Here is a 64,313-nt window from a genome sequence, read left to right as displayed (position 1 = left end):
AAGCATACAAGTTTATTTTAGGATAGTGAAGCTATCTGAAAGAAGCCATTGTCACCGTCATTTTCGAGTATGGATCAAAAGTCAACTACTCGGTCAACGACCGAAGCCAGAATTTGATTTTAACTGAAATTTGGAGAAGAAGTTTTCGCTGCTGCAATTTTTACCAAGTTACAATTTTACCTGGATTTAAAATACTGCAGAAAGGAAGATTTGGAGAAGTAGTCTATTGAATGGGAAGAAAGAAGAAGAGGCTGATGATTCATTTGATTCTAAGCAAATGAATTATGGAGTAATAAATTAGGAACACGACGTAATTAAGTCCATATGATCAATGAATTATAAATAATATTTTAAATACTACCTCCGTCCCAAAATAGATGTAAATTTGCATCTATTTTGGGACGGAGGTAGTAGTACAAAAGAATTCCTGTAGGAATATATATTCAAACCACAATGCTACATAATAAGGAAACAAAAATCACTATGAGCCACACCACATAGAAACAGGGGAAGGAATCTCATCAGCTTTAGAGTTTGGTAATGGTCGCAACACACAATCCGACGAAGACAAGGAACTTAAGAGGCACTTCAATGGAGCTTCCGGCCGATGAGCCACTGTCAGTCGATGGGACTGTTTTTGATCCTCCTGTTCCTACATTTCAAATTTATCATTATTTTCCATCAAAAGTCTTTTCACAAAGCATCAATTTAATTTCATCATAGGTAGAAATTCTAGGATGATTCACAGCTGATTATTAATTCCTTATAATTGATGTGTAGTATACCTGAAGGAACCACTGAGGCTGATGGTGAAATTCCGGCATCAGGTGTGTCATCGGAGCCATCTGTCGACGGTGAAACAGCCGGAGAAGTTGCCGGACCAGAACCACCTGTTTTACCATAAACAAGTGAGAGGTAATTATTTGATTTTATCGTATAGTAATACAACTATTTAATTATTTTCTATAGGTTGTCCCTCCTAAAGTTTGCTAGCAGTATATAATAAAATAAAACTTTCGGTCTCATAGATGAAATTACTTATTGTGTCACGGTAAGATAAGCATTATTAGGACAAGTTTTGAGTAAGCATATATGCATAAATAAATTACCGTTACACTGGCTAACTTGTGGAGTTTTAACATTACACGCGCCGGGTAGAGCTAAGGCCTGAGTTTGGTTAATATTAAGTCCGAAGGAGGAACCACCACCATTGAGAAGAGAGCAAAGGCATTGTGGAGTGGATTGAACCACACTACTAAGCGTTCGAACAGCACGAAGAAGACGGTGTCGAAGAATTTCCGGTAATGTAATTCAGGCATGGAACTAGGCTTGTTATTGCACTTGTACACCCTGTTTGTTGAGCTACTGCTCCGTAGCATAGCATTGCCACGAACACAGTTAGGATGAGAATTCTTGTAGACATTCTGTGTTTTCGAGTGGATATTTTCGTTAAAGTGCTGAAGAAAATTGTTTGATTTAGTTTGAGTTGTTAGGAAATTGCTAGAGATGTTGAATTTTTATAGGAAACTTGAATGGGGTAAGGTCCAAAAAAAATTGGGTGACATTTAGATGACCAACTTCAACAAAAGCTGAAAGGGTTGTTGAGTAACTTAACAGCCTCTAGCTACTTTATTTCCCATTTTAATTTAATCTCATGGAGAGATCTTGATTTGTTGCTTAATGATTTGTCTAATCTTATGATTACCTTAAGACAAAATGTTTAGATTAAATAATTTTCTGGGTAGGGACATTCAATATTGTTTATGTGACATTAGTTTAGAAAAGAAAATCTACTCTTTAGCCCTTTGTTACATCACTTTTGGACTAGTCTTGCAATTCAAATAAAGATACTCGAATTCTTCAACATCTTCTGATTTATTTTATTTTTCATAAAGTGGGAATTATTATTAATTTTAGATCTAATGTGGCCGAGTTGAATCGTGTCAACTGTCAATAATCCATGGATTCAACATCTTCTATTACTCGAGTCATTTGACTTCTATTCCATCCGTCTCTAAATACATGTTTTTTAAGTTATTGACATAAAAACAAGATGAAAGGAAAAATGTAACATATTTTGATCTAAACGAAAAGTCTAAAAAACATGTATTTTGAGACGGAGGGAATAATACATTGCAACAAGCTAATGTGTGTCATCTCCATGGAAATTGTACAACACTATGAAACAGACAAGAAATTAAATTAATAATAATAAAACATTCGTACAAAAAATTGACAAATCCTGAGCCCAGCCGATCAACTGTAAAAACCAATAATTAAATCTTAAGAATTGGTGATAAAAAAAAAAAAAAGAATTGGTGATATTTCCTATCGGTCTTAAAAAAATTCAAGAATCATGAAAATTAGTTCAAGTAGTTACAACCCCAAAGCCCACTAGGATATATCAATCCTATAAATTCTTCTCTAGGATTCAAACACTTCTCACAAAAAAAAAAACTTCAATAAACAACAATTTTAAGTTAATCATTTTAACTGAAATTAAACATGAAAGGGTTCCTTTTAATTACAACTCTTTCATTAGTTTTATCAGTAATGGATGCTCAAGTAATTAACACAGCATGTACAAGTTCAATGATCACTAGCTTCACTCCATGCTTCAATTTCTTCACAGGAAGTACGTCGAACGGCTCCTCGACGCCGACTACTCAATGTTGTAGTTCGCTCAAGTCGATGATGAGCAACAGTATGGATTGTGCTTGTTTGATCGTAACAGCTAATGTTCCGATTCAACTTCCGATTAACCGAACTCTTGCGCTATCTCTCCCTAGAGCTTGTAACATGGATGGTGTCCCACTACAGTGCAAATGTGAAAATTTAATTTAATGTTTTCTGTTTAGGTAATTAGACTTGCAAATTGCATTTCTACATTAATAATTCTAACTATTATATTAATTTATATTCTTTTTGCAGCTACTGGGACTCCTCTTCCGGCTCCAGGTATAGGAAAATTTTTAGATTCTTAAACTATTTAGTAGTAATTAAGTTGCACTATGAGGAAAATTCACCTTCTAAATCCGTTTCTAAATCTAGTTAGAAACAGAATCATATTCAAATTATGAAAACGGAAAATTCATATCCGTGTCTAATTAGAAACGGAAATCGGAAATTTATGAGATTCGTTTCGAAATTCTAGTTGCCACCAGTTTTGAAAAATATATATATTGTTTCTAATTAAGTTTCTAAATTTGATTAGAACAAACTAGGATTGTTGACCTAGTAGTTATTGAGGTGGGCTTTCATCCAGGATCGCAATTTTTAGAATTGTTTGGGTTGGTAGAGGACTACCCCCTTCGCGTAGTCTAAAACCGTTAAATAAAAAAATCTGATTAAACCAATTCATATCATTTAAATTTATATCCGTGTCTAATTAGGAACGGAATAGCAATAGAAATTTATGACATCGGGCTTCGAAAACCACCAGTTGTCCAGTTTTAAAATGAAAAATACTGTTCTAGCTAAGTAGGAACGGAATTATATTGTGCCTATGAGTTCCGTTTCAATTCCATTTTCTAGGAATTAGAAAGAGGGTTTATCCGTTTTAAAATCTCCGTTTCTAGTTTACCATTTTCTTGTGGTGTTGGTATATTAATGTGGACAATAATTTAAAACTTCATGGCAGGTTCTGTGTCGTTGGGGCCAAGTCCAGCGCCAGAAGCTGATGCTCCTGATTCTGCATTTAGTCCACGAGGTAATCTGTGATTTTTAATTTTTAGTACTGCTTTTATCGTTTTTCATATATTTAGACCGAACATTTGAGCTTGAACAAACTCATTTGCTAATTGTTCAATCTCAAATGTTCGGTCTAATTGCATAGCCAAAAAGCAATTAGATCAATCGAAACCGACGATATTGAGCCGAAACAAATCAGTTTGGTCGGTTTCAGTAGAAGAAAACAAAACAGACATATTTTTTGTGCAAGAAAATAATTGTGGACCTAATCGGAACTTATCCAAGTCGGTTCAATCCAGGTATCTATTTCTCCAAACCGAGCAGAATCGACGCCCTCACTCTACTTGAACATCATTTAATCAGTCTCTAGCAATACTCTAATATTATTAACCTGATTCTAATTTCAATTATTTAATGTTGTGAATGATTGATTAAGCAGCTTCGAAAGCAGTTTCGTCGTCTCCAGGACCAGAATCAGGATCAAGCAACGAAGCATTGTCCCCTTCAGCATTGTTAGCTCCTTCGGCTGAAACACCAAATGCAAACCCAAGAATTCGACCGGTTATGAACCCGTCGTCATCAGGAGCTACATCTCATATTACACTACTTCCATTTACTGTGCTAATCTCTATAGCAGCCATGGTTTTCAACTATTCCTTTTGACATATATGTCACAATATGTAATTTTTTCTTTGTTCTGATTGCTATACTTCAGGTTCTCTACTTGTTCATGAATATAAGTCTGAAATACCTAGATACCGACGGTTAGAATTTTTACTTTTATTTTTTGTAATGTTTTCATCGGGATTCGATCCTTCATTATAAATTAAAGTCATATATTTTGAATAGCCTAAAAATTCATATTGACAATCATTTTCCTTTATTATCATTCCCAAAATTATAAGTCAAAGAAATGTGATTGCCTAAATGGTGAAGACTGTCACCAGGGTGTGACCAAATTATTAGACATTTTTTTTATCGAGAGGTCATGAATTCGACTCATGGGAAGTGAATTTTGGGTTAGATTTATATTAGGAATTAATAAAAAAAAAAATGGTGAAGACTGAAGACACAATTTAAACACAGAATACCAATTTGGAAAAAGTAATTAGTTAATTTGGTCGGCTCCCAAGTTCTTAGGAAATATTTCTAAGACAAAAAGTGTAACATCCGTACTCTAATTTAGACACGAATCTTAACTAGATATCGCAATTAGCTATAACTAAAAAAAAAAATTCTCTCGTAACGAAATATCAAGAGAAATACAATGACTTACAATATGAATTCAACCATGAATAATAAAACATACAAATCAAATCTTATGTATGTCAAATCTAAGGAGACAAGAGTTGAATTTTATTTTTTTCTCCTACTAGACTTATTAATTAAGCCAGAATTTTCAACACTTATCATAGAGGAAGCTGAGTCCTCCCGTAGGCTTCATAATTGCATGCAATCACAGCATTACATATCCTCCGTAACATATAAACATTCAACAACTCAGTAACCCAAATTTCATTCTCATTCTTCAAACAATCACAGCCAAAACAATCATTCAATTCAGTCTATTTACAGTTCCAATTACAATAAAATTTCAGTCCAAAGTTCTTCCGTAACAAGCTTACGGAAGATTATAACTGTCAAAACTTACAAAATCGTCTAAACTCACTGTCCAAAAATTCGACTAGCCCATAATCAATCCAAATCAACATATATTGAAGACAAGGCCTTAATAAACACAGAACAAGAAGGATACATTGATCGGACGAGTGGAAGCCACTGAGTCACGACCGAGTTGAGTGTCGGTCGTCACTGAGTCGACCGATTCTGTCCCGAGTTCGTGCATCAAAGGAGTCTAGAGGCACCGGCGAACCATTCCGAGCAAGATCCGCGGTGAAATCTGTTGGCCAGAATATTCCAAGGTAAAATCTGGTGGCCAGAATATTCCAAGGTAAAATCTGACCACCTCCTGCATTCAAATCGATTCCTTTTCAGCATAGAAACAATACCCAATGATCATAGTATAACATAGTAGAAGATTATAGCTTAATTCGGCATTTTAAAAAATTTGATCCGAACCCTAAAATCGAATTTAAAGACGAACGGAGAGGAATTGTCGAAAACTAACCTTGTATTCGTGATCCTCGTGTTGATTACTACCGGAAACGGCCAAAATTTTGTCCGAAGACGACGAACGACAGAGAAGACGACAGAGAGAGAGCGTTGTCGCAAGGTTGAAGAAGAAGGAATAATGATTGAATCGATTTGGTTCAATCATTTATATAGCCGGAGATAAAAATCGGTTCATTATGTTAAAAGACTATATTACCCTTTCATTTTTAAATTATTTACAAAACTGTCAACGTGTATTATTTCGGTCAAATATAAGTCAAAGGTTAAATTGTCTTTTCACAATATTTAAAATCGGTTCTTTCGGTTCAATTCGGTTTATTTCAATCAGTACCGGATCGGTCTGATTCTTTTAATCCGTGCCTATATTAAAGAAAAATATATACCCCTCTGTGTTTTTAAAATCTACAGACTTACCAACGCGTCTGTTTTGAGTCAAAGGCTATACTGGTCATTTCACAATCCCGAATCTGATTGTTATTCCGAACCTAAATTGAAACCCTAAAAAGGATATTTTTATCTTTCGAACCTAATAAAATCATTTTTACTCAACCCGAACCTACCAAATTTTTACAGTAGGTAAAAAATATTGTTTTGAACATAATATGTGAAAATTGAAATTTATAGATAACAGATTTAATTTATTTTGATTTTTGTTAAATAAAAATTAAAAGATATATTGTTAATGTAATTAATTATTTTAAAAATTATTTGGAGTAGTAAATCAGTTTAAAAAAATTATGGAAAAATTAAAGTATATTATTTTAAATGATTAGGAATATTGTGCAAATTTCGTAAATATTTTTATGGTATAAAAGTATTTAATTCAATAATTGGATTAAGGAAAAAAATTGATTTTATAATATAATTAAATAAATGTTTTAAAAGTAACTTAGAGTTATTGCGACGAGAGTGACGTGTACGGTTTAATTCGTAGTAAACACTAATATGAGTTAAAGATCAAGTCAAATTAAAGTAAAACAACAAGACATTGCATTTATTCTAAAATTAAAAAGTAATGATTTTTATATATCGTCTATTAGGTAACGAAACTACGGGCGACATTGGAGAAGTAGCTAATATCAATTAGCAATTATCGGTCTTCATTACTGTGAGTAGACTTTTAATTATAGAAAGCGCTTATATTTTTATTATGTATTTCATGCATATTGTTTGTATATATAATATATATAATAGCTACCTAGGATTGGTTGTATTATATATATATATATATATATACGAATTGGGAAATAAATTGATATTTATATATATATATATATATTGGGAAAAATATTATGAACTATATGATAAATAATCATATATATAATTTGGAAGGAAATATCCGGAAATAATTCTAAATAAATTAAGTGGATAAATATCCGTAAAGATTTATAATAAATTGCTATTACATGTAACCACATGTGGGAAACTCGGATAAATACATAAATCGATTCCTGAGTTCGACGGAACTCACGATAGGAATCCACGTTGGTTCTACGGAATGCCTAGAAGGGTTGTCATGACAGGCGCTGGGCTACGGAGGGCTACGGGCCGTAGTTCTGAAGCTTGACCAGAGCCTGGTTGAGGAGTAGAAAGGTAGCTGTTCTAGCGAAGGACACTAGACTTTATCGGTTACCGATAAAGGTAAGTGGGATAAAGTGGTTACCATATAATAGAAATAAATAACTTATTTATAATTGTCTGAATTGATTGAAAGTTGATTTTGATTTTAAACATATAAAATTATTTAGTATTAAAAATCATCGACTCGCCTAGTCGATCAGGTAAGATTTTGGTGAATGCATTACATGATAATATTTTCAAATATTATCGTGGGTAGAATTTAGAATATATATAAGGGAAGGAAAAACCCTCATATAATTAACGGCTACTCACGAGATTTTATATCTCATAAACGTTTAATAAAATTTTTACAGGTAACGAATAGTTGGGAAGTACCAGTGAGGACTAGTAGCATAAGATCTCATTCGGAGACCGAGGTAGAATATTCCACAGCCTCGAGCAGAGCATGATAATTATCTTCATTAAATAACTTATCTGGGCGGCACTTGTGCCGAAGTGTGTCTTAGACTTAACCTGGCTTTTATTATTGTTATAAACTTATATGTAACTAAAATACTTAATTATATTTTAATATTTTATGGAGGATATAAATTCGAATAAAGATTTATTTGTTAAATCGATAAGTATGAAAAACGAAACTCTTGACGCCCCTAAAATGATCTCCCGTCCTTAGAAGGAAATCGCGAGGGGTGTCACAAAAAGAACAAAAACCACAAATTTCACACGAAAATTTAGGTTCAACAAAATCCAAAGTTAGAAACCTTCCCTTATATATTGATTGGCTAATAGATTATAATTCTCAATCAATCAACCAAAGAAAGAACATAAATTTAGCAAGATGGCCAACAAGCTTGTGGCAATATTTGTGATGTGCATTGTTGTGTTTGCAGCAGTACAAGTGATCGAGGCAGACGGAGAATACAAGGCTTGTTTCGACAATTGCGAGAACGAGTGCAAAGGCGAGGGAAGTGGTAGCACTCTCTGTGAGATGAAGTGTGACACCGAATGCACTTCTAAGGAAACTCTCAGTACGTAATCCTAATCAATATACCAATATATAATACTCCCTGTGTTTTCAAATAGATGGCGTTATGCCTTTTTAGATTCATTCAAAATTTGATGTATTTATATAGTAATAATAACTAAATACATCTATTTTTAAATGAATCTAGAAAGTCAAAACGATATGTTGGAAGACAAAGGTAGTAACAACTATATCAATGTTTTCGGCAATGTCATTGTTAAAAAATTCTTCTTCTTTTTTTTCTTTTTTTTGCAGAAAAATTGAACTTGATTTGATCAAGAGGGCATGCAGGTTTATCAACAAAGAAGATGACTGGGATTATTTATAAAATAAGATTCGTGGAATCGTTACCATCCTCGTTGAACTATGTAGCCTTTCGAGATTAGTAATGCGAATTCCTATTTGAGTTCCAAAAAAGTAGTAGTAGTACTAATGAACTATTTTCGACGAGCAGCTATGTATCAGTAGGAGTATTACTCATTTACAAACATGTAACTTTGTAATGATGAAATAAATCAATAGCATTGGCCTTGGTCAGTGATTCCATTGCTTTTTTAATTTAAACTGCATCATTTGATTCCTCACGTCATTAATTTGGTTTAAACTGGTTCTGAATTCATATAGCTCGTTCTGCTCGTCCTGGATTTCGGATATATTATCTGGATCAGAACAAGATACAGATCGAGTACGTGGATTGGCTTGACTATAGATATTGACTCCATCCGATCCGAACTGATGTAATTAAACATATAAAAATAGTACTCCTTCCGTGTATAAATAGATGACGTTTTTGGAGATATTTTTTGTCTTTAAATAGATGGCGTTTTTAAAATATAAATGTATTTTTTACCTTTTTACCCCTCCATTCATTATCTTCCCTCACATAATTAATAATTGAATAAGGAAAGAGAGGATAGAATTGTAAAGTAAAGATAATTTATGTATTAGAGTTGATGATATTGGTATGCGTAAAAAATATGTCATCTAGTAGTATTTTTTATAAATATATAAATTAATTAATCAAATTATTATAGATATAATATTAAAATTTCGGATCAGAGCGGATTTTTTTTTTGTGCTGATTGGACGGATAGTCAATACGAACATTCATGGATCGGATAATATTTTTTCTAAAAAATTGCAGATCGAATTCCAATCGAGCCATTATCCGGTCTTATCCGATCCATTGTCATCGAGGTTCAAAACGCAGAGTTTAGCCAAGAGCCCAAGAGTAATAAGGCACATAACTAGGCCCATTAAAGATATAAAGCTCAGCCCATGATGGCACTCTCTTCTCTTCCCTTTTTTCGTTTTCTTCTTCTTAGTAGGGTATAAGCCTGTAACCAAATCTCTGCAATTTCGCCATTGACACACTTATTTGAAGGTATTCTTCTCCATCACTCTCTCTCTCTCTCTCAAAGTGATTTTATCTCTTGCAATGTTGAATATATATTATTTATAATCATGTTTAAAAATCCCTTTTTTTTAAGATTAATAATCATGATTTTTGCTTTTTTCTTCAATAGAATGTTGAATTTGTATTTGAAATCCATCGATAGGATCAAATTTAGGTGTTAATTTTAGTAAAAATGGAAACTTGGGTGTTTTATGAGTTGCAGTGAGCTTTTACTAATTTTCTTAACCATTATTGATTTTGCTTTCGACTCGAATTCATTCGTCGAGTAGCAATGAAGAAAAGATTCAAAGTGTGTTTCTTGTGTCATGTCTGTGATGCTTTGGCTCTTTTCTAAATTATGATTTGCTCAAGAGATTGCTATTCTTTAATCGTTCGGTTTGATTTTGACTAACCGATGCAATGCTTGCTGGCCATGACAACTCCAGGAAAATCCGTGGAAGTCTGGTTTCTTCATCAGTTTGAAATGGGTTGGAAGGCAGCTGAGAAACTCATTAGGCATTGGAAGATTCTCAGGGGAGATAACGTAATAATGGGATTGTAGAAGATTATATTTTTTTTCATTTTCCCATCGTGTTTCTATTGAACTTTGGAAATATTTTTTACATTCTGGTTTTGTCTCTCTATATACTTCACAGGTGATGATAATAAGGGGCAAGGATAAGGGCGAGACAGGTACCGTTAAGAGAGTCGTTCGCTCTCAAAATCGTGTTATTGTTGAGGGGAAAAATCTGGTGAGCAGTGCTGATCTTTGTAAATTACGTATTTCTTTGGTGTAGCGTAGTTTTAATATCACTCGTCGACCCTTTTTGAGATTTCTATAGATAGACACACATCAAGAAATACAGAATGCACAGAAGTAAACGATAACATATCTGATATTATGAGCTCTCATTGCTTATACAATAGTTGGATTGGATCATAGGTGTAACTTCATTTTTCCTTCGGCCATTTTCCTGTTGGAAACTATGATGCTAACATCATTTGAATGCTTTGAAAGTTAAAATTGTGCCGATTTCTAGTTAATCTTTGTGTTTCTTAGCTTTTAAACATGATTTCATTCATCTTTGCAGGTGAAGAAGCATATAAAACAAGGTCAAGGTCATGAAGGCGGGATCTTCTCCGTCGAAGCCCCACTTCACGTTTCAAATGTTCAAGTAGTTGACCCTGCCACAGGGTAAACTTGAATGTTTTTAACTTCTTCACTTCAATTCTCAGCAACTTCCATTTATTTTACTCTAATTGATTTCAGGAAGCCTTGCAAAGTAGGAATTAAATATCTTGAAGATGGAACAAAAGTTAGGGTAGCAAGAGGTATAGGTGCATCTGGTTCTATAATCCCTCGTCCCGAGATCTTAAAGATAAGAACAACACCAAGACCTACAGTTGGTAATAGACTATTTCTAAACCTTAAATTATTCTGTGCTCTATAAAAATTAACTTGAAAGTTCGAATTTTTATATTCATTTTTGTATTTTTGCAGCTGGCCCTAAGGATACTCCAATGGAGGATGTGCTTGAGAGAACATACGATGCTAAAACTGGAAAGGGTATGCCTGAGATTTGAGCTGTATGTTTGCAGAATCATTAGTCAGTAAGCAAACTTTGCAATGCATCTGAGTTCTATTGATCGGATCATATACAAATAACGATATTTAACTGTTATTCTGTTACTCTTGATCAAAGCTTGTACCTAGTACTGTTCAAGTTGAATTTTGTGACTTGGGTTGAGACTTTTAACATCTTGCATTAGTTTAATTATTGTAAAGTAGTAGAAGGAGAATTACGCTGAATTATATCTGAATTTTGTCTAAGTTTGATGAAAATGGAACGGAATGTCCCATGTTTTAATAATAAATCTCGATTTCTCGTGCCTACATTATCCCACGATCAGAGCAAATCCAATCGTGTGACCTTGTCCGACGCCGTATTCTGTGTCTCTCATAAAAACATGTTTTGTATGCAAATTAAGAAAGAAAGCAAAGAAGAGATGCTGAAAATACATGGGCAAGTGAGAACTCACTGAAACAGTGTTAGAAGTTGAAAACGTGAGGATGATAAAATAGAAAGAGAGAAGGTTAGGACTTCGGAGAGAAGGATGGGTAAATTTTGATATAAATATGAATAAAATACGCCTACACGTCTTGCTTTTACTGCTATATCGGGAGTTTGATAATGATCGAGTGACGTTGCTTCTTCTGCCCGACCCAAGGAATCCATTAGAGATGATGCAATCTCTCCAAGAGTTTATATTTGTTTGTGAGAGAGGTTACCTAGTAGTATATCCGGTTTATAACTTCTTGAATTGGTAAATTTTATACATACATATATATAATCTGATTGTTGATCTAAACTCAGTTTATTTATCATATGGAGTAACTAGATATCCATCATTTTTATAGAATCAAGCCACATTTCCCCACTAAACATCCAATCATTCTATTATGATCTCATTTCATTGAACTTTACGAAATATTCTTAATGTGGGCCGCGTATGTTGTAAAGAACTAATAGCGACTCGCGAGTAAATGAGGATATGATAAGGAACTATTCGCGACTTTGCGAGTAATTGAAAATATGGTGGGGCCATTTTCTTCCATATATAAACAACCCTACCATCACAAGATACGGAAATACTCTCTGACAACACAATTTCGTCTGTCATAAAATCTAAATCAAATCTAAAAAAAATATGTCAACTAACAATCTCTCTCGTAACATCAACTTATCGATCCTCGACAAAACCGAGGATGCCAACCTCTCGTCTCAGCTATTGGAGAATTCAGAAACGACCGATGTTGGGAAAGACGGCAAAGTTGATGGATCAGTTTTCTCCGTCGGTACTCCTTTGGAGAAGGATGTCAAATTGCCTCCAATTGAGTTGGGGAGTTTCTTGGATCAGTGCTTTACTTGTAAAAAGATGATCTCTAATAGCATGGATGTGTACATGTATGGGTATGTTTCTCTACATCTCTCAATACTATTCTATTTGGTTTAATATTGAATTGATGAATATGCATATAATGTGTATATGATTCCGTAAAAATGATGATATGCTATATATTATGTATCTGATTTTGATCTGTTTTGTGGTAAATTTTACATATTCAGTTCATTTTTTCCCTTCAATTTAGCTTAAGTTCTCACTATAATTAGGTCACATTTCATGTAAACATATTGAATATTCATTAACATGTGCCTAATTTATTTATTTTAACATTTGCCTAGATCTTGGTTAGAACACGGTCTCAATTGAAATTTGTTTGTTTGTTTCGCCTTTTTATTTTATTTTATTTTATATTTATTTTTCTGGAAAAAATGATTATTTGATGTGCAATTTAATTGTTTTATGAAAAAATGCTATTTTTTTTAATGAAAGCAATCTTTAATTGAAAAAAGGGAATCTTTTCATATGCTTTTATTGGTATAAAATTATTTTGGGAAAAAATGTTTTGGATATTAAAAGAAAAAATTTATATGTTTAATTTAAATTTAAAATACTATAATTTAAAATATTATAAAATCTCTTAATTTGAATTTATCGCCAATTATCATTCACAATATTAATTATGTATTCGAAATAATATTTATTAAGGTCAATATAATGTTTAAAAAAAAGGGTCATATTATATTTAAAAAAAAAAGGTCAATGTTATAATAGTTAAAAATTCAAAAGAGCATAATATTTATCGGTTTATTTATTTTATATTTTTTATATACCTATTATATAATAAACTATCCAAATTCGTTCCTCTCTTAAGTCGAATCTCCAACCTCTCGAAGGAGTAAATATCGCACCACTGGACCACTGTCAATTTATTACATTCACACATGAAGTGCAAAGATAGGGTGGAATGGAACTTCGAATTTAATTTCAAATTTTCGCCAAACCAGTGTTTAGACCGAACACTGCTTTGCACTTGGCGCATTGAACTTAAATCAAACTGAAACAAATTTGGGTTTGATAGATACTCTATTCAATCAAAAATGTATATGTTGCAATAAATTACCTTTTTATTTATTTAGGTGTCCTTTTGTGGGTGTATCTTTTACTAATGTTAGAATGCATATGTAATATTAATGGAAGTTCGTATATTTTTATGAATATTGTACAGATATTTTCGTGGATTTTGTACGTCTGCATGTCGCAATGTACAGATATCCATCGATGATGAAGTAGAAAGGGCAAGAAAGGTAGCAGCCAAGACCCTAGCAAAAAGCAAAAAAGCATCCAAGTAAATTAATTAATGGAAAAAAGATTTGCATCTCTTTTCCATTAATTTAAATGAAATTGGTTTAGAATGAAAATGCAAACTTGAAAAGACTTTATTTTACTTTTTTCGGATTATTAACAATTTTGTTTTGCTTCTTTGAATTTAAAAACTTCTTTTTTGGATTATTATGGTTTATGAATTAAAACAAGAAATTTCTGGTTCATAAGCTCTACATAGAAATTAGAAAACATAACGAATGATATATATGATTTCAATTATCTCCTAGATTACTAGGTTGAAGACGAACACTTACAAAAACAAAATGACAACGCCTAGTTTGTGGGCCCATTTGGCAAATAGTTTTTGGGCCCATTTACATGTCCATTTAGAGTATGGGCTTGTGAAAATCGGTTGGGCTCAATAAGATTCTAAAAGCCCATGAATAAAAGAAGAAAGCAAAAATAATAATTAAAAAAAAAAAAAAAACCCAAACAGCTTTGAACCACGTACAAGTAGAGAACAAGGTAGTCATTAATCCCATGAGGCAAACAAATATCAAACTTTAAATAGATTGGTGAAATTTTGCTCACAATGAATTCAATGAGTTAAAAAAACATGACTTCGTTCGATAATGATAAACAAACTTACTCAAAATCAGACTCAACGAGCCCATCAGTTTAACAATAAACGGTTATAATTTTTATAATTTTTAAATCGATGAATTCGATAAATCTACCTTTTGACGAGTTCAAAAATCATGTCTCCAACGTTTCACGCGATAGAATCTCAATAACATACCACATCTTATTAATTACATGCGTAAACATCGAGGTTGAACTGACTAATTACAATTCAAACAAATAAGTAAGCATAGTACTACAAATGTATATGATCACATGCTTACGTCATGTTTTATTGGTAGTAGCAGATTATCCGTCAACCAGTTTGACGACCACTGTACATAAACCGTGCGTATTCCATCATAAACGGAGTCACTTGACGGCGACTCGTCAGAATATATAGCATATGACATACATATGATCACTGGATTATGACTTTGTACGTTAAAATACTGATAGTTTGTTTAACAAGCAAAACGATTAATCATATATCGAAACTTTTTTAGATTACCATTTGTGACGTCAGCAAACGCCGATAACAGCCTGATTCGGTAATCCTACATGACTATATATATACACGTCATCTCAGTTTCCATTTTATTGACACCGTTTGACTTGTACTCTGACTGTTATCTTTTCCTCTGATTCATCCCTTCAGTGAAAGCCTGAGTTTTTTTTTTTTTTTTTTTTTATAGAGAAATTTAGAAATATTTTAATTTCAACCAAACGAGTGACATACCGTAAATTTTATAGAGATAGTAGTATTTTCTTCTTAGTGAAGATTTATTTTCAAAGTTCTATATTAAAATGACCTGATCTGAGAGCTCAATTTCTTGTTTTCTCTCTCTTTTTTAAATTTTTTATAAATGTAGGAACATTATTAATTAAGATAATTTGTGGTCGAATCTAATTGTATAAATTAGCGACAATCTTCAAATAAAAATTTAATCATTCAAATTAGGGATTGAAGTACAAAACCGAGACGAATTATACAAAAATTTGAATACACAACATACAACACACAAAAGTGCAATTTCTTTAATATATGTCCATCACAAAATGAATTATAACTTCGTAATAAAATGTTAGCTTCATTTTTATTTTACTCTAATAATAATAATATTAGCTTAATTACATTATACCCCTCAATTTTTAAATAAATGTCGATTTATTTTAGATTTATTGATGTAAACAATCAAAATCATATCTATTATTAAATAAGTAAGAGTACTTAATCATTTATTATTATTATTATTATTATTATGATCATCATCTATGCTTTCATCATCCATTTATTTCGAAATTGCTTCATGCTCTCGCGGTTTTCTGAACTTTATTTAGATTAACAGACAGCTTCCTAAATTTTACTTATTAATTATCGGATTTTTAAATTTCTGTCGAATATAATCACCAAGTTTTTTACGTTAATTTTCCGTTAATATTATTGATATGACAATTTATGTGGCAAAATTTTTACTAATTATCGGGTTTTTTTGTCCACGTGATCGTCTAGTCCACAAACACGAACCGATTAATTGAAACAACTTGGATTAAACCAATTTGAACCCTTAATTAAACAGATTTAACCCACAAAGCATCTGATTGAACCGATTATCCCCTCAAGCATCGTCTTCTTCAAAAGACTTCACGAAACCCGATTTCTTCCATCTCTCTCCTTTACCATCTTCTCCAATCTCCACCATAATCATCAATTTCCCGCCATGCTCTTCCATTATTTATCATTAAAACTCGATAATAAACCTATTTAATTAATTAAAAATATCTGGCATTTTGGATAATTCGCGACAAGTTCGGAGACAGCCCAAGCCACATCTGCCTGAACTTTCATCGGACCTTCTTCGAGGATCTTCGCAAACACCGAGCAACACCGACATGGGTCATATGCTCTACACTTTCCGGGTCCCGACTCAGTAACTCGATTGCCCTCGCCGCGTTCTCCTGTCCTTCCGTTTTACTTTCTTCGACTAATTTCAGCAAAGGACCGACCCCACCTTCTTCTATTATTAATTGGGTACACTTTGGATTTGAGTTCGAAACACTCTTGTTTGAATGAACTAGCTTCGTCAGCTGCTTTTGTTACCTGGTCAGCTAATTAGATCGGTTTCGCTAAATCTTTCACTATGTCTGCCATTCCCGAGCGGACAAAAGAAGAAACTGAAAGGGAGATTTGAGACATAAGACAAATTGAGTTCTATTCAGTTTGATTGATGTTTTAATGGAAATGTTTTTTTTTTATGTGTAGCTGGTCAAATAGGTGGCGGCGGAGGCCAAAGTTGGTGGTCGGTGCCGGTTTCGGAGGTGGTGGTCTGTCCCGATGGCGGTGGTTGGCGGTTGTAGCTGTTCAAATTGGCGATTAGGTCCTCGATGTAAGATTTAAGTGACTTCCTGTCATTACTTCTCTATTTAGATATTATAGATTGTCTAGCATTATATTTGATTAGTATTAGTCCGTTAGTTGGTTATCTCTCCTTTGATTCGGACTTCTCCGCATTCTATTGAAAATATTTTTTTTGGACGTAATTTTTCCAATCAAATATTAAGTCTAAAAAAAGTAGTTGTTTAATATTGAATACATGTAGGTCGAACAATTTTTTTTTAAATCTTTTTTTTTTATATTGACTTAACTAACCTGTTTATGATTGTAATATCTTATATCTCTGGAAGAAAGTATCATGAAATTATAACCTTTCATTTAAAAAATGGGTCAATTAAAGGATAAACTGATTCGTTTTGGGTTAATTCGGTTCGATTTGGTTAATCGATTCGATTTGGCTAATCAGCTCGTGTTTGTTGATAGACAGCTCAGTCACACTCATATGGATAAAAAGACTGTCCCGTTAATAACCACATCAGCAATTTTAACGAGAATTAACGTCAAGGATCCGATGGATCTGATTTATACAAGTTTAAGAATCTGATGTTTAGTAAATGAAATTTAGAAAACTGATGATTAATCTATATAAAGTTATGGGATTTGAGAGAACATTTTCTCAATCCTAAAAAGCGTGCGTCTGCAATCTGGAATGGACAGTAATATCCTCTTATGTCACGAGTTGTACACGTGTCAGGCTACCCATGCATAGCTTACGTAAGCAAATTTCTATTCCGAATAGGGCCAGACTTGGAGGAAATGCCTGTTGCCTATATATATTGACATCATCACACCCTGCAGTGTGGGACCCACACAGTAAAACACGTGGACGCCGTCATCCATTAATTAATATCCCGTTATACTTGAACGGTCCTTGATGTTTTACAACTATGACACTTTTCGCCGTTGGAATATTTTTTTCTTCCATTCTAATCACTCTAGCTAGGTTAAAATCGCAACATGTTTGATCACAATAATCTTATAATTAAGAGTAGTCTCAATAATTTTCAGTCAACGTGAGTAAATTGACTATCTGATTAGCTGAAGCATTTGCCATCCAAAAGGGAGTTTCTCTCGCTCTCTCTCTTGCTATTCCTCGGATCATTATGGAATTGGACGCGCTTCTTGTCGTACTAGCTCTTGATTGTTATGATCCGTGTCTTTCCGTTGTGTAAGAATATAATAGGTAGTATTAAAACTTTAGCTATTAACTTTACTTCCTGTACTTTTGCGTATATACCTTGAACCGGAAACTGTTTAGCCCATTCAATCGCAAATTATAAGAAGAATGGGCTAAGTCGATTACCAACTTCTTTGTATCATATTGCTGATTTAGATAAGCAGTGAAAAACTCCCCTTTGACTGTAAAAAAAAAAACCTCGAGTAAAATGTTATCAAGTTTTCAAAATGATATATATATAGCACCGATATTTTCTTAGGGTGTCGTATGCTTATCGAGAACGTATCAGATACCACTACTTGTTGGAAACTAATTGTCGGTACTTTCGGGGATGAATTATGCCATATATTGTCGCTCTCAATCCCATAATTTTCATTTTGGGAGGCAGAAAGAAATTGAAGACCACATATGGATCAAAATTAAGTACAAATATAAGTGTTATGTGTAGCTTAATTCATGAGCACACAAAAGTTTAGTGCAAACATAACAACTCGAGGATTGTAATTACCTACAATTTAAGAATGATATGATTGATATATTTAAGCTAGACTAACCTACTTAATCAGTTACTAATTGTGATCAAATAATGGCATGATAGACTATGTTATAGCTAAGCTAAGCTAACATTAGGCTTCTCCAGAAACAGGGATATCAATAGCACATTTTGTCTGGCTTTCCAGGATTAAGTAGTAGTGGTATAGGAGCCAGAGCTGTAATATATAAAGTGATTAATTTTTGTCTTAACATGAATAAAGATAAACTTAGATACATTGAATTTAAATAACTGTACTTAAAAAGGCGGCAACCTATATTAATAAATTATAATTGAGGTGATCAGTACATACAGTATCAAGCTAGTTTTAGGGTTCTTACTTCTTTGTAGTTATACATCAACATATAATTTGGTTTAATTTGGGTTAAGGGTCATTTAGCCTCTTTCTTTACACATCAACTGTATTTTTAAACCTAACACTAATCTCATCTTTAATTAATTTATAAGACTCCATCGTCATCACAAAATTAATCAACTTTTCTTTTTCTCTCATCTAAACAACTTACAAATTATTTATGAATTTCGATAATTGTGTAAACTAATCAGAGGGCTTGTATGTTGGACGGAAGTATAATTACTCAAAATTTAAGATAAACTTAACATTTTTGTTTATGAAAATGAAGGTTTAATTTGAAATGAGCATTGTGGTTGCATTGCCAAATAAAATCTTTCAAAACATTTTTTTTACGCATTTTGTGTTTTCGATATTCTCGATACAACGGAAGCTTTATTATGCATTTTTTTTACATTGGGAAGCAAAGAAATCTGTCCAACACAACATGCTTGAATGATTAAGGCATTCGCTTCTCTCTTCGAAGTTGAAGGTTCGAATCCCGCTGGAAACATATAAAAAAAATTAGAGAGATCTACAATAATAAGATACATAAATAAGAAATAATTAAATAAAAAATAATTGATTAATAAAATAGTATATGCATAGAGAGCTTACCTATCCGGTAAGTCGTTAATTCGATAAAAACGCAAGACTATGTCTTACAACATTGTTGGTCATCAACAGTCTCATCATCGTCATCATGATCATCAATCTTATCTGTTTAAGGAAAAAGATGAGAAGCCCCGGGTTGTTGTATAAGAGAGGGAAGATTGAACAAGTAGCTATCGATACGTGTAAACGGACAGAGCTATCAATGCGTGTAACTGACTATTCAAGCGGAAATATCAATGTACATAGTTTGAACAAATAGAGTTATCAATACATGTAAACGAACAAAGCTATCAATGCGTGTAACCGACTATTCAAGCGGAGCTACCAATGTATTTTTTTAAGGTCATGATAACATTGATCGAAATCGATTCACTTAAAACGATTGAATGAGATGGTCTATTTCAAATTCTGGTTATAATCGAAATCGTCTATGATCGATCATCGATTCAATTTAACTTTCATCAGAAATCGATGATTCTCGCTGTAATCTAACTCTAATTCAAAAGTACTAGAACTCAACAAAATTGTTACTATAGGTTACATATGAAACATAAGCAATGTTATAAAATTGTTTGGTTAAAAATAAAAGCTCTATAAGTATTCAAAAAGGAGGTAAGTTGGTGTCACAACAGTTGAAGTAGGCAATGGTTATTTCAGTGTAATATTCTCTTTTAAAAGAAAGCACACTTGATGCAATTGCAGCACGCACATACTGTTACAGTTGATAATTGTATGAAATTATTATTATAAATAACAAAATGCATACATTTTTTCCCTATTATTTGTTTCTTAAAAAAGGAGGGCGAGTTTTGAAACAACCAGCTAGCCTCATTGCATTTCTAAAAGAAAAATTGCGTACTACGACATCCTTCTTCATACCTCCAAAACGAGGAGTCTTAACGCATCGAAATTTGTCATTTTATTGTTTTTAAAAGAAATAATTAATACATAAAAAACAGAGGCGACAATGATAAAAGTTTCCAACTTTTTCAATAAAATGATGATCATCAACTGGAAAAGAAGCATCCTCCATATGTATTGACAGTCAGAGAGCTTCCTCATCTTATTATACGAAATAAGTTTTTCGTAGGATAAATCATTTTCAATTCACTGTACACTGAACAAATTAATTATGGCCTAACAAAAATATTCCCTACTTGATTATTTCTCTCAAGCAGCAAAGTCTGGGAACTGACATTATATATATTTATCCTGTAAAAGTCATCAAATAATACATTTATTAGGTAATGTTCGATAAATGTTATCATCTCATATCATATCGTCATTAACAGATGAAAGAATGCGTACCAGAACAAATTAGAGGTTGTGTTTGTTCATTATTTCCGTGTCAGCAAAATTTCAGTATCCTGTAGTGATAATGAAATATTTATTAGTGTGAATTAGACAAAGGGAGCTGATAAACAACAAAACTAAAACGACTGAGAAAGCTAGCTAGTTTTAGACGATTATATTCATGTTCTTGGGGCTTGGGGGTGTTTTTGTCCAAACACAGCTTTCGCGTTGTTAGTAAGAATGACTATTAAACGAGGAGCTGCCAAACAGCGAAACTAGACTAAAACAACGAGAAACAACGAGAAAGCTGTTTTTGGATAAAAATACCCCTATATGGGGATGGACAAAAATGTGCTAGAATGAATGAAAACGAAAGGAGGAGCAACCTTGGGATTTTTGGATTATGGGAATTTAAGAAGTACTCCATCACCACATAGGCAGACAAACTTTTAATGAAGAAGAGCCCACCTGCAAAAAATATATGTTGGGGGACCAATATATCGTAAGAGATAAGAATGAAGAACAAAGCAAGAGATCCCTAACTTGAACAAGAAAATGAAGACTTTGTAAATATTTACTAAAGGAAATATGTACAGTACAAATTCTAGTTTTCGGTACTGGTGTTAGTTAATAACAAAATGTCAGAATTCTGTTTGCCTTACCACAAGTCAACATAAATACAGCTATGTGAGCTTCTTTCTGAAGATTGTATAATATCCGTTAAATACTACATTCGTCCCTCCTAATTAAGTGTCGCTTTTCCTAGGAAAAGCGACACTTAATTAGGGACGGAGGGAGTAAGTCTAAGCCATTCAAATAACAAAAGCTAGGATTTACTCCTATTTATTTATGCCAACAATTCTGAGCTAATAAATTTTTAAGGTCCACAAGAAAAAGAAAAATGTACCTGACGTTTGATAGTTTGGAGTCGACTTTATTTGCCTCAGATACTTGCATGCTCAACATATTCTGGTTAAAGCACATAAACGTAAAGAATCAAAGATAAAATTCATGTATTTCTAATGTATCATTTGTGATTACAAAATTTCTGAAACCAAGAAATTACCTTTCAGTAAAAATTGAGTTCATTGTATCTATGTGGTTGAGGAAGCAGCTCCTCGACCTCGATTCTTGAACTAGAACAGCTCATGCTCTTCTTAATTCGAGTTCGATTTACGGATTCGACTTCTGCTAAGAATATGCTGTAAACCGGTCTATGATCAGAGAACCTTGCTTCGCCACGGACGTAAGATAGTTGAGTGAGGCCTCTTCCATACCAAAGTATACGATCGCACCAAGCTGGTGTTCTTCGTTTCTCTTTCGGGTGTCGTCGTTGATCGTCGTCTCCAGCATACCTATCTGAGTTATTTGAATATTTGTATGTTGGAGGGAAATATATCTTCCCTTCGTTCCATCCTTGGAACACTCTTCCCCTCCTTTGCTCTATCTGGAGCTGCAAATAACAAAAAAAATCGGTTAACAGAAAAGAAAACACCATAACCGTTATAACAGTTCATTAAAAATGATTATAATTAATGTATATACCTGATCATTCTCTAACAATGCTCTCCAATTACGCATTTCGACTAGAGCCTTAGCTGATCGATATGAAAGGGCTATTCGATAATTCAAGTCTCCAAGCCAAATAACCCGGCTGCACCATGAAAAATAACTTATTTTGATATTTTGCACAACAAAAGCTATGATATATAAGTGAATCAATAAAGTAAAAGGGGCTTACTCGTGCTCTAGAATTGTTTGAGGGGAGTATTCGTCTCCCACGCCATGAACTCTTGGAAATCTGGTCTTCCTAAGAATCTCCATTACATCAGAGTTTCTCCGAAGCTCATCTCCTTCCTTCTGCCCTGACGTTAAATGACTGCAGATGAAGCAAAAGCTCGTTTGGTGCAAAGACATACTTATTGAGATCGAACCCTGAAAAAAAAATCCTATATGAGTTTCACAACTTTGCAAGTTTCTCAAAAAATGATTTCCTCAACGGAAAATAAATTTAACTGTACCTTGTTACCTAGATAACCCATCAATCCTCTGCCTACACAAGATACTTTCATGTTACGAACAGAATCTCTTAGATCACTCTTAACCCACACTGTTAGGAATATTCCCACCATTTGCTTACTAGCCACCAAACAATACCTTGAGTTTCCATTTTGTCTTTCTTCCATAGAGAAAGATCCATTGTAATCCAACGGAGAATGATGAGAAAACTCTGGTGAATCATTTTCATCATCAGATGATCCTGATCTTAAATTGGGATCATCATAATAATCACTTGGTCTATGCCCACCAAAGATAACCCGATCACATACACTAAAACGTCTATCAAGTCTAGGCTGCATTGCGGAGATATCGTTATCCGTTGTTCTGAGGCTACGGCTTAAGGACTGGAAGGAACGACGATGGAAGAAAGACGAAGCCTTTTCGGTTGTGGCGGATCCCTCGAAATCAGCATCAAGTTCGACGATCGGATCAGGGACAGGGGACGGCGTCTGACAGTCGACATATGTTCCAGGGAGATTGTTTAGAGTTTTCCTTATTAAAGCTAGCCATTTTCTAGCCGGACCATTGTCTTCTGTTCCTAAAACATTCCCAGCATTCAAAGGAACAATTTCCTGGAAACTATGCACACATAAAAAAAATGTTAATTTTTCCATAAGACTTATTGAAACAGAAAGAGAAATAACTTGATAACTGAACATACCCAAGAACATAAATGTCAGCTGGAGGAGAAGTGTGAAGCTCTTCAAGGCCTAAATAACTTGGAGGTGGTTTACCGGCAACATTCCACGTGCCTACGAAAATTCTGTGCACAAATGCAGATTCAAACAAATTCAATCTCATAATTAATGACCAAAGAGACAAACAATGAAGCACATTACAATTAGGAGGAAAACAACTTACTTGTAATTATGAACATCTGTCACATTCGCCGATTCTACATCAATCTTGCTTCTCCGAAGTCTATCTGAGTTTTTCTTGTTGGATCTTCCTGTGACAGCAACTTTAGAATCAGACTAAAGTTTAAATTAAAGTTTGAGATTAAAAGATTTATGTGGTCCATTGCAACATTTTCAAAACTACAAAAAGGAAGAGAGGGGTATGTCTGAATTCTGAACCTGTTTTACTTTTCTTCATAACCCATGCTTCTTTCTCAGAGAAATTGTTTCTCCATTCATCATCAACACCTGAAAAAGAAAACCGTAAAGCATTTTAAAGCACTGATCAATGCATTGATCACACTAATTCAGACACACCATAAAGGAAAAAAAAAACATAATAGTACGAGAAATTTTCAAATTTTCAAACTGGAAGAAAACAAAACAAAGATCTTGCACTGCAATGAAGAACAAATCCATCAGTTTTTAGTAGGAAACAAAATAGAGATACAGCATAAAAATCATAGTCAAACACAATCGAGACGAGAAAATGAAAAGTAGTAATCTATTCACAGATTGGAGATAAAATCCCATTTTCCATACAAATTCACCCACTTTATTAAGAAAGATTACCTATATAGTCTATAATGTTGTCAGCATGAAAGTCTTCAGCTTTGCTCTTGATATTAAACCACTTCTTGACCAAGGTCTTAGACCATGAAAGCTGCAACAACAACAAAATTTTACCAAACAAGAAATCAAATTCTCCCTCCGTCCCTAACTAATTGTCGCGTTTACTTTAGTATTAAATTGCACTTTAGCATTATCACAAAAGCTCAAACCTTGCTTTTCTTGGAGTTATTATCTCTCATTGTTTCATGTATTTCTCCAGATTTAGTAAAAACTCTTCCAGGCTGCTCTAATTTGGGTTTTTCTTGAACAAATTTCAAATGGGAATGTGTAAATAGTGAAATTACAAAGAAAAAAAAAACAATCTTGAGGATTTAAACTGAGCTCTGAAAACAGAGTTTTGGGGAGAAAAAAAGTTGAGATTTTTAATGGAAAGAACAAGTCAAGTGAAGAAGAAAAGCAAATGGGTAATCCTCAATTGATGAATAGTTTTCAAACAGAAAACTTAGAATTTGGTATTTTGTTTACTAAGTCTTATTTCATGACAGAGAAGGACAACAACAGCCAGAGATGATGAAGCGTGGAAAAAACAGATTATCAGGGTTTTTTTCCTGAGTTTTATTACAACAAGACAACAATGTAATAAGAAAAATCTGGTTAGAGAGGTACATACAGAGCAGCAAAGGATCAAATTTTGAAAGAGAGGAATAAATAAAGTTTCAGTTAAGAGCTCTTCTTCTTCTCACTTATAATCTCTCTCTCTCTCTCTCAGGTTCCTTAAAAAAGGACAAGGACAAAGTTACAAAACACAAAGCTTAGGGACTTGAACTTGAAAAATTCTGTAGGGTTGGTTAAATAGTATTATGTGTCCTGAATTTAGGTTCTTAACGATCAATTCTATTTGCAATTTGGCGGATGAGTGCCTATGATCCGATCAAATCATAATTATATATTTAGAACGTATTTCGTCTCCTTTCAAGACATCCTCAAATTATATTTTTTTATTAATAATGACAAATAATACATCTTCAAACACATAAGGAAGCACTCTATAATCTCTTTCATGCTCAACCATCTTAGGGAGATTCCTTATTGATTTCATTATTAATTTAGAATCTAAATACTATTGACAAATATGATGTGAGAAAAAAAAACGGGGTCTAAAATACGCATACCATCGATTTTTGACACCTTTACTCAATTTGACAAGTGTGGGTTCGATTATTGTGGAATGAATTTTAGGTAAATAAATTATAATAAATAAATAAATAAAATATAATTTTAAATAACTTTTTTTTGACTGTATGTAACTAACATTAAAAATACACATATATATACACATTTATTTTATTTTTTAAAATTGAGACGACGGTCAACATTTCTCCGTATTAGGTACCCTACAGCTAAACAAGTCCATAATTTCAGATTATTATTGATTGTTGATTGTAGACCATCCGGATAAAATAAGAAATAAATTTTTCGCTTTTTAAAAGTCGAAATATCAAATTCAAGACGTTTAACCTTTCTCCGGATTACTCTAGGTACCCCACGGCTAAATTTCCATGGCCTGGCCCTGACCGAATTTCTCTCAGTTTATGACACTGTCTCTGCCAAACCCAATGGTCAGTCTCAGCCACGTTAGGTTTGATATAATAATACTTCCTATCTATTCCTACTATACTCAGAGCTTTCTTCTTCCATTTGGGAGGTGCTTTGCTTCCTATAAACAAAAAAGAAATAAAAGATCGGTTAAAGTAACAATAAATAACAAAGTATGGGCGAATCAATGTGTCTACTGTTCAGAGCTTGTTTTACTTTTTCCCTGCTCTCTATTATTTAATAAAAATTTACCTCTCCAAAATTTATTTTTTAGTGCATATAAGAACATCTCTTATTCTAAGTATATATCTTTATTATTATTATTTTTTAATATGTAGTTGCATTTCATTTATATTTCCTAAAGATACAAGAAATTAGAACTCGAGAAAATAAAATCGAACCAATATAAAGATAAATTACTAAAAAATAATTGTTTGAGACTAGACACATATGAGTTTGACATGGAATAACAACCTCATCAAGTTCGAGTCTTTGAAAATAAAACTTTTTTCGTCTAAATTAAAAGATAACGACTTGAAAATGAAACAAATAAACCCGACGAACAACTGAGAAAGAAATCTCCACATGCGCCGCGAGAGGAAAACATCCGTAAGTCACAAAACATACTCGATAAATGAGTCAAAACATCCGAATCAATCAGAAGATTATATATTAATAATTGGACTACCACAGTACAAATACGAAAACTAATAACAGTGCTAAACGAACTATATCTTGAATCTAAACCAATTAACAACCATGACTTTATTTTTAGCTTAATTTCTCACATGCGTCAATGTAAAAGTTCTTATTTAAAAAGAGCACATACATATATAAAACAAATTAACCATACAATGATATACAAATGAGCAATACGTATATTCTACTTACAAATAGTAAGCAATACGTAAATTCTACTTTTCTTTGTTTCTTCCAAAATATAGTATGCATGCACATTCGATGGGAATGTGTGTTTTTGTTGGGGCTTGGGAATAAAATTAGCAAACAATTACGTCCTAAAAACCTCAATTTTGTTACTTTTTATAAGCAGTCAAATGTAATGTAATGTAATGTAAATTGGAGGTCCTTTTGACTCGATCTAGACTATTGTCTTTGAACACATCACAATGGCAATCATGGCACCCAATAAGATTTTTTGAGTAATTTCATGTAATGTAATGTAATGTAAGCTCGTGTGCTTGTGTATTGAATAATGTGATCGAATTGATGCTTAGAAAAAATTATTTATTTAATAATAATTGTTGGCATAAGTGTGTTAGCTCATTCACAAGCTCTTAACTTAAGCCTGACTCATTCCACCGTCCACGAAAAGTACTTCTTAGGGTTTCGAGTAAGGTATTAATTAATTTGCCAAATTAGATTTAAGCTCTATAATCCAGGTTAATAATACTTGTATCTAATATGTGGGAGGACGGTGTCTTTAGCTCTGATGTCTTAATCTATAAATCTAAAACTTGGCAATAAGCTTTCATATTTGAAGGTAATCAATTGGTGGATTAGATTAATGTGTTTCAAGATGTACAGTATTACTTAATAAAAAAGTACTACCTTCGTCCCAAATTAGATGCAAATTTTACATATAATTTGTATGTAAAAATTTGCATCTAATTTGAGACGGATGTAGTAATGAACAATAAAATTAGAATACTTTAAAGCCAAATATTATTCCTTCGTCTTTAAATAGATGTCGTTTTTTATATTTGCATGCATATCAATATCAACAATCATGATGTTTACTTTTTTTAATTACAATATCATCTATATTTTAATTAATTTAACCGATATATGATTTTCTCTTTCCACTTAATAAGGAATGTGTTGGACAATTTATATTAAAGATTCAATTATCTAAAAAAAATCATCAGGTATCCCAAACGACTTCTGTCTAGAGACAAAACTTTTTATAAAAACGATGTCTATTCGAAGGTAGTAAAACTCAAAAAATTACCCTAATCTTCCCATCTCTCAATGAGGAGAATTGCCTAACAATTTCCCATTAATCGATATTCTTTGAGGCTTATTCCAAATAAGATATTTGTAGGGAAGCTCTGTTCCACTAATAGTGTAGTTATAATTACTTGATTAGTTCTTTGTGAAATTTTTTGCCAAGTGATACTTGACTTTGTATCCTTGCTAAATAGCTTGACTTTTAATCCACATGCAAATGCCCTAGGCGCAATTATATTGTATAGCCCGTTCACATGATAGTATTATTGAAAAGGAATAATATATAATATGACTTATTAATTAATATATATTTATTCTATCTCAAAATATATTATATTAATATATGAAAAATATCATGTATTTTGAGACAGAAATAATAGTATATGGATATCATATTTAATTCAGTTAAGCAATGTAATTGGCTAATAAACAACTTACGAAATGTTCATCATTAATAAATAGGGATGTTAATTAAATTAGCTAGAATCATAATTTAATTTACTTTCAAATTCCAACAAATATTCTCCTTCATTTTTTTTTTCTTAAACTTTTATGGCATTCACCAAACCACCACTTGCCATGGCCAACATAGTCCTGGTCATAGCGACCACGAAACTATTAACCGTAGTGGTCACACGACTACTATCTAGAATTGGTGTTGTTGGGATGGTTTTGTCGGCAAAAGATAATATACTGCCGGCGAGACGACATGTTTAAAAATTAATTAATGTGATTTTGTGTATAAATATAGGGATATAATCCTTCCGGTCCACTTCAAATATCGCATAATGAAATTTATCTTGTTCCACTTTAAGTATCATTTTATTTTATGAAATCAATGTATATTTGAGCTATTTATTCCAATCTTATTTTTATATTGATTTCAGCAATTACTCCATTTACTTATACATTTATTACTTTGGAATAATAAATAAATTTTACTATCATTAATATTTTTTTATGATTCGCTACTTTCATTACGCGATACTTGAAGTGGATTGGACGGAATATAGTCTTAAAAGAAATAGTACGTATTTCTTTGAACCCAAATCAAGAGTCGCTTATTTAATGTTAAAAAATTGATTAGTTCATCAGAATGACTTGTATGTCTTTATTAATTACATGATTTATTTGACTATATATATTTTTATTTTAATAGAGTGAATTAAATATGGAGCATGAATGGAAAAATTAGTTAAAACTTAAAAGTAGTATCCAATTAATTCAAAACATAGCTAGCTCAGGAACATTAATTAATATGTTTCTCAAACCCACACAGACGACCTAAGAAATATAAGTTGATCACATGTGAACTTAATTATATACTTTAATTAAATGTATATAGTATGTCATTAATTATTGAATAATTGTCTTCGAAGCTTGTTGTTCATAATCTAGCAAGCATGATGATATATGAGGCTGGTGTTTCAGCCCATAAGCTGAAATCACGAGCCAAAAAAACCTAATCGGCCAAGTTCAGCCATCGCCCATCATTTAAATGACGAAAGACTCCGCCAAACATGTATTTAAAAACACTGGTTGATAGAGAAGACCATAATTTTGACCAAGTTTGGTAGCACATTAATTCATTATGGCTATTATTGGGAAGAAATTTGTGTTCAGAGCATAAAACACTCTTTAATAAAAATGTTAATGCTTATCCAAAGGACGATATTTAGCTTGAGACATTCCTCCATTACTTTAGGTCTATTAAGAAATCTAGGTTAGCACAATCTTTAATTAGATAGATATATATTATTAGGTATATAATCATCATATCCATCTATGTATATCTCTCTCGCAATTGCGTACGTCAAGGAATAGAAGTGGTGCTCATTTGAGAATCGATCGAGCTGTCGTGTATCATATTGTTAGATCGAAATGAAAACACAAAAAAAAAATATCTCGATGAGAAAATAACAATGGAATTATTTTAGAAAAACTTGGGGATCGGCCAACTCTAAGATGATATACTATAAATTTATATATTTTTAACAATGGGTTAAGAAACATACGAACGGCTAGGAAGAATTACGTTGATATTTCCACGATGATACTATGAATTTGCATAACAAGAGCTATGAAATAATTTAATTTTCTTTCTATCTTTAAAAATGTAATTATATTTTGCCTAGCTCATTGGACAAGAAAACACATGACGAACGAGATTACAAAGACACATGAACTCGCACTACTACATCAATTAGTGGTGGCTATGAGTAAAAGACTTAGAGCCAATTATGAAATCAATTATTATTTGGTGGGAAACATAAATAGATAAAAAGCAAAAACCTACAATATACATATGTCCAAATTTTCCTATTTCAGGATTGTGATTGCTTATTCTTACGTCCTTCATTATAAATGTAGGATTTATTAATGCCCCACCATCTATATACACAGTGCTTGAGGTAAAACCAAAGTTTTCCATTCATCATTTTCATCCACAAAGAGCTATATTTTTCATAAAGTAAATATGAGGAAATAATATTGTAAATTCGATAATCATAAATTGAATATTGACTTCTTCTTTTTTGATAAAGGAAGAAAATTTATTAATAAGAATAAATAAATATGGTCGAGTCAATCGTGTCAGCAACCTGTAATCTCTATTAAAATCTAATCCTTCAAATTAGAGAGCTCGAAAGTAAAAAATTATAGGTGTTACTAATTTGCATCGTCTACTAATCGACTACGGTAAGTTTTATGGTACCTCAACTGATAGGAGAGTCAAGCTACGGACATATTCATCCGAACTAGACTAAAATTGGATACATGCCATCCAAATAGCAAAAAAAAGTTCTAGAAAGTAAGAAACTACCAACGAAACAAAACTCTACAATACAGCCAAAGAAAGAAGTTGACCTTAGGTGGAATTTTAGCTTTCCACACCAACCTGAGAGCATCCACAAAACAAGAGCTACCTCCATTCTCTCTTAAAGTCCGCCTTGTTTTGTGATATAAACCACCATTCCAATTAGAATTCTCCATCTCTCTACATAAGAGAAGAATTTACGGGGATCGGCTTCAAGCAAAAAGAGTTTCGATTGACTTAGCTTGAATTTACACTTCAAGACTTGCTTCCACACAAGTCTTGAAGTGTAAATTGAATATTGACTAATCATGTGTTTTTTTTTTCTTTTTTGAAGATGACTAATCATGTATTGACATTTGTATTATTTAAATTTTATAAAAGATTTATTGTTGATACGAAAAATTATTTAATTTATTTGTTAATTTTGTATTATTAAATTTGAAATGGGTAGCACTACTCAAATTTTAAAAATAAGTTGACTTGAAAATGAAAATAAGCATAAAAAAATGAAAATATTCGTTTTTGTTTTTCATTGGTGCCATCTTTCCTTCAGTAAGAGACACGTAGTTTTCTTTACCTTCCTTTATTTTCCCACAAAAAGCTTTTTTTTTTCAACATGCACATATGAATATACATTAATCTCCATCAATATAAATATATATGTACCAAACAAAAAAACAAATACTATAGAATAAAGATAGAATTTATCACCTTGCTCTATTTTTCATTTTTAGAAAAAAAAATGATTAAACATTTTTACAAAAGAATTTATTCAAAACTCATGCATATATATTACTCTTAATGGACACACTTTTTAAGCAAAAATCCTAAAAAAATAAGTAATAATTAAATAAGATTTCCTTGAGAATAAGACAAATGAGGCAGTCAAATTATGATCTTTAATTTGTACTTTTAGGGAAAGTAACTTCTCTTGGTAGAGAATTTGATTTCTCCCTGTGTGCTTCTTTATTTTCCCTTTTTCAGCTTTCAAGGTAATTCCCTCATTTAACCTACACACTCTCTTACACAATTTTCAGTGGAATTATTAAGCAAGGAAGCCATTTTTATGGTGTTAAGCTTTGGACCTTTTTATTTTTATATTTTTCTAAGATTGCGATAATAGAATTACTAATTAATAGAATATATATATATATATATATATGTGCCTTTCTTTCTCGAGTCATTATCTTTACCCACACCTCCACATGCCTTAAAACCTAACATAACTGAGAAGCAACTGAAGCTTTTCCTAGCAGAAATACTTTTGCACTTTTTTCTGATGTGGCTTCTGATTTAGACTCCCTTCTTGGACACGTGTTGCAATGGTATGAATCTATCTACTTTAATTTATTCGAAGATGAAAATCCGATTGTGTTAAGAACTTTAAGCTTGGAGAATAATAGCTAGATGGCAAGATATTTGTCATCCCATTCATTCTTGGAACCTATCTAGAAGTGAGCTACCTTATTATTCTTTCTGTCTCTCAATACATATTTTTTAAAATATTAATATGAAAAATAAGATAATACGTAAATTAAAATATATTTTGAAAAATTATATCTGAAAGTCATTTTTTTAGACAAAATAAAAAATTTAAAAAAATATGTATTGAAAGATGGGAAGTAATTACACTCACGTGAGACAAAATGGTCCTTTTTTCTATGTTTCTATTCACAATGTACTTAGCAAAAAGTTCATTAATAAAATTATTTGTGAAGAACACGAGTATCTGAATAATGTCTTGCCTATTAGTGAATATTAACTCATCTATTTTAGAATTAACATCATGCTTGTAGTCAAATGTGTGTGTCGGTACTAGAGTGTGCCACTTTTTTTTTATTAGAATTGGGATACATCATGCATGGGTGAGCGTGGGAGGTGCGTTGCCGGCGTATAGCTCCGGTGGATGCGGGCGCACCATCGTTCCTTATTTTAAAAAGAAATTTATTTTTAAATTGGTCTTCACTAAAATCAAAACTTTAATTTGGTCTAATACATATTTTCACTTTAGTCTATACTTTTATAATATTCTTTTGAGTCCTTCGATAGGAACCCACATTCCTTTATGTTTCTACGCACTGTGATCCGCACCACTTCCCCTTGTCCTGGTCCATGCTTAGGTAGTAACTCGGTTTCGACTACTTTGCCTATAAGAATTCCGACTACGTTGGAGATTTTATCTTCTTTCCCTAAACATTTCCTTCTTTATCGATATATACATATATCGTCAATGATAAATAGATAATTCTAATGTACTGTATACGTGTACATTTTAAACTGAAGTTGACGAGAATAATGTATTTTTTTTCTTTTTTTGTTGACAATCAACGAGAATAATGTAGTACATTATAAAAGAGAAGGAAATTGACTAGTGATATGACGCGAAAGCCTATCACAATTACTTAGTGTAAGGAAATTCACTAGTACCATAAAGGTTTTTCCTCACTTATTACTATTTGGGTAATCATCAATCAATTATGTATATAATAACTTGTCATAGTGAGTTGATGCTCTTGCCATCAAATCATCACATGAGCTCTCTCGATCATGTGTAATTAATTTCAGCCAAACAAATTCAACTCCTCATTTTGGTACGTAGGAGAGAAAAATTGAGCAAAAATATTTGATCCCACCCCAATTACTTTCCACTCTCATAATCGTTTTTCTGAACATGTTATTTGGCACAAATAATTGTTTCATGAGATCACTTGGGGGTCGTCGGAACGAGATGTTTTTGCCGGAATGAGGTGGAGTCACTGGACGTTTGAACTTCGGCGTGAATGTGGCCTGCAAGGGTCGCTTGCTGAACGGGAGTGTGAATCCGTGAGAAACTTGTAATACTCTGGAGATGTTATATATGTGTTGTTTGTGTAAAGGTTGTAGACTTTGGGTTTTGGAGAGTTCTTTAGGAGGGTTTTATATACTTTCCAAACGGATAAATCGGTCCTGCCCTCGGTCCTTAGTCGATTCTAAAATTTTCCGAATATATCTCTCTGACCCATTTATTGTTGTTTTACCCTTGATTATGAGCAGGACCCAAGTTAAAGAGACCGAATAATGTTTTTACCAAACAATATTAAAACTAAACTATGATCATATTATAAGACTTTTTAAATATATATTAAGGTAAACAATCGACCTCTGGATTATTTTCCGATAGTAATTATTTGTCATACCTTCTTAAATTCACCATAACATATATATACATACATGAATATATAAGTGATGCCCTATTATGGTGTTTTGTACTTATGAAATCCACAGAAATATCGACACCGATGCAATGAAACTTTGATAGAAAGTGTCTAGCTTTACTTACTTGTGTAAAGTCTAGTTGGCTTTAACGAGAAGATGTATCATATATATATATTTTCATGCACCAACAAAAAGTGCTGCTAGATCCTTGTAGTTGTAACATCTCCGTCGAGTGGCTCGATCGATCGCCATGTGTTAGCTATCCTCCAACACCATAATCCTGCCAAAATATGCTCAAACCTATTTATGTATATAAAAGATTTTAGATTGAGAAAGAATAAATGGGTTTGTGCCCAATCTTATTTTTCTAACGATACAAAAAATAAATAAATGGGTCAATCTATTTAGGGCCATCACTTTAAGAATTGGGGTTTCCAAATTCTAATTAAGGCCCAATGGATCAATGTATGTATAAAGTTTAATTTTCATCATGAACTGATTCCATTATAGTTTGGCATTGTGTATATGATTTGAAAAAATTTCTGTCCAACCCAGAAATAAATAATTCATAAGAGATGCAAAATGGTATTTGAGGGTAACTCACAAGCTCAATTACAAAGAAAAGATTCTAATTAATAAAATACAGAATGAAATTTTTTACTATAACGATGCATAACATTGTTCGTTTATTTTGAAACTTTTTACTATTACAATACATAACGTTGTACATTTATTTGGGAATCTTCGATGCTCAGAAGCTGAGCCTGCTGGGAAACGAATTTTTTTTCTTCCTTTTAGATACGTTATAATTGTGCGGGCTGTACGACTCAAATTCATCGGCTCACGAATGATGGAGGATACTCACCGATACCGATTGAACCAAACCTTTGATGTTTGCAATGGGACCCATTTAAGCTTTCATCTGTCGGCATCAAGGATTGACTGGAAGGAGTCGGAATTTTTGCCTTGTTGTTGGGCTGATATGCCTTTATGGGTTTTTCCATGAAGGCCCATATTGACTCCTTAATTTGTCATAGACAAAGATGATGTTTAGGCCCATTGTATTCAAAACGACCATTGTACTAATTAATAATGCCTATTTTGTCGGAGGCTTTTTGAACTCTGCGGATTCATCGAACTCATCAGACAAAAAATTGTAAAAACCGTAAGTACGATGAGTCCGGTTTTGGGTGAATTCGTTTATCGTTACAGATTTTGTTGTTCTCTGATCAAATATGGAACAAAGAAAGAAAAAGGAAAGCTGCCATATTGCCAAAGAGTGCGGCTTTATTCTTCAAGGGAAACGACTTTTGCTTTTTCAAACGGCACATTTTAACAGCGTGCATGTAATAATATGTTTCCACTGTTAAAAAAAATGTCAAAAGGCAATCACATGGCAATGGCAATTGTGGGCAACCACTTAATTGGGTGGGGCTAGTTTTTTTCTTCTTCACACTTGCTTAGACTTTACCCTACAACATTGCATCATGACAATGATATATAAAGTTGCCAAAATACATATATAGAATCTGTTTTTATTCATTGTGTAGGTCATTGCCTCTCCGTACAATCGAGAATATTATAAGTTTTGCACACCCATATATCTAGACTGGATACCAATTCGATAAAATATCGATCAATTTTTCAATCGGATTGACACATCCCGAATTTGATGAAATAATTAAGATGAAATGAGATTGTATTTTGTAAGACTACTTATTAAATTGTAAAAAAATGGCAATCAAATCAATTTAAGATTGAGTTCGTGATAATGATAGGTTTCATATTTTACTTATAATTAGGTTATATCCTTAGAAGATCATATATAGCTAAGCTAGCTACTTATTAAATTTTCATTAGCATTTGAAAATTGACAAATCAATTTATATCCACCTTATATTTAGGGTTAATTAAGGTCCGTGTGTTTGTATTCGATAAAAATCGATCAATTTTTCAATCGGATCGACACATCCCGAATATGATCGATGAAATAAGATAATTGAGCCGGTATTTTGTAAGACTATCGATTAAATTGAAAAAATGACAATCAAATCAACTTAAGATTGAGTTTTTGATAATGATAGCTTTCAAACTTTACTTATAACTAGGTTATAAATATCATGTATAGCTAAGCTAGCTAATTTTTCATTAGCCTTGACAATTGAATTTATATCCACCTTATATTTAGGGTTAAGGGTCCCCTCCATATGCGTTTGTATTGTTGTCCATGTATGTAGCTAGGTTGAGGATTTGGTGATGGGTATGTTTGGAGTGTGATCCCTACATTTTGTCTTAGAGGCTTTAACCTAGCTATGAAAAGCTCCAACAACATGGTTCTTCTTTTTGTTTGCAGTCACTCTCACCCATTTAATTCTCAATCTAGCATTTGGTTTCTTTCTTTTTGTATTTTAGTTTAGCCTATATATACACACACTATTCATTAAATTGGTTTGATTAATATTCTTTTTTAAACTGAAATTAACTATTGGTAAAGTTGTACTGATTGGTTTATGGTGGACACCAATTTTTAATTAAACAATAAAAAAGAATATTAGAAAAAAAAACCTTGTAAAAAAAAGCTTGATTGTTGTTCAACCTTTTTTTTTTCTATGTCTAATACATTAATCAATCCACCTGGCTACTCATGATTTTTCGAAGGAGAAAACGTTTTAACCATTGAGTCATGTTCTGATTGTCTATTTTTTTTTTCTTATTCAGAGATCAAAGATTATTCAAAGTCGTGATACATAAGATTTGATGCAATATGAACAGAACAATTGATGAAAATATTAAGCCCTAAAATTATCACGCGTTGAACATGCAAAAAGCACGATTGATTTTGTTATGGATTAAATTAATGGAAAGAAAAGATAACGACTCTGCAATTAATTAAAGGCCATCCATTTTTCTCATGGTAGCATGATTACATTACAATATGATATCATCGATCATGATCAATTACTTGATTCGTTTTTATATTAAAAATTTGATCAAAGCAAACTGTTTGCTAGCAGCAATATTGGGCCGTTAGGTTGATTATAACTATTAGAAGAGAGACAAGTCACCTTGAATTGTTCCGTTTATCGAATAGTTAGGTTCGTTTTTTTATCTAAAGCATGTTTATCAAATATTTAGGGTTCGTTTTTATACTTAAAACATGTATTGTCTTGTTCCAACATGCTTCAAGACATATCAAATTCGAGATCGCAATTCAGAAAATATATTGAATAATCAAACCGGCCACTTTCCTATTTGGATCAGAACTAACGTTTTGAAAGTTATTAACGGCAGCTTTAGCCTCTTTTTTAACCATTTTACTGTTCTAAAAGTCATTAACGGCAGATTTAGAACTAAAACGTGGCTAGTTACAGAGGGCATCATATGAGATCATATGTTTAATATTTCATTGGTACATGCATCATGATTCATATGTATGATGTTATTAATTAATTAATTAATGTTCAAAGGGTGCCAGTCGATTTCTTTGTCAACTACTTTTCTTTAATTAATATATAGTTATCTAACACTCAAAGCCTTCTAAAATTAGGTTGTGTTATATATACTAAATTAAATAAAATAAAGCTTCCATCTGATTTGTTTGTGGCCATATTTGGAGGTTTAATGTGATTTAAAACATAAGACCAAACTTTTCTAGAGTTTCATATTAGTTTGTATGTGGCACCAAACATTCCAAGTACTCATCATCTTTTTATTGAATTATTATTCCATCATTTTTTTTTTTCAATTTTCAAATTCTAATAAATTACTCTACCCATCCCTTTCCAAAAATCAGTTTGGACTTTGGATTAAAACTTCCAACTTCTAACGTAGGCAAGGCATGTTATTTAATACTCTCGATCTGTCTTCAAATTAATGTCGTTTTATTTTTTTTAAATTCATTTAAAAGTGATTTTATCTAATCATTTATTATTATCTAAATATATTAAATTTTGAATGAATTTAGAAAGACAAAATGATATTTATTTGAAGATGGAGGTAATATATAGAGATATTTCATCACGACAGCGGACCGAAATTTCTAACATTCTCCCTTTCATCGTTCAAATAGAAGCAAAAAAATGAAAACAAAACAATTTTAATTTATTCATCAAATGTTTGTATTACCTACTTTTTTTTACTATTATTAAAATTTAGATAGTCGATTCTAGTCGTGTCAATGAACGATAATTAGATGAAAGCCACAATTCTTCAAACTAGATAAAACCGCAAGTGTTAACAGAAAAACATCATATATAATTATACTATTGAGACGAATTACAAGGAAAGTGTAAACGTTAGCATGATAGTAATTCTTATCAAAAGAATTATCTCCATCATTCAATTTAATCATTTTGAAGTGAAACCAAATTAGGTACAAAATTAACGATCCCCTTTAATATGCATACAAAATATGATTTCAACCTTAATCGATTAATTTCGAATGCCTTCGTTGCGTGTTTTGAACGTGCTCCATCTTATTCTAGACAAAATAAAAAAATATATTTTTTATTAAAAATTATATAATTTTTTTTAAAATTGTCTAAAACAAAACGGAACACGCTCCAATACACAAATAAAAGGTAAATAGAAATTCATGTCACACACGAATGAACAATTTGGGAATCAAGAAGTGACCGACCGACCCCATGCCAATTCCACCGTCCAACACGCACCAACCTCTTAATAACTTTATTTTTTTCTTTCTAAAAAGATGACACCGTGTTATATCTGCCAAGGTCTAAAAAAACTATCTTAATTAAAAAAAAAAATTAAATATGAAAAATTTATATATAATTCAAAATGGACATTTAATCTGATTTATTATGACAAAAATAAATTTAATTAAGATATGATGATATAATTACTCCGGCATTGACTTATCAACGGCTATTTGATAGATTTTAGAAGCGGAAATTAGATACCGATCTTAATTTGTTCAACGAATTTATTTTCTTTGTTTAGAAGCTATCCTGGAATTTTATTTATTCTCATAAATTATAGGCAAGATATTCTCACGTTTTAGATTTAATTTAATTTAATTTCGAGATAAAAAGTCATGATATAAGTACCAATTTTGTCCTCCATCAATCTAGATAGTTCTGAGTTTGACCATCAAGGAAAGTTGAACAATTGCACTTTTAAAGGTCAGATTCAATGTCTTTTTAATAGAAATCATCTATTTAAAAAGAAATCATAGTCATACTAAAAATTCAATAATAATTGACTTCAAATGAAAATAAATTTGATTATTCTTTCCTTTTTGTAATTTTTTTTTGAAACTTTCGTAATCTTAACTAATAAGTATGTATGTGAAACAAAAAAAAATACTAATCAGTAGTGTAATATTGCACTCGATAAACATTAAATATTTTTTATTATTATGAAAAGATCTTAAATATTTAAGAAAAAATAAAAAATTTAACACAATTTTTGGAAAAATTATATAATATAAACAGTTATATATATAAATTTACAATATTTATATAATATAGTATTTTATACACCGGTTAAAAAAATCGATTTTCTATAAATAGAAAAAATGAAAGAAAAGAAATTACCACGGTAAGCTATGTAAATTATTTTTTTCATCCAAATATGGATTCTAAATTTTGACTTAAGAAAAACGAGAAAATTACACTTGGCAATATCATGAAATTTTGGATTCTCATTTAACCCAAGATATAGGGAAACGGAAATTACATCATCATCGGGATCTTAACCCTACAATCGTAATTTCACATTGATTTTCCTAAAAACAAAAAATATAAACTATACCAACTTTTGTCTTTTATTTTATTTTTTATTATTTTATATTAGTACTTTTTTGACGGCTCTTTCTCTTCTCTTCTCTCTCTCATAAACCCACCAATACAGACTCAGTCTCTTCATACCAACAATACTTGAAGAAAAGCTTCAGATAGAGAGATCTAATCTAACAAACAAACATGGGTTGAAGAAGATGAACCCAAAAAAGCTGTAAAGATTTGATTTTTGTTCATACCCATTTTTTAAAAAGAAGATTTTGATTTAATTCCCGGTACGTTTTAACTTTGATCAGCTTAAATTATTGATTTTTAGCTCATTAAATTTTGTGATTACAATGTGTTTGTGTTTATGTCTGAATGAAAATTCCCCAGTATCTGATTTTATGTATTGATATACCTTTTGATCATCAGGTGATTTTCTGCAGAGTTAGGTGGAGGTTGAGCTAGTTTTTAACATTGCTTGATTCTGTTCATCAGGTGAATTTGTCGTCTTTTACTTTTAATTTGATGGTTTTTTTATGTGAATTTTTTCATAATATGATTTAACTAATCATGATTTCATTATTGTGTTGATACCAGTGACAAGCAACTTGTTAGGACGGAGTATTTATCTGGTTGTGTGTTGGACTTGGATCCTTACCGGAGTTTAGTCGATTTGATTGATCAGACATGGCGACTGTAGCGAGTGCCGATAAGCGCAAGTATTCATGGTGGTGGGACAGTCATAATACCCCTAAGAATTCTAAATGGCTGAAAGAAAATCTTACAGGTATTGTTTCATTTTCTGCAGATTTGATCACTTTTGGTTGGAAAATGATCAAGTTATTGGTTTGATCGGTATTGTAGTTGAAATATTGGTTGTAAAAAGATTCTGGCAATTGCAAATTTTTTGAATGCTTGCTGAAACTGCTGTACGGATAGAATTTGTTGTTCTGATTAACTGCTGAATTTGTTTTAAACAGATATGGATGTGAAAGTTAAACAAATGATCAAACTCATAGAAGAGGATGCAGACTCCTTTGCAAGGAGAGCAGAAATGTATTACAAGAAACGTCCTGAGCTTATGAAGTTGGTGGAAGAGTTTTATCGAGCATACCGTGCATTGGCGGAAAGATATAATCATGCAACTGGAGTTATACAGCATGCTCATAAGACAATGGCAGAGGCATTTCCGAACCAAGTTCCCTTCATGTTCCCCGATGATTCATCTTCTATAACTGATGCTGATCCTCGCACACCGGAGATGTCGACTCCTATTCGTGGATCCTTTGACTATGATGATTTCCAAAAGAATAATGGCTTGTTAGGAACGGCAAGAAAAGGCCTCAAATTCGACAATGGTGTGCGTAAAGCTGAGAATGAAATTCAAAGCTTAAAGGATGCACTTGCTAAACTAGAAGCTGAAAAGGAAGCTGGCCTGCTTCAATACCAACAGAGTATGGAGAAATTGTCTAATCTTGAGTCGGAATTTGCTCGTGCTCAAGAGGGTTCCAGGGAACAAATTGATCGAGCCAGCAAAGCTGAGACAGAAGTCCAAACTTCGAAGGAGGCTTTGGCCAAATTAGAAGCTGAAAGAGAAGAAAATCTTGCTAAGTATCAGGAATGTGTGGCTAAACTATCTCATATGGAGGAAAGCTTTTCTCTTGCCAAAAAGGATGTTGGTGAACTCAATGGCCGTGCTACTAAAGCTGAAATGGAAGCTGAGGCCTTAAAGTTGAACCTAGAAAGAGTGGAAGCCGAAAAGGAAGCTGCTTTTATTCAGTACAAGCAAAGTTTGGAGATGGTTTCTAATCTTGAGGAGAAACTAAAGCATGCTGAGGAAGAAGCCAATAGTTTTAAAGATCAAGTTGAGAAAGCTGAAAGTGAAATTGAAGCTCTGAAGCAGACCATTGGAAAACTGATAGAAGAGAAAGAAGAAGCTGCTCTGCAATACCAACACTGTCAGGAAACGATCTCTTTTCTTGAACATAAACTTGCTGCCGCAGAAGAGGAGGCCAAAAGGCTTAACTTGGAGCTTGGTGATAGTAATTCCAAGTTAAAGGGTTCTGAAGACAGGTGCCATGCTTTGGAGAGATCAAATGAAACTTTTCAGTCTGAGATGGAATCTTTGGTTTTGAAATTGGGCACTCAGGATCAGGAGCTAACAGAGAAGCAAAAGGAGTTAGGGAGACTCTGGTCTTCCATACAAGAAGAGCACTTGCATTTTGTTGAAGCTGAAACTGCTTTTCAAACTTTGCAGCATTTGCACTCCCAATCTCAGGAAGAATTGAGCTCTATAGCCATGGAGCTTCAAACTAGAACTCAATTGTTAAAGGAAATCGAAGGTCATAATCAGAGTCTCCAGGATGAAGTAAAAAACGTCAAAGAAGAGAACAAGGGCCTCAACGAACTCAATTTATCCTCTGTTGCGTCAATCAAAAACATGGAGGCAGAGATTTTAAGCTTAAGGGAGACGATACAGAAACTTGAAGCTGAGGTTGAACTTAGAGTGAACCAAAGGAATGCTCTTCAGCAGGAAATCTATTGTCTCAAAGAGGAATTGAATGCCATGATAAAGAAACACCAGGCTGTGGTGGAGCAGGTAGAGTCAGTTGGTTATGATCCTGAGAGCTTTGGTTCACATGTAAAGGAAATCCAGGATGAGAACTCGAAGCTGAAAAGCGACAGCGAGCGAGACAGAGTTGAGAAAGTAGCTCTTTTGGAGAGGTTGGATGTTATGAATAATCTCATTGAGAAAAATGCTGTTTTAGAGAATTCTCTTTCAGATTTAACTGTTGAGTTAGAAGCTGTCAGGGGGAAGGTAAAGGAGCTAGAAGAATCTTATCATTCTCTTCTGAGCGAGAAATCCTCTCTTGTATCTGAAAAAGAGACTCTCATTTCTCAATTTGAAGATGCTACTGAAACTGTGAAGAAACTGTCTGGACAAAATAGCTATTTGAAGAATGCCCTCTTTGCCGTGAATGCTGAACTTGAAGGATTGAGAATGGACTTCAAGAGCAAGGAAGACTCTTACACTTTGCTTGATAATGAGAAGTCGAACCTGATAACTGAGAGAGAAGGCTTAGTTTCTCAGTTGGACATATCTCGAAAGAGATTGGAAGACTTGGAGAAAAATTATGAACAATTGCAAGAGGAATACTCTATTCTTGAAAAGGAGAGAGAATCCACTCTTCATGAAATAGAAGAGATAAAGTTAGCCTTAGATGCTGAGAAGCAGGAACACCATACTTTTGTTGAGCAGAGTGGAAAACAGTTGGCCGACATGGAAATGCAGATTTATAATTTACAAAAGGAAGGCGAGTATAGGAAGAAAGAACACGAAGAGGAGCTTGACAAAAATGTGAATTCTCAGTTTGAGAACTTCATCTTGCAGAAGTGCATTCATGATCTAGAAGAAAAGAATTTGTTCATCTCTGTTGACCGTCAGAAACTGCTGGAGGCGTCTAATCTGTCAGCAAAACTGATCTCTGAATTGGAGCATGAAAAACTTGAACAGCAGGTGGTGGGGAAATCCTTATTCGATCAATTAACTATATTGAGGATTGGGCTTCACCGGCTAGTGAAGACTCTCAAACTTGAGGCTGACTATGGATGCGAAATCGCAGTTGCTCATGACCAAATGCTTCTAGACCTTATACTTGCTAAACTTGAGGAGATGCAAAGTTCTCTTTTGAAGAACCAGGAAGAAAATCAGCTGTTGGCCATTGAGAACTCTATTGTTGCTACACTACTTGGGCAGCTGAAACTAGAGGCAGAAAGTCTTGCGGCAGAGAGAAACAACATTGATCAGGAGCTCAGGAAAAAATCTGAGCAGTGCTTACTTTTGCAGAGTGAGACAGAAAAGCTCGTGTTGCTGAATGAAGAATCAAGATCAAAGATCATGGAGGCTGGCCAGAAAGAGGAAGACATGAAGGCTGAAATTGAGAACCTACACGGTCAGGTACTACAATTGGAGGGAACTTACCAGAATCTTCATGAAGAGATTTCCCAGGTGCTTGACGAAAAGAAGGCATTGACGAAGAAAGTCCTAGACTTGCAGGGAGAGAAATGTAAATTAGAAGAGGAAAACTGTGTTCTTTTTGCTGAATCAATGTCTCAAAGCAACCTTTGCCTGTTATTTAAGGATGTCATTGCTCAGACTTCTTCGAAGCTTTTGGAAGCAGAGAAGATGGTTGGTGAAATACAGAATGAAAGGGCAAAGTTGAATAAAACTGTTAAAGATCTGGAATGTAAGTATAATGAGGTGAAGGTATCACGAGATGAGCAAGAAAAACAGATGTTGAATCTCTCAGGAGACTTTGAAAATCAGAGTTTGGAGACAGCTACCATTCGTGAAGCACATCAGAAGTTGGAGGCTGAGCTCTTGAAATTGCATGAAGAATTAAAAGAAACGAACTGCAGAGAGGAAAATTTGATACAAAAACTTCAGGAGGGCAGAAAAGAAGTTGAGCTGTGGGAATTTCAGGCCACGACACTTTTTGGTGAACTCCAGCTCTCTTCTGTCAACGAGGCATTATTTAAAGGAAAGACTCATGAACTCGCCAAAGCATGCGAGTACCTTAATGATGATATTGGCGCTAGGGATCAGAACGACGACCTACTGAAAGAAAGATTAGATACTTTGGAAAGTGAGAACAGAGAGCTGAAAGCACAGTTGGCTGGATATATCCCAGCTATAGGTCCTTTGAGGGACTGTGTCACGTCACTGGAGAACCATATCCATTTGCAGAACAAACTGGACAAATCTATGGGCAAAGAAGCAAGAAAGGTAAAATCAGCTTTATATATAACTCTATAGTACTGGGATTTGATTCTGCACAATAGAGGCGTATTTGTGTTTATCCTTGTGACATCTTAAACTATTCTGTCTTGATTTAAAAAAATCATGCGATTTCATTAGGCACTTGCCGTATCTCTCATATGTTATTTGTGATTAACAGTTTGTGCTCATTGTGTACTAGAACTGTTATTTGCATTTCCAGGCTTTACCAGTAGTTTTCTTTCAACATGCCTGCATTTTAACATCAATGCGTTTTCCTATGAAAATTATCTTATTTAAGGTTGCTACATTGTTGGTTGAACTGATTTTTATATATCCTGCAATCCCGTTGAATTTGTTTATGTAAGTTTCTACTTCACTCAATTTTGCCTTCAGAACGTGGTTATGAGCTTTGTATACTTAATTGAGGTAACGTTATTAGATGGATAGTTATCATTATATATAATACACGGACTGTGTTTCTTTAAGTTGTTTAAACTCATTTATTTATAACCACCAGAAGACTTATGTTTTTTCTTTTTTCTTTTCAATTCCAGGGCTTTGAACCAAAGAGTGAAGATCAAATTCCCACTAAAGATGGATTTTCAGAACTTCATGATCTGCAAATCCGAATTAGAGCTATTGAGAACGCAGTGATGGAAATGGAGAAACTTGCGATGCTGGAAAACTTAAATGCCAACTCGAAGCTAGACGCGACTGTGAGACAACTGGAAGAATTAAAATCTGCTAGCAACTTGCGTTCAAAAAGCCTGCGAAGACGTGACAATTTCAATCCAAAGCAGCAAGGAGCAGAATTTGGGGATGGACCTGATAGAAATATGAAGTTGGGAAAACCTGTGCGAGGAAATTCTGGAGATATGAATGATGTAATAACAAAAGATATTATGCTTGATCAAATTTCAGAATGTTCATCATATGGAATCAGCAGGAGAGGAACAATGGAGGTCGATGATCAGATGCTAGAGTTGTGGGAAAGCCAGGAAGGAAACATCGATATAAAAGTCGGAAAGCCTCAGAAGCTAGCTGCGGTTGATTACCGTAACATTGAAGCAACCAAGGGAAGGAGGAGTACAAACCCTTCTATAGCATCTTTAGTCGAAAAGGAATTGCGTGTGGACAAAATGGAACTCTCTAGTAGATCTACGGAGTCTCGTCAAGAGACGGCAAGCAGGAAGAATGTTCTGGAAAGACTCGATTCCGACGCGCAAAAGCTAGCGAACCTTCAGATCACCGTTCAGGATTTAAAGCAGAAAGTGGAGATTACCGAGAAGGCAAGAAAGGGAAAAGGGATTGAATATGATTCTGTAAAGGAGCAGCTGGAAGAATCCGAGGAAGCCATCATGAAACTCCTCGATGTCAACCGCAAATTGACTGCAAAAGCCGGACATGTTTCATTTGATGGTTCTGGTTCCTTATCCTTTGATGGGAAATCTCCTTTCGAACTTTTAGACACTACTGAAAATGCCAGGAGGCGGAAAATCACGGAGCAGGCACGGAGAGCGTCCGAGAAGATCGGTCGATTGCAGTTGGAAGTGCAGAAGATCCAATTCCTACTATTGAAACTTGACGATGAGAACAAAAGCAGAGCGAAAGTCAGGATTACAGACAGAAGACCGAAAGTGCTCCTCCGTGACTATCTCTACGGAAGACCGAGAACTCCCCAGAAGAAAAAGAAAAAGCATTTTTGTGGATGTGTGCAACCTGACTCGGACTACAATAGCTAAATAATATCCTTGTATTTGGTTCACAATGTTTTATTTATCTCATATTTTTTCCTTTAGTTTAGAGATCCTGCTGTACATTTTCAGGCCTTACTATTTATTTAGTGCCTTTTCTTCTCTATGTACCTACTGATATGCACTGTTTATCTTCCATAAAAGCAGTTGAACTCCATTCGTCTACACTTAATAGTCAAATCTGATTGTTTTTTACTCAGCGATCGATTCATACTTGTCGTTGCAGTCGTCTGTTAAACAGATTTATTATGCATTACTACTCAGGGGTCCGTCTATTGGACGGGATGTATTTTTTTTTTAAACTATTTATATGGATGTTATATATAATCATCATACCATAATTTATGTTTTAGAAGTTCGATAATCATCAAAATATAAATATGAAAACGAAAGTTTAAGTAAAATTATCCAAATGAGCATAAAATCTATCCAAATTTAAAAATAAAAAGACCTAAAAAAAACTATCTAAATGATCACGGGTCATCATTCATAATACTACTTTGGATTCAATTATTTTTGGGATAAATATAAATTACGAATATGGATTTTCGGTATCTTACTTTGGCTCAGCGTTACCAGGTCTTGACACTTTTGACACCACCACTTTGGCCCATTCTTTTCAACATTTTTATTGCACGTGGTACATCCTTCATAATACCAGTTCTCGATGGACTTGACTTCAATTATTAGTGTAAGTATTGTAAAAAATCTCACCTGCAATAGAATGTATATAAAAGTGAGAAATCAAACTTGTCAAAATTTGACTATAAAAAATATTCCTTGGCCAACCTCAAAAAAAATATTCCTTGATCTAAGACTGAATATTTTTTCGATCAGAGAAAACTAACCCAAAGAAAAACAAGTGGTTTTGTATTATGCAACGAAACGGATCATTTTGCATGAATTTGCTTTTGGAACATAAGAAAATAAATAGTAAAACAAAATTTTTCAGAATTATATATGTACTGCATGCATGTAATTTTGAAATTGTGTTTTGTGCCTTGACTCGTAATGAACAATATGCGTCTCCAAATAAATAACTACTATTTAAGACTATGAAATTAGCATAAAATCTATCCAAAGTGGTGGTGTCAAAATTGTCAAGACCTGGTGACCGTTGAGCCAAAGTAAGATATCGAAAATCCATATTCGTAATTTATATTTATCCCAAAATAATTGAATCCAAAATAATATTATGAATGATGAACCGTGATCATTTAGATAGTTTTTTTTAGGCCTTTTCATTTTTAAATTTGGATATATTTTATGTTCATTTGGATAGTTTTATTTAAACCTTCGTTTTCGTATTTATATTTTGATGATTATCGAATTTCTAAAATATAAGTTATGGTATGATGATTATATATAACATCCATTTAAATAATTTTAAAAGGGAAATACACCCCGTCCAACAGACCGACCCATGGTATAATGAACTCAGAGATATTATTTTAAGGTTGTGTATGGAGATCCATAAAACATGCAACTATATGCATAGAGGAAGGAACATTAGACTCGTTCATAAATTTAGATAAACTTTTGACTTTTGTTTTCAGATAAATAAGATATCACAGGGTTCAAAATCCTCTGTAAACCCTAATTAATTAAGCCTCCATATATAAGATCATCTTCTCCGAGACTCTTGACTCTCCAAAACACATAAGGAAAAAACTCCATGACAATGACAAGCGTTCCTGAGAAACTAGAAAAACCGTCACGCATAGAATACTACTTCGATAAATTCTTCCAAGTGGTCGGGATAAGTCGAATGGTCGGCATCTTGACATTATTATTCGTGACATGGAAGAGCTCGCAGTGGAAGCCGAACCTCCCTATAATTCATCTCACCGGCCTCTATCTCCCCTACTTCTCAGCCACAAACTCCACCGTGGATGGCTTCTGGATCGGCCACATCCAGCTCCACAACACCCAAGATAATGCAACCATCTATTATAAACAAGCCGTTTTGCAGCTCTATTACAAGTCTGAGTTGCTCTCCAATACCACTACCATCCGTCTGTTCATGCAACCTTCCGAAAATGTGATCAACGTCAGGGTGAGATTTTCAACCGTCGGATCGGAGACCAACGGCCAGGATGTAAGATCCATTAATATGGAGCGCACACGATATGGTACACTCCAATTTAGAATACATCTTAAAGCTTTTTTGGTCTTGGAGTATGTACCGTTTCCTTATATCATGACAATGCAGAACCTCAATGTGTGGTGTGAAAATGTGGTGGTTAATGTCACTGGTGTAGCCGGAACTCGGAATTTGGTCGGCCCCACGATACAATGTCAATAGTGTTATTTTATTGAGTGATCAGTGATTGTGGTATGTAAATTTCTATTAATGGCAATCAATTTAAATAAATAACAGAATAGAGAGTTTTATTGTGTTCGTTTTGTGTTTTTTTTTGCAATTTTTAGTTAAAAAAAACACGCCTTTCGACATGTTCCAAACACTAAATGAACACACCAGATTCTCTAATTATAAATATCCTGAAGTTTCAATTTAGCGTTAAAAAACATGCATAGTCATTCATGACAGTGAAAGGCAACACCAGATACTCTTTGTATATCTGAAGTTTCTTTGGGTGGCGGTGTGGACTAATTGTTAAATTTTTCTTTCGGTTATTAGAAAGTTTGGGAAGTTTGTCGAGTTTATGATCCAACAGATCTAGCAACTGGAGAACATGCCAAGAGACGGCAAAAGACACGAGACTAAGAAGAGCCGGTGAGTGTCAAGTACAATATTCAAGTTCCTCTAGATTATCTAAGCTAGAAAGTAAAAAGGGTGAACATGATAATGATGGAATTGATCATATTTTGAAGGAAGGCTTCTATATTAATGTGTGCAATGCTATTATCGTATCATCCACTCATTTGCTAAATGCGATTTCCCACGAATGAAGTATGGAATGTTCTATTTGAGTTAGGACTCGACCAGAACTAGGGATTTTATCCGGAGGACCTTGTATTAAATGTACGAAATACATCATACAGAACATTGATTAGAACTCAAAATTTGGTTATTTCTGATTTCTAATATTCATTATTCTTAAGGATCATATTGAAGATGTCCCTATCTCTTTGTCTTGGCTACTTCAATTGTTATTAGTGTTGCACAACAGGGTGGAATTTTTTGGTTGAAACAATTTTCATTCTTCACTTAGCTTATGGTTTGTAATGACTATTAACTTGTAACTAATGCTATCTAGTTGTTTTTTTATATTCTTTTGAAATAAAAGATTGTAATTTCATTGATACTTTGATTTGGAAATACAAGAGGTTACAACTCGATACGAGTTAGTTAAGCCTAAACAAAGATGATAACATATAAAGGAGCTGTCGCATAAAAATAAATGCAACGAAGATCCACAACTCTTTCTATGTCGTATCTTTGGAAGGGAAAATTGCGTCCAAAGGAGGTGGCTCCAACATGATGCGAGAACCCAGATCAAGCGGGAGACAACCAACAAGTGAACTAACACAAATCCGCAAATTAACTACGGTGCTAAACAACCCATAATCTCTAATTATAGAAATAATGACAAAAAGCCACTTAAATCCTACGTCAAGGACACAATTGTCGTCATATGAGGGATATACCAGGCCAACAAAACAAAGAACATAAATCTAAAGCAAAACACCTCGCCACCATCAAGTAGCCCGATCTAACCGGAGCACAACCACCCGACGCCGGAAAAACTAAGGGATCGACCCAAATGGCCTTCTGTTCGTACAGAAGACCAAAAAGTGGCCGGAGAGATCCTAGTTTCCGATCGTCGTCCAAAAACCACCAACCACTAGATTTGAAACGACCACCCATGCCGGAAAAAGCGATCGAAGTCGAACAAGTCGTGGATGAGACTTTACCCACTGCTCTGGTTCGCACAGAGAGCACGGAAAAGGCCTGACACCAAAAACCGCCGGTGGCCGCCGCTTCGCTGGAGAAAAGGCCGAATTTCGTCTGAACGGAGGGAGGGGAGAGGTACAAGAGACCTAGATGGAGAGAACCCATTTCAAATCGAGTAGAGATAGAGGAGAGCCAGCCAAAAAATTGAAATAAAAACATAGGGAGTCCCACCGCCGCCGGAGATAGGCGGACGACGGTGGGGCTAATGGTGGCTATGTTGTCTTTCTTCTAGTGAAGATATGTTGGTAGTGGATTGTTGAAGATAAGAGAAAAAGAGGAGTTGTGTGCGGCGGAGGAAGTAGGGTTTGTTTGAGAGAGTTGAGGTGAGAGAAAAAGAACAGAGAGAGTTTTACTTCTTCGTAGGAAAACGACTGCTTACCAGGGTTAGATTTGTTTTTATATTGTTAGATTTCAAAATTAGTCATTGGTATGTGTTTTTATATAGCGGCGTTTCAGTAAAATGCATCTCATCCGGCTCTATCATTCAATGAACCAAACGCGCAATAAGATAAAATAATTTTATTTGGTTTCTTTATCTGGTAGAATCTAAAAGGAAAATAAAACAATTTTATCTTATATTCTTGTATTAATTATTATCCGGTCGATTTTATAATGTATGTCGAACGAGCCCTTAATTTGGGCAGCTAGTTGTTGATAGTGAAGTTAGGTCAAGGTTTGTGACGCTATCTTGTAGACCCGACCGTAATCACTTTGTTCGGCCTTTGATTAAAGTGGGCCTCATAAATACCTTTTAAAATGTTAGGATACAAAACAACAGTTAGGGATGAATGGAGTAATATATCTATATCTATCTATACAATATACAAAGGAACATCTATTCGGAGGAAGTTTTTTATGCTCAATAATCAAAATTGGAAAAAAATTGACTATAGATTGTATAAAATCAAAAAAGGAAACTGTATATTCTAAAACTTAAAAGAGAAAAAGGGAAAAAAATAAATGATTTTCAATTAATTAGATACCTTCAACATTATAAGTTTATAGCACGCACACTCGATTATGATCTCGATTTCGAGTTCATATATTATGAAATAAACGGGTATCTGACGAATTATCTCCAATTATAATTTTTAATTAGGTTTTAGTTGGGAGGAATATTGCATTTTTTTTCACGATTCTCATGAAACTTGTGAAAAAAACTCGTATTATAAATTATGTTATAATCAAAATTTAAAATATCACTCTAATTTAATCGGCGCCGGTGCAACACGAGGATACCCGTGAATTACGATCATTAGATCTGTAAACCCTAATTAAGCCTCCATTTATAAGTTGCTCTGCTCTGACTCTCCAAACAACAACAGGAAAAACTCCATGACAATGACAAACGTTCTGAATATTTTGTTTCGAAATTTTAGCACCTCTAGTCCCCGATTTCGGATGGATATATGTTCTATATAATAAGTTTGTTTGGGTGGCGGGGTGGACTAGTTGTTAAGTTTTTCTTTCGGTTATCAGAAAGTATGAGAAGTTTGTCCAGGTTTATTATCCAACAGAACTAGCAACTGGAGTACATGCCGAGAGACGGCAAAAGTGATGAGACTAAGAAGAGCCGGAGAGCGTGAAGTACAATATTCAAGTTCCTCTACATCATCTAAGCTAGAAAGTGAAAAGGGTGAAGACGATAATGATGGAAATGATCATATTTTGAAGGAGCCTTTATATTAATGTGTGTAATGCTATTATCATATCATATCCACTCATTTGGAAAATGCGATTTCCTACGAATGAAGTATGGAATGTTCTATTTGAGTTAGAACTCGACGAGAACTAGGGATTTTATCCAGAGGACCTTGTACTAAATGTACGAAATACATCATACAGTTTGCTTATTTCTGATTTCTAACATTCATTATTCTTAAGGATCATATTGAAGATGTTGACAAGGCACTCGCTGGGAGAACTTGGCTACTTAAACTGTTATTAGTGTTTCACAACAGTGTGGCATTTTTTGGTTGAAACAATTTTCATTCTTCACCGTTATGCATCCTTAGCTTATGGTTTGTAATGACTATTAACTTGTAACTAATGCTATCTAGTAGTTTTTATATTGTTAGATTTCAAAACTAGTCATTGGTATGTGTTTTAGGATATTTTGAAGTATGTAAAATGGGGTTGAAGTAAAAAATCGTATGAAAGTGTAATAGATCTCGAAACGGCGCCATTTTGATTAGGGACGGATGGAATAATATATCTATATATGTATACAATATACGAAGAACGCCTATTCGGAAGAAACTTTGTCCCGTGTCGTAATTTAGTTAAATAGCTTGATTAATAAATTTTGTTTTTATTTCTACAAGAAGAAATTATGCTACAATTAAAGTTTAACATTTTTATGCTCAATAATCAAAATTGGACTAAATATTTTATAAAATCAAAAAAAGGAAACTAGATATTCTAAAAGTTAAAAGAGAAAAAGGGGTAGAAAGGGAAAAAAATAAATGATTCTTAATTAATTAGATATCCATATTTTCTTATCTAGACACCTTCAATATTATAAGTATATAACACACTCGATTATGATCTCTATTTCGAGTTCATATATTATGAAATAAACGGGTATTTGACCTGTTACCTTCAATTAGGAAATTGCTATTCCCACTAACAAAAATGTTAAATCCATTAAAAGTAAGTTTCTGTGACGGAATTTTTCGTCGCTAAATGTTTTCAGTGACAGAAAAATCTCATCGCAGACGCCTATTATTAGTGGATTTAATATTTTTGTTAGTGGAAATAAAATTACCCATGATTTTTAATTAGGTTACAATGGGGAGGAATATTGCATTTTTTCACGATTCTCATGAAACTTGTGAAAAAAACTCATATTATAAATTATGTTATAATCAAATTTTAAAATATCACTCTAATTTAATCGGCACCGAAGCAACGCATGATACTAGTGAATTACGATCATTAGATCTGTAAACCCTAATTAAGCCTCCATTTATAAGTTGCTCTTCTCTGACTCACCAAACCACGAAAGGAAAAACTCCATGACAATGACGAGCGTTCCTGAGAAACCAGCAGAACCGTCACGCATAGATATTATGGAGGAGTGGCACTTCCTAAAAATCATGGCAGTGGTCTCGACAACTTCTTTTTTGATGTTTATGTTATTCATAACATGGCAGATGGCAGCCGAACCTCCCTCTAATCCATCTCACTAGCCTCAATCTGCCCTACTTCTCTGCCACAAACTCCACCGTCGACGGCTTCTGGATCGGCCACTTCCAGCTCCACAACACCCTAGAGAATGCAAGCATCCATTATTCAGAAGTCGTTTTGCAGCTCTATTACATCTGAGTTGCTCTCCAATACCACAACCATCCGTGACTTCTATCAACCTGGAAATAATGTGACCACTGTCAGTGTGAGATTTTCCACCGTCGGATCAGAGACAGACGGCCAGGCTGTAAGGTCCATTAATATGGAGCGTACATGATATGGGACACTCCAATTTAGAATATATCTTGAAGCTTTCTGTACTCCACTTCTGAATCGTTTCCATATCTCGAAAAAATAAAGACTCAATGTGTGGTGTGAAATGTGGTGGAATGTCACCGGAGTAGCAGGAACTCGGAATTCAGTCGGCCCCACAATACAGTGTCGATAGTGTTATTGATGGAGTGATCGGTATGTAATTTCTGTTAATGGCAATCGATTTAAATAAATAACAGAATGAAGAATCTTGACGATCCTAATGCTTTTCGTTTCGTGTCACCCTCAGAAGGTGTATTTTTTTCGGCCATTTTTAGTAAAAGATACGCCTTTTGACACGTTCCAAACACCAAATGAACACACCAAATTCTCTAATTATACTTATCTGAAGTCTCAATTTAGAGTAAGAAAACATGCATAGTCATTCATGCCAGTTAAAGGCTACAACAGATACTCTTTGCATAGAATAGAACGACACAAGAAGAAATACCTTCTGAAGGCATTAAGCTTTTTCATTTTCGTTGTTGAAGGTACTTAGCTATATTCTCCCTCAAAGTTTTCCCTCTCGGATTAATCAGCTTACAACGAACCTCTCCATAACCTGAGTCGTGATGTCCAGACAACTCAACATCTGGATGCAATCGATCTCCACTATCGATGATGATGTTATGAAGCAAACAACAGACCAGAATAATGCTCGGAAGTTTCCGCTTATCTGGTCTCCACATTACCTTATTAAGGATTCTCCAACTTCCCTTTAACTGCAAAAACGTCCTAACCGCAAGCACCCTCGCAGCCTCGTGCGACATATTGAAAGCCGAAAAGGACGATAGCGTATCTTCGTAAGGAGTTACGAGCCAAGGAAGAAGAGGGTACGAATTCCCACCAACAACGTATTCCCTGATCTCTGCCGATTCCGATAACTTTCTAACATTTCCGTTCAAACGTTCACCACCCTCACATAGTTTGTAAAACCCTGAACACTTGAGTAGCCTGGATACAGTCATGCCGCCTGGCCAACCAGTCACAATATCGAGAAATCTCATCTCATGATCGACGACTCCCTGCAAGAACATGCTGTAATTTTTCTCCTGGTCGCACCAATCATCCGAAGTTTCGACAGCCGGCAGTGTCATGACAATGTGCGTCGAATCAATGGCTCCGCAACAATTCGGCAAGCCAAAAGACTTTTCGAATTTGGACTTGATCTCCTCCATCCTGTCGCGATCGGGCCATTTGAGATGATGCTTAGCCCGTTCCTCCAACGCTTCGATGAATCTCCAGGTAACCTGAGAAACTGTGGATTGGCCGACGCCAAAGGAAGCACCAACTGAGACTTGGGATTCGCCAGAGGCTAGCCTTCTTATAGCAATTGCAACTTGTTTCTCCACACTAAGGAGTCTTCCTTCTATGTTGATAAGTCCTGATGGTGGCCTGGAAATAAGATCTTCCCTCACAAGGGAACAAATGTATTCAAATGTTTCCTTCGATACCCTAAAGAAATACCGGAATCCTTCATCCTTGTCTTCTGGAGAACCTGCCAATTGCCATTTAGAACAAGACCGGTTACATCAATGATTAATCAAGCCCATAAATCTACCAATAAGCTACAAATACCACATTACGGAAACCACATTATGGAAAATGTACACAGACGGACAGTCCAATTAAGATTCAGACAGAAAAAACCTGACCCCATTTCAATTTGAAGGTCAATTTCATCAGAAACCACATTACTGAAAATGTACACAGATGGATAGTCCATCTCAATTAAGATTCAAACAGAAAATTGACAAGACCCCATTTCAATTTCAAAGATTAAAGTTAAACCAAAAACACAAATTTAGCATAGCCATCGCTGTGAAATCAAGATGGACATCGATCATAGTAATGGAGACGAACTTCAACAAATCCAAAGCTATACAGAGAGACCCATTAATTGAACTACAACAAGAACATTTGAAGCTAACAACAAAGGAATGTAAAGCTCAAAGTTTGAAACTTTAATGAAATTAAGAGAGAAAAATAGAAAAAATCAGACCTGGGTTTGATGAATTCTTATGCCAGAAAGTATCCCACCACTCAGAATCACTGTTCTTGGGGTCTAGAGGAACTGAATTCACCGTTTTGGTCTTCTTCTTCAGCTTATTCGAAGCATTCTTCTTATTCTTCTTCTTCTTCTTTGAGGTTTCGTTGCTGGTGGTGCCATAGATTTTGTTTCAATTTTGAAGTTGATTACAGTAGTTAGTCATAAATATATATAACTGGGAAAGAATGGCCATTAATGGCGATCCTCTGTTTTGTCGCCGGTGCATGGTGGGTCCCAATAATCTTACTATTCTTTACATTTTATCCTTGTACTTTGATTCTTTTTTGATTGGATCCCTAAACTTTAAAATCGTTACATATGATCCAAGTCGTCACCACCGTTATCGCTTAATATAGTCCGACTAGTGAAAACATGACTCTTAACGATAAATTATCTTATACTATCTTGAAAGTCTACGGGCTTTATCCAAAAGCTTAAGTTCAAGGATAGTGGATTTTCGATTGGTATTATATATATGGATATATCTCACATCGACCATACAAACCCATTTGGGTTAACTTGAGCAACGGAATGGCTCAAGGTTTTTGATGTGAGTTAATGGCTCTTAATACCATTTTGAATTCCATCTTTGAGGAGGGTACGCCTGTAGCTTTCAGATCCATTGAGGATACTCGTGGCAATTTTAGGCTGGACGGTTGCTTCGAGGAGGGCTGCTTAGAGGAAGATCCCGGGTCCTTAATACCTTGACGATCCATTGTAGATACCTAAAGAAGCAGAAAAAGACAATTCGTTGCAATTTTAGGCTGGACGGTTGCTTCGAGGAGGGTTGCTTAGAGGAAGATCTTAGTCCTTAATACCTTGACGATCCATTGCAGATAATTTTTTGAATTCTATCTTTGAGGAGGGTATGCATGCAGCTTTTGGATCCATTGGAGAAACTCGTTGCAATTTTAGGCTTGACGGTTGCTTCAAGGAGTGTTGCTTAGAGGAAGATCCGGGTCTTAATACCTTGACGATCCATTGCAGATACTTTTTTGAATTATATCTTTGAGGAGGGTATGCATGTAGCTTTTGGATCCATTGGAGATACACGTTGCAATTTTAGGCTGGACGGTTGCTTCAAGGAGGGTTGCTTAGAGGAAGATCACGGGTCCTGTAGAAACACTTTTCCTTAATCTTCACACACTTTTCCTTAAATGCTTAGCAATTAACATGTTTCAGTCACAAAGATGAAACAACAATCGAATAACTAGGGTCGATTAGTTGGTTGTATTAACAAATGCTCATAAGGTACCTACTTTTTAATGTTTGACTACAATTGGTCGGTACCACATGTTTCACATGTTTTGCTTCTTGCTTAGCTTCATGGGTAAAATGCTTTTACCCATGATCAAAGTCAAATTTTGTATGCTGTGCTCAAGTATAAATAGATGCATCTTGCATCAGTTGTAACACACACGGAAAATCTAAAACATTTCAAATATTAGAGTTAGGCAATACATATGTTTGTAGAGAGAGTTTAAACACTAAATAAGTTCGTAGAGACTCGAAGATCGTAGTGCAACTTTTTCGAGTATTATCCGTTGTATCCTGGGAGGTGTTTGCTACGAGCCGTTCCGCACCATAGACGGAGCAAATAAACCTTAAGGACCCTGATTCGAAATCAGGCATCGATTTGCATACTTTATCTCTTATCATCTTATTTATTTATATATTTGTTCAATAATAAGATGTCTATTTAATTTATAATAATTTTAATTTATATTCAACATTTGTGTTTATTAGACAAGACAATCTAATTAATATTTTAGCAATATCACCAATAATCTTAAGGTTTATTCTGATTATTATAGTTAATTAATTAATAATTATATTAAGTGGCTAAAATTATAAGATTTTATTATCGCATTTATCTTGTGTATTTTAAAGTTTTAATTTTACTAATCTTGCCTGTTTTTTAAATGCAGCTAAAATCATTTAAAATTTGAAAAGGAAATCATGGATTCCAAAAATCATGTTTCAAACTCTAACAACACTGAAGTTGGAAATGAATTTGAAAATGTCAATGAATTTGTCCCCTTGGATGGTCCAAGTGCGAATGGTGTGCTTGTGAATCCCCTTTGGAATAGGCCGATGATAGCTTCGAATTCTTCGGGCTATGCACCCTTTGGTGGTCATGCTGAGCGACCTGAGAAGTTGTCGGAAAGAACTTCAAAAGGTGGCAGCAAAAGATGTTATTTTATTTGACCATATTGAATTTGGTGTGGTACCTAACAGAAGATGCACCTAAGTCAGGAGAGAATCCTGACATTCGTACTATTGCGGTTTCTAAATCTTGGAGCAATGGTGACTTCTTATGCAAAAACTATATTCTCAGTTGCTTAGATGACACTTTGTATAGTGTCTATAGCATTGGAAAGTCCGCAAAAACGATTTGGGAATCACTAGAGAAGAAGTATAAAACTGAGGATGCCGGTACAAAGAAATTTGTCATCGGTAGGTTTCTTGATTTCAAGATGATCAATTCCAAGACTGTGATGAGTCAAGTCCAAGAGTATCAATTGATCAGTCATGACATTCTAGTCGAAGGAATGACACTAAGTGACTCCTTCCAAGTAGCCACACTTATTGAGAAGTTGTCGCCAGGATGGAAAGACTTCAAGAATTACTTGAAGCATAAGAGAAAGGAGATTTCTCTTGAAGATCTCATTGTGAGATTAAAAATTGAGGAAGACAACCGCTATTGTGATAAGAGGGTTGGCCTACCGCCTGCTGAGTCTAAAGTGAACGTGGTTGAGCACGGAAAGACTAACAACAAGAGAAGGAAATTCACCCGTCAAGGCAGAATAGAAACTCCTCTGAGCAGAAAAAGCATTTAAGTAGAAACTGCTATGTCTGTGACAAACCTGGGCATAAAGCCATGGATTGCAAGAATCGAGGAAAATCCAACAAGAGAAAGGCTTCTCAATCTAATGTTGTGAATGACTTGGGAGATGATCTATCCGACATGAACCTATCAGCTGTGGTGTCGGAAGTCAACCTTGTCGGAAATCCAAAACAATGGTTTTTGGATACCGGAGCTACAAGACATGTTTTCTCCGATAAGAGTTTATTTAGAGAATATTAAGCGTGTGATGAAACTCTATACATGGGGAACTCTGCTACTTCCAAGACGGAAGGAATAGGGAAGGTTATTTTGAAGATGACCTCTGGAAAGCAGCTGACTCTCAATAACGTGATGCATGTACCTGACATTCGAAAGAATTTAGTATCAGGGTCGTTATTGAGCAAGGCCGGATTTGAGTCTGCTAAGTTTACACTCATGAAAAATGGTGTATATGTGGGCAAGGGATATTTGAGTGATGGTTTATTCAAATTAAATGTAATTGCCCTTGTAACCAATGAGCCTTCTAGCCAAGTGATTATTAATAAGAATAAGTCGTCTTCTGCTTATATCTTAGAGTCTTCTAATTTATGGCATTATAGATTGGGACATGTGAATTTTGATTCATTACATAAACTTGTGAAGATGGGATTAATACCAAATATGGATATTAATAATCACAAGACATGTGAAGTATGTGTTGAATCAAAGTTAACAAGAGCTTCTTTCAAAAGTGTGGAAAGAAGTTCGGAACCTCTAGATCTAATTCACACACATGTTTGTGATTGAAAGATTGTGCAAAGTAGAGGTGGAAAAAAGTATTTTATTACTTTTATCGATGATTGCACACGATACTATTATGTTTATCTACTTCGATCTAAAGATGAGGCTTTTGAAGTATTTAAACTATATAAGGTCGAGGTTGAAAATCAACTCGAAAAGAAGAGCAAATCTTTAAGAAGTGATCGAGGAGGAGAATATGTACATCCTTTTGAAGGATTTTGTGGGAGCATGGGATTGTTCATCAAATGACGACTTCATACTCTCCCCAACAGAATAGTATTGCTGAGCGCAAAAATCGAACTCTGAAAGAGATGATGAATGCCTTGTTAATGAATTAGGGATTACCTCAGAACTTTTGGGCGGAGGCGGTCTTAACTGCAAACCATATTTTAAATAAGGTTCTCCACAAGAAGTTAAATAAGACTCTCTATGAGTTATGGAAAGGTCGACCACCTTCCTACAAATACATAAAGGTATTGGGATGTCTGGCGAAAGTAAGAGCTCCAGCTCCTAAAATAGTCAAGATTAGACCGAAGACTATTGATGGTGTCTTCATTGGATATGCGAAAAATAGTGTGGCATACATATTTCTTGTATATAAATCTGAGATAACTGATATCCATGTGAATACAGTTATAGAGTGTATATTTTTTTAAGGAAACATTTTCTTATAAAGATGCACAAGACCCAAGTTCTTTTAAAAGAACTCGAGATGAATCAGGTATAGATAATGAGGCTATATCTGATGACAACGAGGAGGAACTTAGACGTAGCAAGAGGGCTAGAAAGTCTAAATTTTTTGGTCCGAAATTTCTAACTTATTTGTTAGAAAATGAGCCTACTACCTTCAAGGAGGCAATGTCGTCTCCTGAAGCTCCTTTATAGAAAGAGGTTGTGAATAGTGAGATCGAATCCATCTTACATAATCATACATGGGAACTGGTGGATCTTCCTCCTGGAAATAAACCTTGGAAGCAAGTGGATTTTCAAGAGGAAGATGAAAGTCGATGGATCAATAGATAAGTACAAGGCAAGACTTGTAATCAAAAGTTATAGACAAAAAGAAGGTCTTGACTATTTTGATACTTATTCACCAGTCACAAGAATTACATCCATTCGGAAGTTGATAGCGTTTGCGACTATCAATAATTTGGAGATACATCAAATGGATATAAATACCGCCTTCTTAAATCGAAATCTCGATGAGGAGATCTACATGGAACAACCCGAGGGGTTTGTGGTTCCTGGAAAAGAAAAGAAGGTTTGTCGGCTTGTAAAATCTCTTTATGGATTAAAACAAGCACCTAAACAATGACATGAAAAGTTTGATCGAGTCATGATGGCTAATGGCTTTAAAATCAATGAATGTGACAAATGTGTCTATGTGAAAGGCACTGATCAAGAATATGTCATTGTGAGTCTCTATGTGGATGACATACTTATTATTTGGAGCAATAATAATGTCATTAAATCTACTAAAAGAATGTTATCCAGTAACTTCGAGATGAAGGATATAGGCGTGGCAGATGTGATTCTAGGAATAAAGATTACTAGAACATCTAATGGACTGGTCTTGTCTCAGTCTCACTATGTTGAGAAAATACTAGACAAATTTAATAAGGGTGACAACAGTCTGGCGAAGACATCTATTGATGTTAGTGTGCACCTAACAAAGAATACTGGAGAAGGAATATCTCAATTAGAGTATTCAGGAATTATCGATAGTTTAATGTACCTTATGATTTGCACTAGACCCGATATAGCTTGTGCTGTGAGCAAACTGAGTAGATACACTAGCAATCCAGGGCAAGCCCATTAGACAGCTATTGTACAAATTCTAAGGTATCTCAGATACACTTCAAACTATTGTCTGCACTATGTAAGATATCCCGCGGTACTAGAAGGATATTGCGATGCTAATTGGATATCAGACTTTAAAGACTCAAAGTCCAGGAGTGGATATGTCTTTACATTGGGAGGTGCAACAGTGTCATGAAAATCCTCTAAACAAACGTGTATAGCTAGATCTACGATGGAATATGAGTTTATAACTTTGGATAAAGCTGCTGAGGAAGCAGAGTGGCTTCGAAATTTCCTAGAAGATATTCCTGGATGGCAGAAACCTGTGTCGGCTATCTGCACACATTGCGATAGTTAATCTATGATTGGAAGGGCACATAGTAGTATGTATAATGGTAAGTCTAGATATATTCGTCGTAGACATAATACCATTAGACAATTGCTCTCAAATGGGGTTATCTCGATTGACTATGTGAAATCTAAAGAAAACATTGCGGATCCGCTGACAAAAAGCTTGAATAGAGAGCAAGTGCATAAATCATCGAGGGGAATGGGACTTAAGCCTATTACTAAAGAATCATCATAACAGTAAACCCTACCTTGTTGACAGGAGATCCCTGAATCTTGGTTCAAAGGGAAGAACTGAGTTATGTATGACTCTACCCGAGCATTGTGGGGGATAATCCTTTTATGGATAATTCTCTTATCTATTCCTATGATGAGCAGACAATGCTGTCTGTGAGTTTAAGGATAAGCTTATGTTGTTAATGATTCTTATAACTTGAGAAATCAAGTAGGGCATTGCAGGATGCTCTCAATGAGAGATCACCTATTTGAGTAAGAAGTGTGGCCGCTTCTAGGAAAATATAGAAGGCTGTATTTTTTGAGAGTATTCAAGAATATCGGGAGTGATTCAGGGCCAAAATGAACACAACCATAGAACTGAACAATGTCAGAGGAATATTGTGTGGATATTATTGTCTTGGTTTACATAAAAAGCTGAACAGTTCAAGACATCGCATTCACTGGTTAACGAGTAAATCCGATAGTATTTACAAGGGAAGGTTCAAGGCCAAAAGCTACCTATCCTTGCAATATTTTTCTATTAAACTCTCTCTCAAGTCTGCATACATATATCAGTTTTACCAATTGCATTCATGTGGGGAATTGTTGAATGTTTGACTATAATTGGTCGGTACCACATGTTTCATATGTTTTGCTTCTTGTTTAGCTTCATAGGTCGGTTGATAACTCAAGGGGTAAAATGCTTTTACCCATGATCCAAGTCAAATTTTGTATTCTGTGCTCAAGTATAAATAGATGCATCTTGCATCAGTCGTAACACACACGGAAAATCTAAAGCATTTCAAATATTATAATTAGGCAATACATATGTTTGTATAGAGAGTTTAAACACTAAATAAATTCGTAGAGACTCAAAGATCGTAGTACAACGTTTTCGAATATTATCCGTTATATCTTGAGAGGTGTTTGCTACGAACCGTACCGTAGACGAAACAAATAAACCTTAAGAACACTGATTCGAAATCAAACCTCGTTTGCATACTTTATCTCTTATCATTTTATTTATTTATATATTTGTTCAATAATAGTATATCTATTTAATTTAGCAATATCACCAACACCTTCTACTATTCATAAAAAAACGATCAATTATCTTGAAATCATTACAAATCTGTACACTTCACTCCTTGAAGTTTCATTAGTTTGAACTTTGAAACTCATTCTATCTCTATCGTTAGAGGATAAATTAAGAAAAAATTGTCAAATATTTTATCATAGTAAATATGATTACTACTCCCTCCGTCTCTAATTAATGGTCATCTTTTCTATTTAAAATACATAGAAAATGAAATAATTAATTAAAAACGGAAGTAGTGTTTTGATATAAAACGTGATTAATATTTAATTATCATTTTTCTTATGCCTTTTATTAATTTAGGTCTCTCCAAATATTCTATGATCGACAGAATAATCGCTCGTTTGACCCGTCAGCACACCATCGAAAGCAGTTATCCAATCCGCCTTGGATTGTAATTTGCGACGGAATCTGAGGCAATTTCGATATGCTTGTGCTTAATTAAGCTTAGCTCTACATTGTCACTAACTAGCTAGGATTTTCAATTTTATCAAATAATTTCCAGATTTTTGTACAAAGAAGCTGATAATTGTTGCTCGATACAGGCTCTAGGGTTGACAAAAGAGACAGTCATAATTCATAAACAATGAGATATTGAGATGAAAAAAACGAAATGCTTTCCATTTTCAAAGATGGGTTAATCAAACACACTCTATATATTAACTAGTTACAAAGTTACAAGTACCATTGTTGGAAGCCAAAAAAAACTATCCTCCAACCTTTTGTTTCGATTAAACCGTTCTTATCGTCATTGTTATATATAACTCTTCTTATAATGGTAATTAGAATCCTGGATATATTGCTAATCAGACTTTGTTCCATGGCTGATCTGATCGATGATCATCTTTTGGTTTGCTAGTGTGTAGCATGTAATTGCAGGACTCGACTGCTTCTCCTACCGTTAGGAATATCCATTCTTGACCTAATTTTTCGATAAATTTCGCCTTGTTTAACTTCTTCATCACCTCAGCTCCAGGATTTGCCAATACCAGCTGTTATATATACATAATTAATCAAGTATTTATGTTAAATATTATGGATTTCCTTTTAATTACTCTAATCATTGAATTAGTGAAATAGTTATCAGAAGATTCTATCATAATTATACCTTAAAATCCCTCCTATCCACTGTTTTCTTGATCTCCTCGAACATACTTATTCCACTTGTGTCAATGTTACCCACAGCTACACGAAAGAAAAATTTCACTTATAATTCACTATCTCTTCGAATAGATATCGTTTCGACTTTTTAGATTCTATTAAAAGTTCATTGTGTAGACATGAACTTTTAAACGAACTTAAAAATGCAAAACGACATATATTTGAGAAAT

At 34.0% G+C, this 64,313-nt stretch overlaps 7 protein-coding genes across 7 annotated transcripts; 4 read left to right on the top strand and 3 right to left on the bottom strand.

Annotated features, from left to right (window-relative positions):
• Nucleotides 1–527: 527 nt before the first annotated feature.
• LOC139884061 (non-specific lipid transfer protein GPI-anchored 15-like) lies at nt 528–1,423 on the bottom strand. The gene is given in 4 exon segments (XM_071868144.1): nt 528–652; nt 786–890; nt 1,110–1,260; nt 1,262–1,423. Coding segments are annotated over 4 exon segments (543 nt in total).
• A 1,082-nt stretch (nt 1,424–2,505) lies between these two features.
• On the top strand, nt 2,506–4,459 carry LOC139884060 (non-specific lipid transfer protein GPI-anchored 16-like). Its single transcript, XM_071868143.1, has 5 exons — nt 2,506–2,827; nt 2,932–2,958; nt 3,641–3,709; nt 4,130–4,332; nt 4,406–4,459. Exons 1-5 carry the CDS (start codon nt 2,506–2,508, stop codon nt 4,457–4,459), a joined length of 675 nt encoding a protein of 224 aa, XP_071724244.1.
• A 5,849-nt stretch (nt 4,460–10,308) lies between these two features.
• Nucleotides 10,309–11,408, top strand: LOC139884056 (uncharacterized). The gene is made up of 5 exons (XM_071868139.1): nt 10,309–10,368; nt 10,481–10,576; nt 10,916–11,019; nt 11,095–11,231; nt 11,326–11,408. Exons 1-5 carry the CDS (start codon nt 10,309–10,311, stop codon nt 11,406–11,408), a joined length of 480 nt encoding a protein of 159 aa, XP_071724240.1.
• Nucleotides 11,409–22,108: 10,700 nt separating this feature from the next.
• Nucleotides 22,109–24,808, bottom strand: LOC139884055 (type I inositol polyphosphate 5-phosphatase 4). Its single transcript, XM_071868137.1, has 9 exons — nt 24,779–24,808; nt 24,570–24,660; nt 24,177–24,245; nt 23,962–24,049; nt 23,762–23,863; nt 23,061–23,679; nt 22,781–22,974; nt 22,585–22,693; nt 22,109–22,492 (listed from the first exon to the last, which is right to left on the bottom strand). The coding sequence occupies exons 1-9, from the start codon at nt 24,806–24,808 to the stop codon at nt 22,109–22,111; spliced, it is 1,686 nt and encodes a 561-aa protein (XP_071724238.1).
• A 15,769-nt stretch (nt 24,809–40,577) lies between these two features.
• LOC139884059 (protein NETWORKED 1D) lies at nt 40,578–46,412 on the top strand. Its single transcript, XM_071868142.1, has 3 exons — nt 40,578–40,677; nt 40,871–44,676; nt 45,225–46,412. The coding sequence occupies exons 1-3, from the start codon at nt 40,578–40,580 to the stop codon at nt 46,410–46,412; spliced, it is 5,094 nt and encodes a 1,697-aa protein (XP_071724243.1).
• Nucleotides 46,413–48,105: 1,693 nt separating this feature from the next.
• On the top strand, nt 48,106–48,729 carry LOC139884058 (uncharacterized). Its single transcript, XM_071868141.1, has one exon. It carries the CDS (start codon nt 48,106–48,108, stop codon nt 48,727–48,729), a length of 624 nt encoding a protein of 207 aa, XP_071724242.1.
• Nucleotides 48,730–54,317: 5,588 nt separating this feature from the next.
• On the bottom strand, nt 54,318–56,785 carry LOC139884057 (protein ANTAGONIST OF LIKE HETEROCHROMATIN PROTEIN 1). The gene is made up of 4 exons (XM_071868140.1): nt 56,713–56,785; nt 56,598–56,619; nt 55,847–56,001; nt 54,318–55,342 (listed from the first exon to the last, which is right to left on the bottom strand). The coding sequence occupies exons 1-4, from the start codon at nt 56,783–56,785 to the stop codon at nt 54,318–54,320; spliced, it is 1,275 nt and encodes a 424-aa protein (XP_071724241.1).
• Between the last annotated feature and the right edge of the window lie 7,528 nt (nt 56,786–64,313).

Source organism: Rutidosis leptorrhynchoides, unplaced genomic scaffold (assembly GCF_046630445.1).
Source record: "Rutidosis leptorrhynchoides isolate AG116_Rl617_1_P2 unplaced genomic scaffold, CSIRO_AGI_Rlap_v1 contig498, whole genome shotgun sequence".
Classification (NCBI taxonomy): domain Eukaryota; kingdom Viridiplantae; phylum Streptophyta; class Magnoliopsida; order Asterales; family Asteraceae; genus Rutidosis; species Rutidosis leptorrhynchoides.
This window is presented reverse-complemented; position numbering and strand designations above follow the sequence as displayed.

Bases quoted from the DNA above. Each gene is read 5' to 3' on its own strand.
- LOC139884060 (XM_071868143.1), top strand. From the start codon at position 2,506: ATGAAAGGGTTCCTTTTAATTACAACTCTTTCATTAGTTTTATCAGTA. The intron at 3,710-4,129 runs GTAATCTGTGAT...TTGATTAAGCAG, and splicing joins TTCTGCATTTAGTCCACGAG to CTTCGAAAGCAGTTTCGTCG. The intron at 4,333-4,405 runs GTTTTCAACTAT...GCTATACTTCAG, and splicing joins TAATCTCTATAGCAGCCATG to GTTCTCTACTTGTTCATGAA.
- LOC139884056 (XM_071868139.1), top strand. From the start codon at position 10,309: ATGGGTTGGAAGGCAGCTGAGAAACTCATTAGGCATTGGAAGATTCTC. The intron at 10,369-10,480 runs GTAATAATGGGA...TATACTTCACAG, and splicing joins AGATTCTCAGGGGAGATAAC to GTGATGATAATAAGGGGCAA. The intron at 10,577-10,915 runs GTGAGCAGTGCT...TCATCTTTGCAG, and splicing joins TTGTTGAGGGGAAAAATCTG to GTGAAGAAGCATATAAAACA.
- LOC139884055 (XM_071868137.1), bottom strand. From the start codon at position 24,808: ATGAGAGATAATAACTCCAAGAAAAGCAAG. The intron at 24,661-24,778 runs GTTTGAGCTTTT...TTGTTGTTGCAG, and splicing joins ATAACTCCAAGAAAAGCAAG to CTTTCATGGTCTAAGACCTT. The intron at 24,246-24,569 runs GTAATCTTTCTT...TTTCTTTTTCAG, and splicing joins CAACATTATAGACTATATAG to GTGTTGATGATGAATGGAGA.
- LOC139884059 (XM_071868142.1), top strand. From the start codon at position 40,578: ATGGCGACTGTAGCGAGTGCCGATAAGCGCAAGTATTCATGGTGGTGG. The intron at 40,678-40,870 runs GTATTGTTTCAT...TGTTTTAAACAG, and splicing joins GCTGAAAGAAAATCTTACAG to ATATGGATGTGAAAGTTAAA. The intron at 44,677-45,224 runs GTAAAATCAGCT...TTTCAATTCCAG, and splicing joins TGGGCAAAGAAGCAAGAAAG to GGCTTTGAACCAAAGAGTGA.
- LOC139884058 (XM_071868141.1), top strand. From the start codon at position 48,106: ATGACAAGCGTTCCTGAGAAACTAGAAAAACCGTCACGCATAGAATAC.
- LOC139884057 (XM_071868140.1), bottom strand. From the start codon at position 56,785: ATGGATCCAAAAGCTGCATGCATACCCTCCTCAAAGATAGAATTCAAA. The intron at 56,620-56,712 runs GTATTAAGGACT...CTGCTTCTTTAG, and splicing joins ATCTGCAATGGATCGTCAAG to GTATCTACAATGGATCGTCA. The intron at 55,343-55,846 runs GTCTGATTTTTT...GGCAATTGGCAG, and splicing joins TAAGAATTCATCAAACCCAG to GTTCTCCAGAAGACAAGGAT.